The following is a 72089-nucleotide window of genomic DNA, read 5'->3' on the forward strand; positions in this document are numbered from 1 at the left end:
AGGATAGTGAAACAGAATGGACTTATACCAAATTAACTAGATTACTGGAGCTAGAGCTAGCTAAGGTGCGAGTAAAGCTAAAAGGGAAAAGATGCAAACCCAAGAGTTGGTGGGATGAGGAGGTCAAGAGGGTGATAGAGATATGTCAGGAAGCGTCCAGGGAACACAGATATTCCAAGAAGAGGAGGGAACCAAAACCCGAAGTATACAGAAAATGGGATACCTTCATAAATGTGTAGAAGGGACGCATCCTATTTGATTAATGAGAAAATTAGAAGAAAGGGTGCCAGTAAATAAAAAGGATAGAAAAGCAGTCCAAAAATTCTGGAAACATCTAAATGCAATGAGTAATAAGACTAGGCTAGAACAATGGTTTATTGTTACAGATGAGGGTATTCGACTAGAAGGGGCGGAAGCAATAAAACACATAGCAACAAGGATGACGGAAAAATTTTCAGCAAAGCACGTGGTACATAATTTATCGAAGGAGGATAGACCGGTTACAGTAATAGCTTCACTTGAGCAAGGAGAGTGGGAAAGGGCAGAGAAGAAGGTTCCTAGTGGCACATCAACAGGACCAGATGGTATCCCGATTATGTTGACAAAGAACTTAGGACCAAAATCCAAGCAAACATTAATACAGGTAGTGAACAAAAGGATAGTGGATGAGAAAGTCCCCGATGAATGGCGATTAAGTAGAATGAACATGATATATAAGGGAAAGGGGGACAAAGCAGACGTAACTATCGTCCCATAACAGTGACATCTGTGGTTTACAGGGTGGTGATGCAGATTATAAAGGATAGACTGCAGGCTTGGGTGGAGAACGAGGGGGTGTTAGGGGAACTACAGAATGGGTTCCGGAAACAAAGGAGGTTGGAGAACAATCTATTTTCATTGACACAGTGTATAGAAATTGCGGAAAGGGAACACAGGCCCTTATGGCTAGCATTTCTGGATATTAGGGGAGCCCATGACAACGTTACTCAGGAGCATTTTTGGGACATACTGGGCACATTGGATATGAGAAATGGAGTAATTAATCTTTTAAAAAATATATAGAGAGGTAACAGAGTGCTCATAAAATGGAAAAAAAAATGTATCAGGGCCTGTAGAGATACAGCGGGGGCTTAGGCAAGGATGTCGTCTGTCCCCTTTGTTGTTCATGTTGTACCTGCAAGGGTTGGAGACCAAGCTAGAGGGAAGCGGACTAGCCTAGGCTTCAAGCTATCTTTTTCAAGCAAGGGGAATGGATTAAACAAACATTACCGGGACTAATATACGCGGGCGATATAGTGATAATGGCTGACAACAAGGAAGACCTGCAGTTGTTAGACATATGCAGTACAGAGGGAGATAGATTAGGCTTCAAGTATAGTAAGGAAAAATCTGCAGTCATGATATTTAATGAAGAGGGCGGCGAGCATAGAATACAGGAGTTCGTGCTAAAAGTAGTGAATGAGTACAAGTATCTTGAGGTGTGGATAAATAACAGTGCTGAGTATCTGACAGAGCATGAAAAATATGTAGTGAATAAAGCTAGCAGGAATGCAGCTGTCATGAAAAATAGGGCACTGTGGAATTACAATAGGTATGAGGTGGTAAGAGGGATCTGGAAAAGGGCGATGGTCCCTAGACTGACCTTCGGTAATGCGGTCCTGTGTATGAGGCCAGATGTTCAAGCAAGGCTAGAAATTAAACAACGGGGAGTAGGGAGGTTAGCTTTGGGAGCACTTGGCAATACACCAAATCAGGGGGTACAGGGTGATATGGGATGGGCGTCTTTCGAGAGCAGAGAGGCTAGCAGTAAGATACCATTTGAGGAACGATTGAGAAAGATGGAGGAAAATCAGTGGGCTAGGAAAGTTTTCAGATAATTGTATATAAAGAATGTTGACACGAAATGGAGAAAGCGAACTAGAAAATTGAGAAGCAAATATCTGGACAGCAGTAAGGGGGCAAATCAGCAATTATCGGTTAAGAAAAAGGTTAAAGAAACAGAGAGAGCTCTGTGGAAAACAGGGAGGCTGACGAGATCGACACTGGGAATATACCGGACATTTAAACAGGAAATTGTCAAAGAAAATATCTATAATAATTGTAGGGGAAGCTCTTTGTTGTTTGAGGCCAGGACGAGTTTTGCGGACTAAGACGTATAGAGTCAGGTACCATGAGATATACACTTTGTGCATTCGTGCGGAGAGGAGGAGGAAACGGCTGAACACTTGATACTTTTCTGTAAAGGGCTTCACTCTACAGTGGAAAGCAGCGGAGCTGACTTACCCAAGGCATTGGGGTTTAGGGATAGTGAAGGGAAAGTGGATTTTAAGAGGTTAGAAGTAACCAAGCGAAGGTTATACGATTAGTGGCTAAAAGCAAGACAGGAGTAAAATTTCACAAGACATGGCTAGGTGGCTTGCGCCACCGCCCGATTTAAAGAGTTCAGCCATATCCATCCATCCATGGATGAGGGTTGTTTTTTAGCGCTACCTAGCGGCCAGTCTGCGCAATTTCATGGCGATTGAAATCGAGGTGACGCTTCAGGCATGTTCTTCTTCAGGAGGAATTGCACTGGCAAGCTCTTTCTGCGGACAGAAAGAATTTCGAGCCGTGAAGAAAAGAGGTTGGGGGGTGCTTAAAGGACTACTTAAACCACCTGCAAGGTTGACACAGAAAATGAAGCTGCATCGCTATGAGCATCAACACCTGCAACAAATTCGAGGGGCGAGGTGCGTGATCGTAGCATGCAAAAAGCAGTTTATGCTCGGCAATTTTTTTTTGTGCTTATACCGCGTGTTTGGCTTCGTACGGCTCAATGCATGTCAAGCCGCAGCATGTCGCTAATGAAATTGTGATTTGCATTTGCGCGTGCTTGGCGGGTTCCTGACCTTTTCACCAATTGGAGCAAAGCTCTGCAAACGTCTAGCCACAGATGCAAATCATTTTGCCGCTGTCAGAGCTACCCGGGTAACCAGACTTAAGGCAGTTGACTTTGATGCAGGTTGTATTAGGTACTTAATTCCAATCAAAATGGATAATTCATATCGCGTGCACCAGGGGACAAGTAAACGCAACAAGTGCTAAGGCACTGATTGAACTGGCGCCTGACCGCTAAGAATTGAATACATCTTTGTGTTCTTCTGTGACAGTCTTGCTGACACAGTCGTGAATGAGCTTTCCGTTGCTGCTTTCAGCTCTGGCGGGCGTGACTATCGATGCACCATTTACTTTGCTTATGCGGTCCCTTCTGCCTTTCATCGCACAGCTAGCGCAATGCTCCGACTGTCGCGCTGTTTGCTTTTGTGCGGTGGCCGTAAAAAGCGTGGTACACATAGGGGGTGGGGGGAGGTATCTAGGTATCAATTGTGCTTAGGCACGCATACATTTGGGGTTTTTTAGACTGGTTCTCCAGATGGGCTTTACTAAATTGTTAAACTTACCTGCTGTGTTGGATTCGGGATGTGTCACGTGGTGGGTTGGTGCGTTTAAAAGGAATGCTCGAAAGCGTTTTTCGAATAAAAGTTGGAAGTCTACGCTCTGTGTGTGTACGTGTTTTCCTGTCTTTGTCCCTGTTTCTTTCGCGCAGTTTAATCATGAACGAGAAGCACCAACTAGCCCGCCAGAAAACCCTTCGTGGTACGCATGCGCCGAGCAATTGTCGTAACTGTCATTGAAAGCACTGCTGTCTCTTCTGGGGCCCGATGGAGGCGATGCATTTGGCGGTACTAGTAGCCAGCTGATCGCGCTGAAAAGTTGAAGGAGCATAGCTTATTAACATTGCTGTTTCAGCGAAGAAACCACCGCACTCTGCTGTAATCGATTCATGCAATGATTAACGATTAAGTGTTTTAATAGCCAGGCCAGAACAAATCTTTGATACCTTGCCATTGGAGCATTTATTTTTCCTTCTATGTGCCCTCGGGGCATACCTGGTAATATTGTTAAATGCACGAGGCATATAAACGTTGCTGATAGTGGCCTTGGAATTTTATTTTGATTTGGACTGCTTTGCTTTGTTTCATTTTGCAGGTATCCTAACTGATGGTGAAAAGACGAGGACTGCGAATTGCCAGCATAATCTTAATGGACTCACTGGTTGATGCTTGTATCCTGTAAAACAGTGTATCTTTTGATCTGACTATGTGTTGAGCCTAGTCCAGTGTAGTAGTAGTAGTAATAGTATTTTATTTGGCCATATAATACAATATGCTCTCGAGTAGAGGCAACAGCGGGAAGACGAAGGATGCCTCCTGACGAGGCCGACACCCCGAATGATACATCTGGAACAACGGTGGCCGTATGAACAACAGAAAAACACTTTAACAACAATAAGCAAAATTTATCACAATTTAAACAGTGAACAATGATAAACAATGCAAAACATGCTGAACAACAATTAGCAGTAAATGAAAACACTTTCTTGATATGCACATTCGGGTAGAAAAGTAAACAACACACAAAAACTAAGTATACAGAGTTAGTTGAATTTTATACAGGAGTAAAAAGAATCTAGGTATTTATTAAATACAGATACGCTATGATTTTCTGCAAGAATCTCTACAAGAGACTGATTGTACATAAGGTTACAATATCGTTATCTATAGTTTGTTTTCCATAGTTTGTTCCAGGTCTTGCAGTGGATGGGGCAACTGCACGTAAACCATACGTAATGTTTCTTGAATTATAAGCATTTTGGAAAGAACTGAAATTATGTATGCTGAAATATATGCAAAACTGAAATTGTAGGGTTAAAAAAAATTGCAAACATGAAGTGTTTCGAAAAGTTTTGTTTCGACTGCTGGGCTTGAAAATAATGAACGTAAAGCTCTTTTCTGAAGTGAAAACAATTTATACGACTCGGTTTTGTTGCATTTACCCCATGCCAGATACAAGGCCAAAATATAATTGTTTTTTAACCTGTTGTAGGAGCAGACGCTTAATATGACAGATAATACAAACAGACCTGGCCATTTCCAGTCTAATGCAGTTTACATGATCTGTCCACCCCATATCACTGTGAAAATATACAGCTAGAAACCGACAACTGCGGACTTGCTAGATGTTCAAGTCGGTACACGCTAATGTGATGTGATGATCTAATGGTTTGTTTTTTAGATGGCAGATCATACAATTTATTTTGTTAATGTTTCATTGAAGTTGGTTAAAAGAGAGTCAAACCGCTAACTCGTTAAGCCAGGCATTAGATTGTTCTTCAAGTACCTGAAGACTGGAGCCAGAAAAAAAGACATTAATATCGTCTGCATACAACATAATATTAGGAATTAATGTAATGTTGACAATGTCATTGATGCCTATAATAAATAAAAATGGCCCCAAAATTGAACCCTGAGGGACACCGAGATTTATCGTACCAAAACTGGATTGAATTTTACACCATCAGTCTGTGTATACTGGATCCGTGCAGTTAGATAACTCTCCAAAAGTGCGCTTGCAACTCCACGGATCCCATAAGTCTCTTATTTATAAAGTTGTACTGGATGCTTCACAAAATTTTAGGCGTCGCACAAATCAATGAAAAATTCCAACAGAAAGAAGCCTATTTTCAAAATTATTAATTATAGCTTTTTTAATATCAAACAGTGATGATTGGGTTGATTTACCGGCCTGAAAGCCATACTGTTGGGGCAGATTAGATGCTTAGCTTGTAAGAAGTTATTTATTGGCAAGAAAAGTACACACTAAGTTAATTTTGGAAACAGGCATTACCGAAATAGGACAATTGTTCGTGTTATTTTTGTCGGCCCCTCAGAATAGCGCAGCAACATGCACAACTTTTAATTTGCTGGGGAATACAGTAAAAAGCAGCATTCTATTGCAAATATGAGTAAAGATTGCAGTGATAAATTAAGAGCACTTTTTATGGAAAAAACAGCAACTTCATCATCTCCAGGTGAGCATGTGTTTCCAAAAGCGTTAATGATAGAAACATCTACTAAAATAGGGGAATAAAATATAAAATCATTATTGCAGCAACGCAAGTATGAGTGTACAGTCAGAGTTATGTGACAGCTAACAGATGATTGGTATGCTCTGGCAGCAAAAAAGTGTTTGCGGAGTATATTAGCAAATCAGTCTCGGCACAATTCACCCCACTGAGTTTTAGCTCGGAAGGAAGACCATTTTTCCTATTCCCTATGATGGCGTTAATACCTTGACAAAGTAACTTAGGGTTGTGTAGCACAAACAAAGACTTGTTAATATATAAATTTTTACTCAGAATTTTTAAATCAATGCATGCACCCTTTTTCATGTATCCTTATGCTGGCAACCATGATCAGCGAGCACGATGGCGATTGCATGTCGGCAAAAGGGCTGTACCAAAAAATAAATATTAATCTTACCTGCCAGGCAGTAGTACGACATTTTTAGTATGTGGAGTAGCGTCTATTTCAGTTTCCACATCATAGATGCACGTCAGAGAGGTTACCTGATTTGAAGATTGGTGCTGTTTTTGCTTTTTTCTGGTTAGGCACAGTTTGTACCGTGTCAGAAAATTAGGAAAATATTAGGCAAAGTATTTGGCTTGATGGGGATACTGTTCTGCGTTGGAGTTGACACAAGTAAGGTTAACAGGTGTGAAAACAGAAGCGAAAGAGTGTCGGCTCAGCTGTTGGGGTTAATAGGCTCACCACTGGGATCGATTTTTGCAGTTTGGCAAGGTCAAAATGCTTTCATTAGATCACACTGGAACTCTTTGTGGTAAGATTTGAAAGCAAGTCAGGAGACTGGAATTTGGTTTTTGCCTCAGTTTTTAGGCACTGTTTCATGTATAAGCGGTATCGTTCATGTTGCAGGGTTCCACACTTTCACTGCCACTGGCCATTTTTCGCTCTGTTTTTGTTTTTGCTGTAGTCCTCCCACTTATAACAGAACAACATGTACAATTATTAAGAAAAAAAATTTACTTACGCTTTAATGGTGTGCGTTGTTAATAGCAATAATTGTTGTTTGTGAGTACACTGAGCAAGACACATAGTGCATCAAATAATACTTTTGCTTGATTTGCCTGCTTGTGTGAGGTTTTTTGAAGAATCCACTGCACCAGAATTATATAAGGTTGCTGCTGCAGCCTTTTAATCAAATGCTAATATCCATATATGCCAAGCAGTTTTTGGCTCCTGTTGATATACAATGATTTAGAACGAGTGCTCTAAAAAAGTCTAAAAACACAAAACGTAATATGTATGTCTGTAATATACCATAACTTGAGATCTGTTACTCACTATCAGTCTTTGCAGTCTGACTTCTAAACAAAGTTGATGTCTCTGACTTGCAATTGTTTTTGCTTGCCAACAAATTGTTTCATCAAGTTCATCACTTAATTCGAGCCTCTTTAAAATGCAGTAAGAATTGCAGAAAAATGCATTAACTATATGTGACATTCATCTTAGAATTAGGCACTTAAATTTATGTTAACAAGTCTGCTGGCAAGCCTGAGGTTAATTTGCTCTAAAATGGAGAATGCAAAGCTACAAAAAAGTGCTTTTGAAACCTTTAAAACTTAACTTGCTGTCTGTGATGGTGAGAGAAAAATGTGCACTTTTAATGCCAGCAGCAACAATAATTGCCAAGTGCACAATGTAGTTTTCTTATGAAGTGATATGATCTTGGTTTGGTGGTACTTCAGGGCATTAGAAAGCGTAAACATTTCCACATATTCAATGCAACAAATGTCTGCTTGTGGCACAGGTACTTGCAGCACAATGTCTGGCAATGGTTTATGTATGAGCTTACAGAGGTATCAACAAGACTGTTTATTAGGCCTCGTGCCACATTGCCTGTCGCAGCTGCTTGCACAGGGCTTCCTCGGTCAGCTATGGACCTGAGCTACAGCAGTCCCAAATTTAAATCACTGTGTCGTTCCACTTTGTCGGCGAAAGAAGAACTGGCGTTGCCTGTCTCCACTTGTAGCAGCGGCACCTTTTTGCCATCGGCTTCGCATCAGCGGGAGAAGAGGTGGATGAAGAGACAGGTTTGAATATACCTCCTCTCGGGTTCTTCTGAGTTTCCGTGTCTGATTATTTTATGGCTTATAGTTTTGTATATGCTTCTGCATACAGTTGCACGTTACAATATTTTTTAAAGACAGCTCTGCAAACCAGTAGTAATACCTTTTTGTTATGCTATCGGATGTTCTGGGGGGAATAATAATCTATACTGTTTTACCTGATGTCTACAGGAGCTTGTATTGAATGGACTTCAGTTTCATTTGCTGTTGGGAAATATTTATCTAGTCTGGTTCATTGTGGTTTGCTATTAATGGTTCCTGCTTATTTTTAGTGCTATGTATTACATTGGTGACACTGCTGACATAATTTGTTTTGTCCTTGTGGTTTCTACTGTGACTGCTTCCATTCTGATATTTAAGGCGAAAGCCTTACTAACCTCAATAGAAGAAAAGCCAGCGGCATGTATGTGTTAGTGTACTTGCAGATGGTACAGAAAATTCCAGCATTGGCAAGGAACTAAACATCTGAGCAATCGTTTGTGGCACAGCATTCTGGGTAGTGTTAAACAATTTCTCCTTGCATATAGCTTACGTGTTGTAGTCAAGCTGGAGGCTAGCCTACGAACAGGATTCGAACAGACGACATATGCAGCTTCAATTGTATGCCTTCCCAGACTTTACCTTAAGATGTGTCCACTGAGATGTGCGAGAGAGAGAATGCACCATTCCCTTTTCTGAAAAACGTATCTTCTCATTAAAATTTCGACACAACCATTCATAGTACGTTATTGCAGCAGTGTTACATGATTTCTCATTTCATATAGCTTGTGTGTCTTAGTCAGGTTGGAGGCTAGCTTGCGACAGGTGTTCGAACCGAGTGTTGAAATGTTTCACTTGGACGTTAGTGGATTCGGCGTTTGTTGAATGACCGTTCTGAGCCTCGTCTGTTTTTCATTTCTCAGTGCGGAACCCGAGTTGCAATCAAACGCTCACAATGACGCACTAATGCTTTCGCCTTCACAGCGCGTAAGCAGCCTTAAGTGCGCTCTGAATTTTTATTTTTTCAGATCATGAGGCCTCATTATGCTAGACTAGCCGCCGCGGTGGCTGAGTGGTTACGGCGCTCGGCTGCTGGCCCGAAATACGCGGGTTGGATCCCAGCCGCAGCGGTCTAATTTCGATGGAGGCGAAATTCTGGAGGCTGTTGTACCGTGCGATGTCAGTGCAAGTTAAGAACCCCAGGTGGTCGAAATTTTGCGGAGCCCTTCACTACAGCATCTCTCATAGCCTGAGTCGCTTTGGTATGTTAAACCCCATAAACCAAACCGCAAAACATCATTATGCTAGACTGAGTAGAAAAGTTTTCTCTGTGTATTTGTTTTGTATTATTTTTCTGCCTTAGCATTCACAGCTGGTGTGTATGTTTTAGGTATTTATTCATTACAATTCAGTTTGATAGTATATCACCCTACACCTATTTTTATTCAGGAAGCTGTTTTTTACGAAGCTGTATGATGAAAGTTGCTTCCTGATGATTTCGGCATAATAGCTGAAGAGGTTGCTTTGTTGGTACAACAAGCTAACAAGGCAGCTGTCACGTGTGCATACTGTGAAATGATACCCGAAGTGGTGCAGTATGCAGAAGCTTAATGTGTTAATCGCTATGTTATTTTCCGTTGTGATAGCTTAGCTCAGATGTATATATTGAGCATTTGGACACATTTAGTAGAAGGGATGTAGTCGTTCAGGAGTTTTTCTCCAGCAGTTTGCTCAAGTTTTCCTGCAACATGCAGAGTAATTAACGTTCAAGCTTTAATAGACAAAAGGAATGCACTCATTAGTAGTGTAGTATGCCATAAGTCAAAGCCACAGACACTGTTACTCATGAAAAATTCTTCGACAGACATGAAAGATCCCACCCATGGAGTCGGGGATCGTATGAGCACTTTTTATAAGCAGCTATGGCTCTTAAGATGGCTACAGAGTATGCTCGTCGCTCTCACTAATTCTTTGAAAGTTTTAACATCACCTCTCCAACTCCATGCAAATTTATAAATACTAGGAAATTTTGTTTTAAAGGTGTTTTTTTTCGGTTTTTGAGGATCACCCTGTTAACCTTGAAATAAATTTTTTTGCCTAATTATTATGTGAGATTGTCTTCTTCATTTACAAGTTACTGGCCATACCACAAAATGAGCTGCAATGTGTGGTCATGCATTTCACATAAAATATCCTGCATTTTTTGGTGCAGGCCCTGTCATAACTGATCCCAAGCTCGGACGGCCGCCTGTGGCAAATACGAGCAAGCAGATGTACCAGTCCACCCACTGCAGTCGGAGCTTCATGAAGAAAAGCCCCACAGAGCCGCACCTTCTCACTCAAACGGGTGGCCATCACTTGCAGTGCGACCACTGTGGAAAGAGCTTTGCACGGAAATGTGACTTCATGAGACACATTCGTACCCATACTGGTGAGTGTCAACACAAGTGTAACCATTGCAGGAGCAGCTTTTCTCAGAAGCAAATCCTGGTGGCACACGTTCACCCCCACACTGGTGAGCGTCCGTACAAGTGTCAGCTTTGCCCCATGGTTTTTGCACGGATTGCAACCCTTGCAAGGCATGTGTGAGCCCGCAAGAAAGAAAAACCATATCAGTGCCAGTCCTGTACAAAGGCGTTCAAAGAAAAGCACCTTTTAGAATGCCATGAACACAATACACACTCTGAAAAACCGCACTTCTGTAAAGCTTTGTTGCCTTTTACTGGAATTAGATATGGGAGGCATTGCTAGCTAACAACATAATAGCCTCATTAGCTATAAGTATGCATATTTGCATGGCTTCGTGGTAAACTGGCACAAGACAATATTTCAGATCCTTTATCTTATCCATAAGAAGTGTGATCATACTGAGCTGTATCTGTAATTGACTGGGACTGGCATGGTATGTGCGAGTGAAATCTTTCATTGGAACATGGTATTTTTCAACAAGATTAAAGTTTGGGTATATAATTTAGTTCCAGCCCATTAATTCGAACTTCAAGGGACCTGTAGAAATGTTTGAATTGTTGAACCGCTTCGAAAAAGACTGACGCACACCGCTTATATCACAGCAAGTTTACTTGGTAAAAGATTGGGCAATAGTCGCCAGTTTTTTAGATTAATACAGTGCAACAATAATTATTTTTAACATTTACATCAACTCCTTTTTGCATGTGCTTTGTCGGGGTGGGGCATCAAAGCAGAATGTCTTCAAAATGGGAAGGGCCTCCCCCGAGAGAGGTGTGCGGGCCACTCCACAGGATGCAGCTCAGATTTAAATAGGGCTTTTTTTGTGAACTGCTTGCTGTGCCGGTCATTCCTAGATGCAGCCTCCTTTCGAGAGCCCATTCGAACTAACCAATGCGAGATTCGTAGTGTCCGAATTAGTGCCCATCCTATGCCACAGACTTGCATAGTGATTGGTTCGGACCATGCCAGCAATTCAAAGTATTCAGAGTTTTTAATTAATGAGGGTTTAATTAACGAGCTCTTACGCTGTGCATTACTGACAATATTTCTTGGCCTTCCACCAGCAAAAGCATGAGCAGGTGAAAGAAAAGTCGTGTCCTACAGTGTGTTGTGTTCTCTTTTGTGTTTTATACTACCATGAGTACATAATGCTTGCTGTCTTATTGGGAGACAAGGACAAGGAGACAAAGCCCAACCTCCAAATGATATACGTTTCTTGCTTTTACTGGTAGGTTTTAAGAGTGTTCTTATTGTTTAAATTTTAGAAAAAAGGAAGAAAACTTCGCCATACCAGTCTTGTGCGTTATCGTTTGTCAAAACCGTATTTACACAATTCTAAGTCGACTCGTATTTAAGTCGGCCCCCCATATCACATTTCAGAAAAAATAAAAACTTGGAGGTTGGTCTTTGATAATAAGCTTGGCCTTTGATAATAGAACGTGAAAGCATTTTCCTGCGGTCGCCACTTATCGCCAGCCGCTATCCGCTGCCGTGTGCGGGTGTGCCCGTGTGCACATTGCAAAAATGAAAATGTATTATACTCCGTTTCATACATCAGGTGCAACGCTATGAAAGGTACGGTGATAGTCCAGACGGGAAAATAAAGAGAGGCCTGTTACTCCGCGCTTGTTCTGTGCCCGAGTGGTATAAGGCATGAGAAAGTTACAGCGTGATGTCAGCAGTAAGAGTCTATTTGATGAAGTTCATGACAAATGTGTCATGTAGTAAGGCTGCATACAAAGGGATCACTGTGTTTCGCTCGCCACAAGGAACGCGCTCCTTTTTTGGTCGCGGATGAAGGCAGTGCAAAGTGCGCTAGCTTTCACAGCATTGCACCTGATGTATGAAATGGAGTATAGTCACTGGACTTCTCCACATTTGCGCCGTCGTCTAACTAGCGCTGCCGTTGTGATCTTTGCTTAGAGAAGTCCCGCGCATCGCAAATAGCCACATCAGGACATTGCATGGAACAGCTGAAAATTTGCCTCGCTGCAGCTGCCACACCTGTATCGCCCGTTGCAAACGTCGAACTTCCGCCCCGCCGCAGTTGTTCGTTTCTTCGGCGTAAAGAATGACAGCAATCTCGAATGTAGCCATGAACGAGCGCCGGTCGGTTACCGGACCCGGAGAACAAATGACGACTGAAAAAGCACTACACTAAAAACTTGTGAAACGCGGCCGGCAGTAGTCAAATGCGTCAGAGCCAAAGAGAAAATATGCGTAAGCGGCGTCAGCTCTTCCGTAGGCTACCAACGCTCCCAAGCACGGCTGCCATTCCGAGTGGCAGTGCCGCCACGATTGGAACAGTGGTCCTTCCATTAACTATCGAAGCTCCCTTGAGCGCTGAGTGCGCAGTTAAAAGTTAAAAAAAACAAAACATGGAGGATATTTGTTAAGGGTAGGACGCGGATGAGTTATTGGGCCGCTGCCGCTTGTCAGCACCCGCGATCTAGAACCACATGTGGGGAGTGAATGGGAGGTGGGTGCCGGTTTCCTGCTTTTCAACAACCGTCACAGGCCGCCGCGCGCGGGGCGGAGATCCCGGTTTTGCACGTTGACATAGCAGCTGCTCAAGGCCAGCACCAAGAGCGATGCGTCGGAGCCGCGCAGCAAAAATGCAACCATGCCGTAGCATGCCAGATATATTGTTTATCTCGCCTTTATTTATGGTGTTATGCTTTGGTTTCGATAGTAAATCAACGCGCCAACCTTGGATTTTGAAATTTTGAAAAAAATAGGTCGACTTAGAATCCTGTACATACGATAGACTTCTCTTGAAAGTGGTCGCAATTTTGCAACGTTGATGGATTCAGAAAGCTTAACGCCTTTATTCTAGTTTCCACATCGAAAGAAACCTGTGAGTCCATTGACCCCCGGAAACCCCGCTGCCTTTACAGACACTCTTGCGGGCGGCGGATGCGGTCGGTGGTTTCGTCCGCGCCGTCGTCTGCTATGGTACCTGGTTTGCTTTCATTCGCTTATCATGCCGTTTGAGAACTTTTTATGTAGAGCTGTCTAGGCTGTCCAGTTTGAACGACTGCATCAGTGAGCAAATAGAGTGCTTGCTATATTTGGCTTTGGAATGACATTGTACACTTTGTCATGCCATCTTCAAAGTACTTGCCAACTGTAAACGAATGGCTGCCACCACGAGTAGACTGCGAAACGGAAGAAATTGTTCTGAAGTTTTGTTACGCGTGTGTCGCACTCACCCCCGGCGCTCGCAGCCGAAGGTGACACCCCCCCCCATATCGCGGTGCTTTAAATATACATCGCCTTTGAAATGGCGTTTCAGACTCTCACACTCTTTTCTAAGGTGCGCTCGGCTTTTCTTTACGAAGGGGCGACATCTTCAGTGCACTGTGAACTGTTAAAACTGGTCAGAAAATTTTTCTTGACATTTATTCCTATAGGGCGCTGTTAGGATCTGGATGCACTCCAGCTTAAGTGGATTAAGGTGCGAACTCCCTCGACCGGGGTGACCATGGTGACGGCGGCAGCGTCAAGTGGCCAGTCTGCCCTGGGGTTGCCGAACAGAGCGATGCTGTTGAAACGTCGTGCTGGGGATGTTAATTGAAAGGCTGTTGCGACCTCGACAAAGGTCCCATGTTTCGGACAACAGGCGGGGGAGTACAAGGATGTTCATTCACCTGCTGGGACTCAGCGTTCCATTCCTTTCCAACGGAGGCATCGACCGGACCGGATTGGTGACGTCGACGCGACAGTGTTAGAAGATTTCCCTTTCCATCCACCGAGCTGTGAGAGAGTAGTATCAGCATCGCCTCCTGCCATGGGCGTTACCACATTGGGCATCTTCGTTTATCCGCCTGTGGCTCCCTGCTGGCTCACTTTGGGTTGCAAGGACACGGAGCCAGGCGCTCGATTTCCTCCGACTGCCCCGCGCACTTCCGCTGGCTGCCCAGAACATGTTTGTTTTTTTTTTTATTGTGACAGTGTACCTACTGGCTGGATAAATGGTTTCGGGCTGCCACTGGCCAGCCAGACTTGCCAGGTCGATTTTGTGTTGGCAGTGCTCGGGCAACTAGCAGACAACAGACAGGCGTTATGGTAGCGGGAAGTGGTTGTGGCCATTTTTATATAGACTAGAAGGACCGCGGTTCTTCGTATGATGTTTCTAGATTTGTTCTGCATACGTGTGTGTGATCCAAGTCCAATCATCTCACCACCTCGGAAGGACAAATTTTCGCTTCATATTATGATAGCAAAGATATGCACGAAATATTTCTGCTGTTAATTTCGTGCGCCCAGCTCATATTGCAATGGTGTTCAAGGCCTTTCAAGACAGCGGCCGCAGATTCCTGCTCCCAGTATGCGTCCATATATGCATGTGCTGAACGTGTTCAGCGAGTTGTAGCATTGATACGGCACCGTATAGTATTTGCTGCGTTCAGCGCAGTGGAAAGGCAGATATGTTTTGAGAAATGCTTGATTGATTGAAACATGTCCTTTATTAAAAGTCCTCACCAGCACATTGCTCGAGGCATCCATGCGGGCATATATGTGGCCACACAGTTTTCACATTACGGCAGCCGAGGTGTGCTGGTTCTGTTGTCGTCAACTGTAGTGCATCTTGATGCTTGGGCCTTCTGCCAAAATTGCTTAAAACATCTGAGAAGTACCGTACGCATGCATCTCGTCGTGTTTGGCTAATTAAAGAAATAAAGAGAATTCTCTGTGCGGATCATCATGCAAGAAAACGCGCCACCGACACGCAAGGCAGGATTGTAGCCCCTTTCATTCGAGTGCTAGCCGCTACAGTAAAGCTGTATTGCATACAGATACGATACGCAGCTAAATTTGTACAGTACACCTGCTTGCTCTAGATGCGTTCAACCATCTGATATGCACTTTTGTTGAGATTATGCGTGCATTCCTCGCCGGCAGCTAGCGGCTGACAGACTACATTTGAACGGAACGTATCGTGATTATTTCTGGTTACAGGCTGGGAAATGAGATTTCGGCAACATTGTGTTTTGTTCGCATCCAGATGAGGCTTCTGTTCAGCAGGCATCAGTGGCACAAGGTGTCATTCACAATGGATAACTTCAGGGTAGCGTTTCAGTACACCCCACTAAAACAAGAGAGGTGATTTTGGGCGTTATGCGGGCGGAGGAGGCAACAGTCGAGGAGGCAGACAAGACTTTGGAAACGATTCTGGAGCGATGGCTCCGCGAAGAGAAAGAACAGGAAAGGCAAAAATTTCATGAGGAACGAGAAAGAGAATGGCAAGCCAAATGTGAGAGACAGGCTGAGCTAGAGAAACTGCACGAACAAGAGCCGCAGGAGCTTACACCTAAATTTCGGTTGCTGAAATGGGAAAAAGTGAGAGCTCATTTGAGAAGTTTTCGAAGAGGAGAAAGTTTTACAACTTTCCTCGCAAATTTCGAGCAAATTTGCACTGAGGAGGAGCTAGACCAGGGCTGCTGGTTAAAGACGTTGCTGACCATCCTCCCAGGTGATGTCGAAGGTGCATTGGTGCACCTGACCGATGAGGAGGTCAACAACTTTGAGACAACGATAAGAGCTCTTTACGGGTATTTTGCCATTCGTGGAGAGGCACACTCTAAACTACGAAGTGATGAAAGCGGGCAGCGCTCCCATCTGAGTGTCATGCGACCAGCCTGGGAACCCCGCTTGGTCAGCTAGGAAAACAGCCGTTGCTCAGGAGAGTAATGACAGCGCAGGTTTAAGCCCAGAAAGGACCTTTGGCGGCTGCAGGGGCAGCATTTGCTGATTTAGAGGCGGAGAAAAAGAGTTGCAGCTACCCCATCAAAAACAAAGCCGAGCAACCTGCTTCGTTAGCGAGCACTGATAACGCGAACAAAGGAAAAGCAGAGGCTGCTTTGACAAGTGGGGCTGATGCTTTCTTTGAAGAAGAGAGTAGTGAGTTTGCAGGCCAGTGCAGTAAACGATACAAAGGAGACCCTCCTTCGATGCGGCTGGCAAACAATAGCAGCCAAGTATTGGAGACAACGCTTTGCTGTAAAAAGAGTGACAGCGAGTCACTTGAATGCACCGCTGAAACCTTGGGCCAGAACACAACGTTGGTGAAAGTGCGTGGTTCAGATCAAGTTGCGGGAGAGGTAGTTAGAATCATGGGGTCGGACAGCTTATGTCTCAGGAGAGGAAGTTATCAGGCTCAGCAGAAAGTAAAGTGCAGTCAAGACAATTCGGGGGTACAACGTGCAGTGACTCATCGAAGGCGTGAGGCAATAGTAAGAATTCAAGTGGGGAATGCGGCTCGGTGCTGCGTCAAAGAACAGATGAGAAGGGTGAGGGCACTGCGAGAAAGGGAGGCGTGCAGGACAGAACAGCCAGGGCAGTGTCGAGAAGACAGCTGCGCGCAAGGAGAGCCAAACCATGCCATGGTAGTCTCCAGAGAAAGGACAAAGTACGGGCACAAAGCATTGTAAGGCCGAAGGCCGGCCAACAATGTAATCGTCTGAGACTGTCACCGCGGCTCTCCAGATGTGATAGGCACCGCACTAAGGCCGAACTGACTAGACGGGTTCAGAAAAAGCGAAAGCCACCGCCCCCTTGTGGCGACGCTGCAGAAGTTCTTACACGGAAAGTGAAACTTGCAGCAAGCCACAGAGTAGCATGCACTGCTCGCCAGTCAAAATTCTGGAATCAGCAGGAATACATACAAGCATTTCTTTGATGCTGCCCGGGTGTTGGGGACGTGCGGTCGGAGTGCGAAACAAATAGTCGTATGGCGTCTGGAGCTCGCAGATGTCAACACGCACTGAAGACCTTCGGTATTTGTCTTGCCGCGGCTGCTGAAGCCTGCCTGCAACTGCGCAGGGTGCGGCTCATGAACAGGCTACCCCTTCGAAGAACTCCTGCGCTGGAGCCTCACTTTGTAGCATGCACTTGTACATAGGGTTAGCTGCGCATTGTGAGAGTGTCCGCAGACGAGCGGAAGTACAGGGAAGTAACTGATCGGCCAATGTGGCGTAGTTTCTTGTGTGGGCACTACGAGATTACTTTGAGCTTTAATTTTGTCAGCTTTGTTATATGGCTTTGCAAGTAAGGTTACCTGCAGTATTTGTTAGTTGCTAGTGTCTGCTGACACGGAAGCACAACCGAAGCCTCTCTTGGACATTGTAGCTAAGGTAGCTCGTGAGAGCTCCTACAGATTTGCAGTATGTTGCTCCTTCTGCACTGTCTACATCTGCTCTCTTGATTGGACATCGTATAGGACAAACTATAAGGATATAGTGCGCACCGAAAGCTGAAGCTGTCGGCAGCTTTGCTCTCAAAAGCACTGCGATATTTATTAATTTAGATAATTAAACCTATTTAAAGTATTAATTCATTGCAAAACAAAAAAATTGAATGTGGTGCGCAAGATGGCTGTCATCAATATGCAACTGGTTTCACTCGCCTGTCTCTAATGATTTATTTTTTAACCCTTGGCTCAAGTTAACTTGGGCACCCCGTATATATATCTGTGGGTATAACGTCCCAAAGTGACTCAGGCTATTAGGGACGCTGTTGTGGGGACTTCTAAAATTTCGACCACCTGGGGTTCTGTATACTGACATCACAAACTACACGGGCTTCTAGAATTTCGCCTCCATCGCAATGGAACTGCCGCGGCCGGAATCGAACCCGTCTTTCGAGTCAGCTGCCGAACACCATAACCAGTGAGCCACCGCGGCGGCCGTGTATATATATATATATAGTTATGAAAAGTATTATCCCGACAGTTCTATAAAATTATCGGTCTCTTGTTTTCTCTCTTTTCTTTCATCTCCTCACAAATGAGAGGTGTTTATTGAAAATCCTCTTCACTTTCTTTTCCTGAGGAAAGTGAGTCTTTCTACCACAACCTCATGTGACATGCAAGGAACAAGCAATAAACTGATGGAGAATTGCAGTGAAATATCCCGTACACATTGCATGCAGAAGGTTAAAATCATACACCTCCATGGGGTGGCAGCATTATTTAGGTGGTGTTGCTAGTTTAGTTTGGCATCCACATGTTCTTGATGGTTGAAAAAGAGTAATATTGTAGTAATTAGAGACACCTGCATGAAAAGGATGTTATCTGATGGAATGGTACTCAGCTGTACATAAAAATCTATCGAGCAATAAATGTTGGCTTTACACTACTAAGCACAAATTTGTATGCCTGTTCAAAAACCAGTTAGGGGTGGTAGAATATTGTAGAAAATAAACTAAGATGCACATAGGATTGGGCAAGTTGGTCAGACATGCTAAAGGGAAGAATGGCGCAGCATCAAGTAACGAGGACAACAGGAGAGCACACACACGCCTAAGTGTCACACAACTGCGTAGATATGGGCATGCACTTTTTGCCTGGAAGATTTGTAAGTAAGCTGATTCCCAATGACTACATATAACTTAATGCTTTGTGTTGCTGGACAGTAGTCGAGAGCAACAAATGCTCGTTTTGCTCTCAAGCGACATCATCTCTTTTGTGTTAATTTCTGGTAAACGTAGAAAAAACACAATATTCCAAACGGTCATGGTATTGGGCTTGCGTACTTCCTAATTGTTGTTGGTACTGCTCACGTTAAGAGCAAAAGTGTGACATCTTTCCCCGCCCCACCTGCGGCCCCTGGGTTTCCCCTGCCCAGCGTCTTCCTCCTCGCTTTCCTACGCTGATCTCCTCAAAAACAGTGGGGAACAGGTTTTTCTGCCCACTCGTTGGCTGCCGGCCACCACAATGCCCCTTGACGTAGTCATCGCATCACCACGAGATGCAAAGACTTGTTTTGCAGGCTTTTTAGTCTTACGCTGTCGCAATTAGCCTGTATCATGCAGTGTCCGCTGGCACGCGCCCACACTGCGTGATGTGGTGCTGCTGCGTATTTCAATGCTAATGCTGGCTGGAAAAAGGAATAATTTATTTTGCATTCCTTGAAGGAAACGCGATGATCTGCTGATGAAACAATTGCTGATCAACATAGTAAAGACAGACTCTGTCCAGATGAAAAGGACTGTTTTGTGTGAAGTACTGTGTATCTCTTGATGTTCCAGCTTGCTTTGCGGAGCATTTGCGAAATTTAAGAAACCACGTTATTTTTGTCTTCTCACAGTTTGGTTTGTTTGTGTGACCATTTTCAGTAAAGTAGTTGTCCGCGCTGGATATTCCACGGTAGGTTAAGAACTCTGAGCCCAGGTGAACTCGCAATCAGCTTTAGCGAAGCAACAAACTTTTACGGTTTATGACTCTAATATACATCTTTATTCATTTTAATAAATTATTCTGCACAATCAAAAACACAATACATATAACAGGCCTGCCAAAGCCTCGGAGGACTTGACTGGCAGAATCATTAGGCACATCTCTTTCCTGGCTGCTGAGCTCTTCTTTATGGAAGTGGGCTTTCTGCTGTTGAGAACATTACACACAGCACCAAGTCATACAAAACTTTTAGCTTACAAAACCGTAATCCGACCCCTTATAGAATACACCTGTGTTGTTTGGAACCCATATGAACAATTGTACTGCGAGAGAATTGAATCTGTCCAAAAGAATTCAATTCGGTTTATCTACCGCTGCTACGAGAGAAAATTTTCACGGCTGTCTAATCTTAGCACACTATCTCCAACCCCCACTTTCAAGACGCAGGTACTCCGAGTGCCTCAGGCATATATACATGCTCATTAGCTCTCTGCACCTCATGGCAATGAGCACCATTGTTAATTTTTCTGCTCCATTATCAATTAGGCGGCATCATAGTTTAAATATTTCTCCAGTTTACGCATGCACTGATACATGTAAATACAGCTTCTTCCCACATACATTTGAAAGCTGGAACTGCCTGCCGGGCGAAATTCATTCACTTGCACTTCCATATTTTTGGATGCCATTGAATGTCGTTAACACCTAAGCTTTGTTCATTTTATACTGTATCTTTTATGTACTTCTATGTATGTACGCATGCATGAATCAACATATATACGCAACTGCTTACCATGTATCTTATATCCCTACTCCTGCAATAGCCCCTTTGGGGTTGCAATATGTATAAATAAATAAATTAATACGAAGAAGTCGGCAATGAAACTGCTTACATTCATGACTGCTACACAGATTTTCCGAATGACAAGAAAATGGTGTGTCGTTTAAGTGTTCCTTCTTAAGAAAGCTAATCACGCCCTAAAAATGACAGCATTGCACCCAGTGTAACAGCCTGGATCCTAGAAAGAGGTGAATTATGATTAGTATGGTCGTATACTACTAAATCTGAAGTGAACCTTTGCCCGTTGATTCACTGCCTACGTTGATAACCACTGCACAGAATTTCTCTGCTAAGAAAAAGCAATCTGTCAAAGCTGTTGTGTATAGAGGGCGCTACTGTTAGTAGGTATCACGAGCACCATCTACATTCATCTGTATATATACATCGTTGGTTGGAATAAACGGGGGATTTGGTGGCACGGCGCCGCCCAGAGAACATCGCGTCTTTTTTCACTCTGGCGTTGATACCTCGACGCCACCAGATACTGGCGCAGTCGACAGCCGGTGGCTTCACATTTGCGCATCTTTACTCTAGCACTGCGGGCAGTCACGCGCAGGAGGCGTGTCAGGCGTGATGGATTCATTTGAGCTACCGCCAGTGGCCCTTTTTCCGGAAGTGCCTGGACAACCGCCTGTACCTTGGCACCAGTGGAAGGAGGACTTCACGAATTTTCTGCAAGCAACAGGACTGGACGAGAAGTCACAGGTTTGGAAGAGGGCCATCCTGCTACAATGTCTAGGAGTTGAGGGTCGTCGGGTTTTCCGCACGCTGACTCCGGAACCGAAGACTGCGAGCGCCGCATCGGATTTGCTCGGCCAGAAGTCAGAGCACTCGGCCTGCTGGAACGCCATTTCACAGGTACTGTGAACGTCCTCGATGAGCGTCGCAGGTTCTCGCTGCGACGGCCGCTCCCAGATGAACCGATACGCGATTACGTCGCAGCTCTGCGACAATTGGCGAAGACCTGCGACTTCGACGACATTCTTGAGGCAGCTTTGCATGACATGTATGTCGATGGCATTCGAAGTATGGAATTGCGACAGAAGCTGTTGTTTAAAGGGTCGAAACTTACGCTGGATGAGGCAGTCTACATTCTGCGGGCGTATGAAGAGTCATGAGACGGCGTCCGACTGTATGAGGACGGTTATGAGGCTTCCCGTGTCCAGTGAGTGACGGAGGCAAAAGTCAACCGCTGAGGGGCGGTTCCTCGGGTTCCTCGTCAGGTCTGGTGCGCAGGTGCTACCGGTGCGGCTCAGCAGGACACCTGGCCAACTTGCAGGAATGTAAGGCGCGTGGGAAGCGTTGTGCAAGGTGCCACAAGATTAGGCATTTCCAAGTAGTATGTGAAGGCCGCGTAGAAGCAGAAGTGCGAGCTATTCGAGATGAAGACTACACGGAGGTGTTGGGCGTGCTGACAGTGACGCAGGCGAAACGGGGCACCTTGGTCACAGATGTGTGCGTCGAGGACGAACCAGTTCAGCTGCTGATAGACAATGGCTCAGCTCTGTCCATTTTACCACATCATGTATATCAAGAAAAGTTCGCCTGCCGATTTGATTTGGGTCCTGCTGTAGCGACGCTGCGGGACTTCTCTGGCAAAAGGATTCCGGTCATCGGTTGCTTTGTGGCCAAAACTAGGCATGGGAGTGTGTCGGCCAACCTTCGGTTCCACGTTGTTCCACAGGGCATGGCGTTATTGGGTTTGGACGCAGTGCAACAGCTACGGTTACGCATTGATGGAGCGTCGTTGGCATGTCTGCGGACAACGGCGAGCACCAAGTCACTACCCCCCGAACTATGCGAGTTCTCTTTTCTTTTTGCCGGCAAATTAGGGTTGGCGAAAAACGTAGTACATGAAGTGAAGCTGCGCGCCAATGTGAAGCCCGTAAGAGCGAAAGTTCAGCACCTGCCTTTGTCACTATGAGAGCAAGTTTCTAATGAGCTAGCAAGGTTGGAACAGGAAGGCATCATTGAGCGTGTGAATGCCTCGGAGTGGGTGTCGGCGGTTGTGAAAACAAAGAATGGACGGATCTGCCTGTGCGTAGATTTGCGGGAAGCAAACAAAGCAGTAGTGGCTGATGGGTTTCCACTACCTCATACTGAAGAACTCCTGAATGAGCTGAATGGGGCAGCATGGTTTTCAAAATTGGACTTGGCATCCGCGTACTACCAATGGAGTTGGCTGAAGGCAGTCGAGAAATAACGTTCGTGACGCATGAAGGACTGTTCCTTTTCCGCAGAGTATGTTTTGACCTCTCCTCTGCCCCGGCTACATTTCAGTGGATGATGCAGATTTTGAAGGGCTATCATTGTTTTCGGCAGGACAAAGAGGGAACAGCTGGACCACTTGCGTGAGGTTTTGCGACGGATTGCTAAGGCTGGCCTGCAACTAAACAAGAAATGTGCGTTTGAGGTGCAAGAACTATCATTCTTGGGCCACCATGTCAGTGCTAAAGGGCTTAGGCCCCTGAAGTCGAAAGTTGACGCAATTCTTTGTGCACAGCCACCGACTGATGTGGTTGGTCTCCGTTCTTTTTTGGAACTTCTGGAGTATTATTCTCGTTTTATTCCACACTATGCAGAGGAAGTGGAGCCATTACGGCGCCTTCTTCGCAAGGGCCAGGATTTCTGTTGGGACTGGAGCGCCGAGGACAGTTTCTGCAAGGCCAAGGCGCTGCTGGCATCGTGCGGGGCCGTGGCCATGTTTGACAGGGCGCTACCTGTAAAGGTGACGGCTGATGCCTCGTCTTATGGGCTAGGGGCTGTGTTGCAACAAGTCGTTGATGGGGAGTCGCGCACAGTGGCATACAGTGGCATTTGCATCCATGACTTTGACATCACAAGAGCATAGGCATTCTACAGGAAAACGGGAAGCATTGGCATGCCTATGGGCTTGCGAGTACTGGTATGTATATTTGTGGGGCCGAAAGTTCATTCTAAGGACCGACCATCAGGCACTGGTGACTTTGCTATCCAGTAGTGGCACAGGACGGCGCCCGCTTCGAATAGAAAGGTGGTGTGCAAGGCTCATGCAGTACAGCTTTACTGTACAGTATACAAAGAGAGAAACCAATGTGGTGGCGGATGCACTGTCTCGGTTGCCTGTGCCGTCTGTGGAAGGTGAGCCCCTTTGGAGAAGGTAGTCTCTGTGCTGTCAAGTGTGGTTACGAAAAGTCAACTACAGGAAGCAACAGATAATGACCAAGTGTTGTAGGAGGTGATGCAGTACATCATGTCTGGGTGGCCAGAAAACAAGGAGCTCACAGGAAAGCTCTTACTGTTTGCACGCATTCGGGATGAACGTTCTGTTGCGGAGGGATTGCTGCTTCGGGCGGAGCGAATAGTGCCTCCAGTGGATCTCGTATCCAAGTTTGTTGCAGTTGCTTACAAATCTCATCAGGGCATTGTCAGGACAAAGCAGCGGCTGAGAGAGTTGTACTGGTGGCCTAGAATGAATGACGATGTGGAAAATGCCATCAGAAGCTGTGCAGTTTGTAAAGCGGCAGAAAAGTCTGCAAAAACTGACAGCCCCCCTGCAGCCAGTACCATGGCCACAGATGCCATGGGATAAGATGGAAATAGATATTGTGGGCCCAATGGAACGAGCACCGCCCGACTGCAGGTTTGCAGTAACAGTCATGGATTATCACAGCAAGTGGCCTGAAGTTTTTTTGTTTCATCTATAACTGCACAGTCAGTAGTCAGTCTTGCAAAGCTTTCTGCACGGGAAGGGTACCCAGGGAATGTGGTTACAGACAATGGACGTCAATTTATCTCCACATATTTTCAGGAATTTTTGCAGGATAAGGGCATTGAGCATTATGTGACATCGTTGTATTACCTGCAGTGCAATGGCCAGGTCGAACGGTTCAGTTGTGTTCTGAAGGGGTACATACAGACTGCGTCAGTGGAGCGCAGGCCATTGAAGGAAGCTATCCTGGAATACCAGAGCATCTACAGGGCTACGCCACATGCTACAACAGGGTTGTCTCCAGCGTTCTTGCTACACGGAAGGCGACCTCGAACTCGGTTGGATGTTGTTGGCCTCACAGGAGGAGGATTCTTCGATGAGCCAGTGGCGCACATGGCAGACTTGCGACAGTGGGTCAAGAACCAGCATCGAGTGAAAAGCTACACGGATGCAAAACGGGGTGCCATAGATTCCACCGTCAACACAGTGGACTTTGTGAAGATACGGAGGGATACTGGCATGAAAGGCGAGCAGAAGTTTTCCTTGCCATAGGAGGTGAAGAAGCGTATAGGTAGGAATTCATTTTTACTAGCAGACTGAAAAAAATGGAATGCGTCAAAGTTGACGGTAGTTGCCCGGTGAGGTCAGCAAGATGCACCGATGTTAGTTGAGAAGGTGAAGGGGCATCATGGAAGAGCGGTTGATCTGGAGATGGATCTGTCCTACTTTGAGTCTTCTGCAGGTACTGGAACACGACCTTGATGGCAGCAGACACTACAACAGCGGCTGATGATTGTCGTGAGATGGTAACAGATGCAATGCAGGTTGAAACAAGGCATCAGGAAGCTACATCAATCGTTGGTACAGAATGTGAAATGCATAATGGGCAGCAGACAGAACATAGCCAACAGCAAGGAAACACTTTACGGAGGGAAAATGTGGCTGTGGAAGTGCCACGTAATCTCAGCGGCAAAGGACAGTGCCCGTGTGGTACTGGGACTATGTAACCTAAATTGCTTGTTGTGTCTTATTTTTTTTTGAGCTTGCCTGAAACAGTGTGGGACTTTTAGCTTGCATTTTTTTTTCTTGTCATTTCGGGGAGGAAAGATGTTGTGTATAGAGGGCGCTACTGTTAGTACGTATCTCGAGCACCATCTATATTCATCTGTATATATACATCGTTGGTTGGAATAAACAGGGGATTTGGTGGCGCGCCTTGCGCCCATGTAACATCGCGTCTTTCTTCATTCTGGCATCGATACCTCAACTCCACCACAAAAGATTTTCTTGTTGAGAAGGCTAATCATACAATAAAAGAACAGTGCGGCATGCTGTGTAACAGTGGATGGGACGCTTGGAAGCGATGAATTATGACTGGTATGTTTGGATAACACTAGGCCTTCAGTGCAACTGGTCACATTTATGACCGCTGGACAGAATTTCTCTGTGAAGTAGTCTGTTGTAAAGTGTTTAATTAAGAAAGCTAATCATTCGATTTTATTATGAGCTCAAAAGTTTTGATGCCTCTTAATTGTTCAACACAGTACAACATTAGCTAACTTTATTTAATATTGGGATCGGTCAGTGTAGTAATGCGGCACCCTGTAGGTAACATATCTATGTTTCACCCTACTACAGTGCACATAAATTGCATAGGCCTTCCCCAGAAGTGTTTCATCCCTATTAACAATTATTGTATTGCTTTAAGGCCTCAAAACTCAGTAATAAGTGATTATGCAGATGCCTTCATTTGATCATGTTATCTGTGTTTTGTAGCCCATGCTGTTGAGTAGGTGTGTAAAACTGTGCTTTGAGTATAAAAATTAATTGCCTCAACGTGTGCCATAAGGCTTCATGTTATACGTTCAAGCAGCTTTGAGGGGATGCTTGTCGCAGATATTGGATGATAGTTAAAGGAGCTTGGGCAGTTACTTTATTCTAAGATTGGTATTCTTTCTTTTTTCTTGCTTATGAGTCATGTAAGGCACGAAAGAACTGCGGTAAAATCGCTTCTTCCTCATTTTAATTCACGATAATGCTAAACCCAGCTTGCTTCAAGTGACGGAATGAGAACAAATGCAGAAGCGGCGATTATATTGCAGTTTTGTCATGTCGCACGTGACCTATATGCATGCGTTGATATCACTGTAATTGTTCAGCTGTAGAAACTGAAGAAGCAGGATTGAACAATTCGATTATAAATTATTTACCGGTCATAGCGAAATATAAGTGGGGATTCATGCATGATAGTATCTTCTGCATTAGTGTAGAGAAGGAAACCTGCCATCAAAATTAGGTGTTTATACTTTAACAAAATGCTGTGGTTTGTAGCCTTGCAGTTCTTATTGTAATCAACTTTTTGCTCCATTTCATTTTGCAGGCATGGAAACGAATACTGGCGACCAATGAGTACACAAGCTGACCGAAGGACCATCTTCTAAAACCACTGCTTTCACCATTTGCAGGCAGAACTGCTTGATGTTCATGATGTAAAGTAGCATAGCCAGTGATCTCAGACTGTGGTATCGTTGCACAAAATCAGACGCATCAGACCCTGCCTTGTTAACGCCTGGAGCACTACCTCATTGTTTCAGCAACCAGCCATGGTGTCTCAGTGGTTAGGGTGCTCGACTGCTGACTCAAAAGACACGGGTTCAATCCCAGCTTCTGTGGTCGCATTTTGATGGAAGCAAAATGCTAGGAGGCCATGTAATGTATGATGTCAATACATGTTGAAGAACCCCAGTTTGTTAAAAGTACCTGGATCCCTCCACTAAGGCATCCCTCATAGCCTGAGTTGCTGTGCGATGTTAAACCATATAAACAAACCAACTGTCATTTCAACGTTAACAATGGATATCGTGAAACTTTTCACAGGTGGAATTGTGCATGTTTGCTGAGAAAACCTTTGGATCCAGCGGACTACAGCACAAGTTACAGACACAAGCTAGAGTGCACACAGCATAAAAGCTGCAGTAGAAAAAGTGCATGTGTTTGTGTGGCTGTGCCTTTTATGCATCATGCACTGTCTTGCTTTTTGTGCTGTAGTCTTACCAGTTTAGCTCTTCAGTTTCCATTGTGGTTCTGTCACCCTTTTGAGCTTTTGTGTCTCATTATTTCATGGCTTATTGTTTTCTGTATGCTTCTGCGTACAACTTGATAATATGAGCTCCACACAGCAATAGTAATACCTTTTGGCGTGCTTTCAGATGAAGTGGGGCGAATTTAATCACTACTGTTTTATCTGATGTTTACAGGAGCTTCTATTGCTTGTACTTCTGATCCTATTTGCTGTTGGGAAATACTTATCTAATCTGGATCATTGTGACTTGCTATTAATGATTCATGTTTATCTTTTGTGCTGTTTCATATTGGTGACACTGCTGACAGAATTGGATTTTTCCTTGTGGTTTTTACCGTGAGCGTTTCCGTTCTGGATTTATTTCATCAGACCACCAGGCCTCATTATGCTAGATTTATTAGAGGAGTTTCGCCTTCATAACTTTTTACTTTGCTTTAATAGCCAGAAAGAAGACTCATTGCCGGTGTACTATGTCACTGGTGAAAGGTCATAGACATTACGTTATTTGTGAAAAACGCTTGGGCAGGCTTGGAAGATCTCCTCCATGAACCCAGGCATTATACGAGCACATTGTCTAAGTTGCTGCCACTCTTTTAAGTTGGCTACAGAGTATGCTCACTGCTCTGAGTAATTGTTTGAAAGTTAAAATATTCTCCCTCCAGCTTCATGGCAATTATTAATTAGGAAGTTTTATTTAAATACTCTTTTTTGTTTTGATGGTCAACCCATTGACCTTGAAAAAAAATTAGTGTAATGTGTAATATTGCCAAATTAGTTATAACACGCATGGTCTCGTATTGACCTGAAAACACCCCGCCTTTCTTGGTGCAGGCCTGGTCACAGCTGATCCCAAGCTCGGAGTGCTGTCTGGGGAGAACATGAGTCAGCAGCTGCACCAGTCCCCCCACTGCAGTCGGAGCTTCACGAAGAAAAACAGCCAGGAGCAGCACCTTCTCACCCAATCGGATGACCGTCCCTCCAAGTGTAACCGTTACGCAAGCAGCTTTGCTCAAAAGGTCACCCTGATGGACCACCCACATACGAACACTGGTGGGCGTCCATACAAGTGTGACCACTGTGACAGCACCTTTACTCTCAAGAGCACTCTGAGGATCCACCTTCGTACCCACACGGGTGAACGTCCATACAAGTGTGACCACTGTGGCAGCAGCTTTGCTAATACTGGCACCCTGGTGCACCACTTTCGCACCCATACGGGTGAGCGTCCATACAATTGTGACCACTGTGACAGCAGCTTTTCTCGAAAGGGCCACCTGGAGGAACACCTTCGCACCCATACGGGTGAGCGTCCATACAAGTGTGACCACTGTGAGAGCAGCTTTACTCAAAGGTCCAAACTGAACAGACACCTTCACACCCACACAGGTGAGCGTCCATACAAGTGTGACCACTGTGAAAGCAGCTTTGCTCTCAAGAGCATCCTGATAGGCCACCTTCGTACCCACACGGGCGAGCGTCCATACAGGTGTGACCACTGTGACAGCAGTTTTTCTCGAAAGGGCCACCTGGAGGAACACCTTCGCACCCATACTGGTGAGCGTCCATATAAATGTGACCGCTGTAACAGCAGCTTTGCTCAAAAGTCCAGCCTGGTGCAACACCTTCGTACCCACACGGGTGAGCGTCCATACAACTGTGACCACTGTGGGAACAGCTTTGCTCAAAAGGATACATTGGTGGTACACCTTCGAACCCACACGGGTGAGAGACCATTCCAGTGCCAGCTCTGCCCCATGGCCTTTAAAAAGAGTACAGCCCTTGCTAAGCATGTGCGAGCCCATAAGAGTGAAAGACCTTATCAGTGTCAGTTCTGCACAATGACGTTTAAAGAAAAAGAGCATTTGAAACGCCATGAAAATAACAAACACACTTCAAAAACCACAGTTCCTCAAAGTTTTGATAGCTTTTCCCAGCATTAGATGTTAAAACCATTTCTAGCGAACTTGTCTCACTTTTTAATTTACCTTCTTGAGAAAAAATGGCAAGATTACATGCCTTCAAAGTACATCCACACAGGGCAAACCTTAGGTTGCGTTCACTCCTCCATAAGAAACCTGAACATACCAAGCTGGTACTCTCATGAGTGAGACTGAAATCGTGCCATGTGCGGATATGATCATGTCGTCATTTTATTAGTTTCAGCGCATTGAATGATGTGCATGAATTGTGGCTGCAGTGTTTGGCACTAGCTAGCAAATTGACTTACTTACGTCAAAGCAGTTCTGCGTTCTTTTGCGAATGTAATGCCACCAGAGAAGCATGCTGTTTCATTTTTCCATCCATGCTTGTGTTGTGGCTGTATTATTGGGACTCAAGAGCAAAGAAACCAAGCTTAGCTGCTGGATGATAAACATTGCTCGCTTTTGTTTGCAGGTTTCTAGAGTTTTTTCTTGATTTAAGTTTTAAAAAAATCGAGCCTTTATTGCACTCGACTCCTGTGCATTATCTGGTGTTGAATAATCTGCTATCGTTGCATGTGGTGTATTTTTATTACAATTTGCTTTGTCAGTCTTGACAAACATGCTTTATAGATTTGGAGGGAAACAATCACCTCACTGTCTCAACAGCAGTTGTTTTCATTACATTTTACAGTGGCAGTTTTGGGGTATTTAAGGATTTCTATATCAAGCCACTGTATATAAGCTTTCTTTACGGAAGCTGAAGTGAACGTGGTTTTGTGACTATTTCTCAAGGTGCCATTGACATAAAAAGTTATTTCATTTGATAAACAACTTGTGGAATTGCATTTTTTAAAAACCAGTGAGGTTCAAGAAAAATCTACTCCATCTTTAGATTCAGCTATGTGTTGTGAGAATTAATACTTTGAAAACAAATGCGCCAACCAGAAAGAAGGTCTTATTTGACGTTTCTGCTCCCAGCACAGGGTCCTTGTTAACAGCGAAGATTCATTCTACTGGTTGACGTCTCTTTGTTTTCAGATGAACCCCACGTGTAGCCAGTATTCTATTGCGCTCTCAGATTTGCGGTTCAATATTATCTTTTTTTTCATGATGTTGATTAGGTCACAAATGGTTTACTTGCTGCTTGGGAGTGGTTTATCAGTTGTAATTGTGTGCTGTAACAGTTTCCGGGATTTGTAATCAAATCAATAAAATTTTTCTCATCCATGCAAAGTACAAGGATATAGTGCCCACAAAAAGCTGAAGCTGTCGGCAGCTTTGCTCTCAACAGCACCTTGATGCACCATCTTCGTACCCACATGGGTGAGCATCCACACAAGTGTGAGCACTGCAGCGAGGTGACTGCTTTTACACATGGTGGCAGCGCAAGCACAGCGCGGACAAGGCATAGACATATGCCGAATAACAACTGGTCGCTCTATTTATAGTGTTTTTAAATTCATGGGCTGAAAGTAATGGCACTAGAATACAGAGATAAACTAAAAACAGATAAAAATCATTAATTCAGCCATTCTTAGATGGAGCACATATGTTGCAAAGAGCGACGGACCAAAGAACTAAAAGAAAACAAAACCAGGCACTCCTGCGCTTATTGATGGGATATGAAGGCAAGCATTTCCTTTATGGATCCAGAACACTTTGGATTATTTGTGTGCGCACGTCTGCACGTTCGTCGTCTTTGTCTTCACAAGGAATATTTCAGTTTTCTAAAACAGAAATGCAGATTGGGCAGGTTGGTTCATCACTATTTGAGATGGCTGCACTGTGTGAACAGCAGAGCTTTTAAACCTGTTTTAATTATATATATATATATATATATATATATATATATATATATATATATATATATATATATATATATCTATGGGGTTTAACGTTACAAAGCGACTCAGGCTATGAGGGATGCTATAGTGGAGGACTCCGGAAATTTCGTCTGCCTGGGGTTCTGTGTACTAACATTTCACAGTACACAGGCCTTTAGAACTTCGCCTCCATGAAATTTGACTATGTTGGCTGGAATCGAACCCGCGTCTTATGGGTCAGCAGCTGAGCGCCATAACCACTGAGCCACTACGGCGGCCATATATATACATATATAGTTATGAATACTATTATCCCAGCAGTTCTATAAAAATATCGGTCTCTTGTTTTCTCTCTTTTCTTTCATCTCCTCACAAATGAGAGGTGTTTATTGAAAATCCTCTTCACTTTCTTTTCCTGAGGAAAGTGAGTCTTTCTACCACAACCTCATGTGACATGCAAGGAACAAGCAATAAACTGATGGAGAATTCCAGTGAAATATCCCGTACACATTGCATGCAGAAGGTTAAAATCGTACACCTCCATGGGGTGGCAGCAATATTTAGGTGGTGTTGCTAGTTTAGTTTGGCATCCACATGTTCTTGATGGTTGAAAAAGAGTAATATTGTAGTAATTAGAGACACCTGCATGAAAAGGATGTTATCTGATGGAATGGTACTCAGCTGTACATAAAAATCTATCGAGCAATAAATGCCGGCTTTACACTACTAAGCACAAATTTGTATGCCTATTCAATAACCAGTTAGGGGTGGTATAATATTGTAGAAAATAAATTAAGAAGCGCATAGGATTGGGCAAGTTGGTCAGACATGCTAAAGGGAAGAATGGCGCAGCATCAAGTAACGAGGACAGCAGGAGTGGACACGTGTGTGGGGCGTGTTGCCTTGTATAAATTGGGCGTAGTGGCAGCCAAACAATGTTTATAAAGTTGGCGTTTTTGTGTGTGTGTACTCTCTCATTGTCCTCATTACTTGATGCTACATCATTCTGCCCTTTAGCTTTCCAAAAATAGTCATGCAAAATTCATTGAGAGCATGCCAAAAAGAAAAGTGAAATCTCAATGAGATCTTGACCGCTGTTGAAGACCACATGGCTTCACAAATATAGCACGAAAGCTAAATCGTGAAAGCTATAGGTTAAAGGATACAGTTGCCATAATTAATCAAGATAACATTTAATTAACTCGTGTCTCACAACATCGTCGATACAAGCATGCACTTTTTGCATGGAAGATATGTAAGCTGATTCCTAATAACTACATATAACCTAATACTCTGTGTTGCTGGACAGCAGTCGAGAGCTACAAATGTTCGTTTTGCTCTCAATTGACATCATATCCTTTGTGTTAATTTCTGCTCAATGTAGGAAGAACACAATATTCCAAACGGTCATGGTATCAGGCTTGGATTGCATGTTTCCAAATTGGTACAGCGCACGTAAAGTGCAAAATTGTAAAATCTTTGCCCCCACATCCCCTGGATTTCCCCCGCCCTGCGTCTTCCTCCTCACTTTCCTATTGCTGACCTCTTCAAAGAGAATGGGGAGCAGGTTTTTCTGCCCACCCATTGGCTGCTGGGCACCAGAATGCCCCTTGACGTGGTCACCGTGTCACCGTGAGGTGCAAAAACTTGTTTTGTTTGGTTTTTAGTTTCACCGTATCAAGATTAGCCTGCATCATGCAGTGTCCGCTGGCACACGCCCACACTGCGTGATGTGGTGCTGCTGCGTATTTCAATGTTAAAGCTGGCTGGAAAAAAGATTAACTTATAATTTTGCATTCCTCGAGGGAAACTCGATGAGCTGCTTATGAAACAATGGCTGATCAACATAGCAAAGACAGACTTTGGGCCGACGAAAAGGGCTGTTTTGTGTGAAGTACTGTGTATCTCTTGATGTTTCAGCATGCTTTGCGGAGCATTTGCGAAATTTAAAAACCACGTTATTTTTGTCTTCTCAGTTTGTTTTGTTTGTGTAACCATGTTCAGAAAAGTTGATGTCCACTCTGGATTAGGCAGTATGGTGAGAATAGTAAACTCAGGTGAACTTGCAAATCAGCAGTAGCAAAGCTACAAACTTTGACCGTTTACGACTCTAATGTGCATCTAAATTCATTGTAATCATTGGGCACATCTCTTTTCTGGCTGCTGAGCTCTTATTTATGGAAGTAGGCTTTCTGCAGTTGAGAACAGTGAATCCAGGTGAACTCGCAATCAGTGGTAGCAAAGCTAAAAACTAATATTATTTGTGAATCTAATATATATTAAATTTATTTTAATCATTGGGTGCATCTTTATTTTGGCCTCTGAGCTCTTCTTTACAGAAATGGCCTTTCCTGTCAAATAGGCTTCAACCTATCTTTTTTCAAGCAAGGGGAATGGATTAAACAAACATTACCGGGACTAATATACGCGGGCGATATAGTGATAATGGCTGACAACAAGGAAGACCTGCAGAAGTTGTTTGACATATGCAGTACAGAGGGTGATAGGTTAGGCTCCAAATATAGTAAGGAAAAATCTGCAGTCATGATATTTAATGAAGAGGGCGGCGAGCATAGAATACAGGAGTTCGTGCTAAAAGTAGTCAATGAGTACAAGTATCTTGGGGTGTGGATAAATAACAGTGCTGAGTATCTGACAGAGCATGAAAAATATGTAGTGAATAAAGCTAGTAGGAATGCAGCTGTCATGAAAAATAGGGCACTGTGGAATTACAATAGGTATGAGGTGGTAAGAGGGATCTGGAAGGGGTGATGGTCCCTAGCCTGACCTTCGGTAATGCGGTCCTGTGTATGAGGCCAGATGTTCAAGCAAGGCTAGAAATTAAACAACGGGGAGTAGGGAGGTTAGCTTTGGGAGCACATGGCAATACACCAAATCAGGGGGTACAGGGTGATATGGGATGGGCGTCATTCGAGAGCAGAGAGGCTAGCAGTAAGATAGCATTTGAGGAACGATTGAGAAAGATGGAGGAAAAGCAGCGGGCTAGGAAAGTTTTCAGATACCTGTATATAAAGAATGTTGACACGAAATGGAGAAAGCGAACTAGAAAATTGAGAAGCAAATATCTGGACAGCAGTAAGGGGGCAAATCAGGAATTATCGGCTAAGAAAAAGGTTAAAGAAACACAGAGAGCTCTGTGGAAAACTGGGATGCTGACGAAATCGGCACTGGGAACATACCGGACATTTAAACAGGAAATTGTCAAAGAAATTATCTATGATAATTGTAGGGGAAGCTCTTTGTTGTTTGAGACCAGGACTGAAGTTTTGCGGACTAAGACATATAGAGTCAGGTACCACGAGATAGACATGTTGTGCATTGCGTGCGGAGAGGAGGAGAAAACAGCTGAACACTTGATACTTTTCTGTAAAGGGCTTCACCCTACAGTGAAAAGCAGCGGGGCTGTTTTACCCAAGGCATTGGGGTTTAGGGATAGTGAAGGGAAAGTGGATTTTAAGAGGTTAGAAGCAACCAAGCGAAGGTTATACGATTGGTGGCTAAATGCAAGACAGGAGTAAAATTTCACAAGACATGGCTAGGTGGCTTGCGCCACCGCCCAATTTAAAGGGTTCAGCCGTATCCATCCATCCATGGATGAGGGTTGTTTTTTAGCGCTGCCTAGCGGCCAGTCTGCGCAATTTCATGGCGATTGAAATCGAGGTGACGCTTCAGGCATGTTTCAGGAGGAATTGCACTGGTAAGCTCTTTCTGCGGACAGAAAGAATTTCGAGCGTGAAGAAAAGAGGTTGGGGGGCGCTTAAAGGACAACTTAAACCACTTGCAAGGTTGACACAGAAAATGAAGCTGCATCGCTATGAGCATCAACACCTGCAACAAATTCGAGTGGCGAGGTGCGTGATCATAGCATGCAAAAACTCTCGCATTTACCAGTTTATGCTCGGCAATTTTTTTTGTGTGCTTATACCGCGTGTTTGGCTTCGTACGGCTCAATGCATGTCAAGCCGCAGCATGTCGCTAATGAAATTGTGATTTGCCTTTGCGCGTGCTTGGCGGATTCCTGACCTTTTCACCAATTGGAGCAAAGCTCTGCAAACGTCTAGCCACAGATGCAAATCATTTTGCCGCTGTCAGAGCTACCCGGGTAACCAGACTTAAGGCAGTTGACTTTGATGCAGGTTGTGTTAGGTACTTAATTCCAATCAAAATGGATAATTCATATCGCGTGCACCAGGGGACAAGTAAACGCAACAAGTGCTAAGGCACTGATTGCACTGGCGCCTGGCCGCTAAAAATTGAATGCATCTTTGTGTTCTTCTGTGACAGTCTTGCTGACACAGTCGTGAATGAGCTTTCCGTTGCTGCTTTCAGCTCTGGCGGGCGTGACTATCGATGCACCATTTACTTTGCTTATGCGGTCCCTTCTGCCTTTCATCGCACAGCTAGCGCAATGCTCCGACTGTCGCGCTGTTTGCTTTTGTGCGCTGGCCGTAAAAAGCGTGGTACACATAGGGGGTGGGGGGAGGTATCTAGGTATCAATTGTGCTTAGGCACGCATACATTTGGGGTTTTTTAGACTGGTTCTCCAGATGGGCTTTACTAAATTGTTAAACTTACCTGCTGTGTTGGATTCGGGATGTGTCACGTGGTGGGTTGGTGCGTTTAAAAGGAATGCTCGAAAGCGTTTTTCGAATAAAAGTTGGAAGTCTACGCTCTGTGTGTGTACGTATTTTCCTGTCTTTGTCCGTTTCTTTCGCGCAGTTTAATCATGAACGAGAAGCACCAACTAGCCCGCCAGAAAACCCTTCGTGGTACGCATGCTCTGAGCAATTGTCGTAACTGTCATTGAAAGCACTGCTGTCTCTTCTGGGGCCCGATGGAGGCGATGCATTTGGCGGTACTAGTAGCCAGCTGATCGCGCCGAAAAGTTGAAAGAGCATAGCTTATTAACATTGCTGTTTCAGCGAAGAAACCACCGCACTCTGCTGTAATCGATTCATGCAATGATTAACGATTAAGTGTTTTAATAGCCAGGCCAGAACAAAACTTCGATACCTTTCCATTGATACCTTTCCATTATTTTTCCTTCTATGTGCCCTCGGGGCATCTCTGGTAATATTGTTAAAATCATATAAACGTTGTTGATTGAGGCCTTGGAATTTTCTTTTCATTTGGACTGCTTTGCTTTGTTTTATTTTGCAGGTATCCTAACTGATGGTGAAAAGACGAGGCCTGTGAATTGCCAGCATAATCTTAATGGACTCACTGTTTGATGCTTGTATCCTGTAAAACAGTGTATCCTTTGATCTGACTATGTGTTGAGCATAGTCAAGTGTAGTAGTAGTAGTAATAGTATTTTATTTGGCCATATAATACAATATGCTCTCGAGTAGAGGCTACAGGGGGAAGACGAAGCATGCCTCCTGACGAGGCCTACACCCCGAATGATACATCTGGAACAACGGTGGCCGTATGAACAACAGAAAAACACTTTAACAACAATAAACAAAATTTATCACAATTTAAACAGTGAACAATGATAAACAATGCAAAACATGCTGAACAACAATTAGCAGTAAATGAAAACACTTTCTTGATATGCACATTCGGGTAGAAAAGTAAACAACACACGAAAACTAAGTATACAGAGTTAGTTGAATTTTATACAGGAGTAAAAAGAATCTAGGTATTTATTAAATACAGATACGCTATGATTTTCTGCAAGAATCTCTACAAGAGACGGATTGTACATAAGGTTACAATATCGTTATCTATAGTTTGTTTTCCATAGTTTGTTCCAGGTCTTACAGTGGATGGGGCAACTGCATGTAAACCATACGTAATGTTTCTTGAATTATAAGCATTTTTGAAAGAACTGAAATTATGCAAAACTGAAATTGTCGGGTTGAAAAAAATTGCAAACATGAAGTGTTTCGAAAAGATTTCCTTCGACAGCTGGGCTTGAAAATAATGAACATAAAGCTCTTTTCTGAAGTGAAAACAATTTATACGACTCGGTTTTGTTGCAGTTACCCCATGCCAGGTACAAGGCCAAAATATAATTGTTTTTTAACCTGTTGTAGGAGCGGACGCTTAATATGACAGATAACACGAACAGACCTGGCCATTTTCAGTCTAATGTAGTTTACATGATCTGTCCACCTCATATCACTGTGAAAATATAGAGCTAGAAACCGACAACTATGGACTTGCTCAATGTTCAAGTCGGTACACGCTAATGTGATGTGATAATCTAATGGTTTGTTTTTTGGATGGAAGAGCAATAAATTTGTTTTGTTGATGTTTTATTGAAGTTGGTAAAAGAAAGTCAGACCGCTAACTCGTTAAGCCAGGCATTAGATTGTTCTTCAAGTACCTGAAGACTGGAGCCAGAAAAAAAGACAAAAATATCGTCTGCATACAACGTAATATTAGGAATGAATGTAACGTTGACAATGTCATTGATGCCTATAATAAATAAAAATGGCCCCAAAATTGAACCCTGAGGGACACTGAGATTTATCGTACCAAGACTGGATTGAATTTTACACCATCAGTCTGAGTATACTGAGCTGCACTATGGGAATATTCTCTGAGTGCATAAAAAAAATGTATTGTATTGTCACGTAGTGGTGACGGCAATCGAAGCAGCGATGAAGACGGACGAAAGGGTCTTCTAAAAGAAAACTGTTTATTGGGCTGACTTGCACCCAAAATGGACTGAATCACTCGGCGGCAGCGAAGCGACAAGCGTGCTCGGCGGTCGTCGAACAGAATGCTCGCCGCTGTCGGCCGTGCTCAATTTAAAGCTGATAGCGAACTTTCGAGATAAAGAGCGCATAGCTACTAGAACTTTCCGGAACAACGTAGAATCAGCTCTGCCTGGCTGCGATCAATCGAGATAAATCTAGTCGCGTCTTGCGTCGCAAACAAAGCGATAAAGTGGTGTGGCGGCAGATTTGAAAAACGAACAAACACTGCAAATATTCGCGGCATTACTCCCCTCTCAAAGAAGCATCGACCCGATGCATTAAAACAAATAATGCGACTAGTAAGGGAAAAAAACGGATCGTGCGAAAATAGAGCATGGAAATGCAGCGGCCTTTAGCGCGCATAATACGGCTTCAGACGGACTACACGGACAACTTCTGGTCGTACGCGGCGTCGCTGGGATGCAGTCATTGCGTCAGGGATGACTTCATAATCCAGTTCACCCAGCCGACGAAGAACCTTGTAGGGGCCGAAATAGCGGCGCAAAAGCTTTTCACTCAATCCACGGCGGCGAATGGGCGTCCACACCCAGACTTGGTCTCCTGGCTTGTATTCCGCGTTGCGTCTTCGTAGGTTGTAGCGTCTGGCGTCAGACCGCTGCTGATCTTTGACCCGTAATCGGGCAAGCCTTCGAGCTTCTTCTGCGCGTTGAAGGTAGGCGGCAACGTCGACGTTCTCTTCTTCTGTAACGTTGGGCAGCATGGCGTCTAGCGTGGTCGTGGCCTCCCTGCCATGGACGAGCCTAAAAGGCGTCATCTGGGTGGTCTCCTGCACTGCGGTGTTGTAGGCGAAGACGACGTAAGGCAGGATGACATCTCAGGTTTTATGTTCGGCATCGACATACATAGCGAGCATATCTGCGATGGTTTTGTTCAGGTGCTTGGTCAGTCCGTTGGTCTGCGGATGGTATGCAGTTGTCCTCCGGTGGCTGGTTTGGCTGTAGCGCAGGATGGCTTGCGTTAGTTCCGCTGTAAATGCTGTTCCTCTGTCTGTGATGAGCACATCGGGGGCGCCGTGTCAAAGAAGAATGCACTCCACGAAAAATTTGGCGACTTCTGCTGCTGTTCCGTTCGGTAGGGCTTTCGCCTCGGCGTAGCGGGTCAGGTAGTCGGTCGCTATGATGATCCACTTATTTCCAGATGTTGACGTTGGAAAAGGGCCAAGCAAGTCTATGCCAATCTGCTGAAAGAGCCTTGAGGGAGGTTCAATGGGGTTCAGAAATCCTGCTGGTCGTGTGGGAGGAGTCTTTCGTTGCTGACAATCTCGGCATGTTTTCACATAGTGTGCGACATCGGCAGACAGTCGGGGCCAGTAATACTTGTCTTGAATGCGGCGGAGGGTGCGAGTAAACCCGAGATGTCCAGCTGTCAGCTCGTCGTGTGAAGCCTGTAGAACTTCTTCGCGGAGACAAGTAGGTACAACAAGGAGGTAGGCTGTTTTGTTCGCTGTAAAGTTCTTCTTCACAAGGACCTCATTCTGCACACAGAAGGAAGACAGTCCTCGCTTGAATGAAGCGGGGGGTGAAGAAACCTTGCCTTCCAGGTACTCGATGAGGCCTTTTAGGTTGGGGTCCGAGCGTTGCTGCCGAGCAAAAAGAGCTTGCGCTGATGGGTCCCAGGAAGGCGTCCTCATCGTCGTCCGGCGGCGGTGCATCTACAGGGGCTCGTGAGAGGCAATCGGCGTCAGAGTGCTTGCGTCCGGACTTGTAAACGACGGTGACGTCAAACTACTGGAGACGCAGACTCCATCGAGCGATTCGGCCAGAGGGATCCTTCAAATTGGCAAGCCAGCAGAGCGCGTGGTGGTCGCTGACCACCTTGAACGGCCGTCCGTAGAGGTAGGGGCGGAATTTCGTAGCCCAGATGATGGCAAGGCACTCCTTCTCAGTTGTCGAATAGTTAGCCTCGGCCTTGGAAAGGGAACGGCTATCGTATGCGATGACCTTCTCCAGCTTGTCATTTCTTTGAACGAGAACGGCACCTAGGCCCACGCTGCTTGCGTCGGTATGAACTTCAGTATCGGCGTTTTCATCAAAATGCGCGAGGATCGGTCGGTACTGTAAACGACGCTGAAGTTCCTTGAAGGCTTCTGCTTGCGGCGCTTCCCATTTAAATGGCACGTCTGTTTTCGTCAGTTGGGTCAGGGGCTCGGCGATGCGCGAAAAGTTTTTCACAAATCGTCGGTAATATGCGCACAGTCCGAGAAATCTGATCACTGCTTTCTTATCGGCCGGCGGCGGAAACTGTTCAATAGCAGCTGTTTTCTGCCGGTCCGGGCGTACTCCCTCCTTGCTAACGATGTGGCCTAGAAACAGCAGCTCTTCGTAGGCAAAGTGGCATTTCTCTGCCTTCAAGGTTAGGCCAGACGACTTGATGGTGTCTAGTACTGTTCAAAGCCTTTTGAGGTGCTCTTCAAAGTTCGAGGCAAAGACAACGACGTCATCTAAATATACCAGACAAATTTGCGACTTCAGGCCTGCCAGCACTGTATCCATTACTCGCTGAAACGTTGCCGGTGCAGAACAGAGACCAAATGGCATCACCTCGAACTCAAACAGCCCATCCGGAGTTATGAATGCTGTCTTCTCGCGATCTCTTTCGTCGACCTCAATTTGCCAGTAGCCGCACTTGAGGTCCATCGAGGAGAAATATTTGGCGTTGCAGAGGCGGTCCAGTGTCGTCGATGCGGGGGAGAGGGTAGACGTCCTTCTTTGTTATGTTGTTCAAGCGGCGGTAATCCACGCAGAATCGAAGTGCGCCGTCTTTCTTTCTCACTAGAACAACCGGTGCCGCCCATGGGCTGTTTGAAGGCTGGATGACGTCGTCGCGAAGCATTTCTTCGACTTGGTCCCGGTTGGCTTGTCGTTCTCGCCGTGACACACGGTAGGGGCTTTGACGGAGAGGTCGGACGAGTCGATCCGTTATAATGCGATGCTTGGCAATTGGCGTCTGTCGCACCTTCGGTGATGTTGAAAAACACTCACTGTAGCTTTGAAGCAGATTGCGGATCTGGTCTTGTCTGTTCCGGTGCAGGGCTGGGTTGATGTCGAAAGTGGGCGAGTTCTCTTGGTCAGGCGAATCTTCTGCGGAGGGGTCGGAGAGGGCGAAGGAGTCTCGGACGTCAGATATTTCGTCAAAGAAAGCAATCGTCGTTCCTCTGTTAATGTGCCGGTATTCTTCGCTAAAGTTAGTCAGCAGTACTTCTGCCTGGCCATTGCGGAATTGTGCGATGCCTCTTGCGATGCTGATTCCTCGGTCTAGAAGCAACTGCATGTTCCCCTCGATGATGGCTTCAGCGTTAATGGCTTTCGTGGCGCCTACGGTCACAATAACGCTTGAACGGGGTGGGACGCTCAGTTCTTCCTCCAGGACACTTAGGGCAACGAGATTTTCCCGAGTTTTCATCGAGGCGATGGCTTCGTCCGTCGAAAGCGTGATCAGCTTGGATCGCAGGTCGATGATCGCTTGATGCTCATCAAGGAAATCCATACCCAAGATCACTTCGCGGGAGCATTGCGGTAGCACAACAAAGGTCGCAGGATATGTATGTCCTTTGACAGTCACTCGCGCTGTACATCGTCCTGATGGCGTAATGAGGTGGCCCCCTGCGGTGCGAATTTGTGGGCCGTCCCAAGCCGTTGTGACTTTTTTCAGATGCGCAGCGAATGTTCCATTCATCACGGAGTAATCGGCTCCTGTGTCGACTAGAGCGGTAACTTTCCGGCCGTCGATAGTCACTTCTAGGTCAGAGGTCCTGGCTCTTGCATTACATGTCGCTCTCGGCGTCTGGTCACGGCTTCGTCGCATATGCGAGTCACGGGTTGGGCGTGTGGTCGAAGCTCTTCTGGGTGGCGGCGTCGATTTCAAGGTAGCTTGCGTCGTGGTCGAGGTTCTCATTGTGTGCGGCGTCAGTGCAGCGAGTGTCGGTTCTTCATGCGGCGTCGCGGGTGCATCGTCTTCATGGGACGTGGTCGGTGGAGGATCTTCGGCGTTTCGCTCTTGAGCAACCTCACCTCCAGAGGTTGCTGCCTTCAGTTTCCCCTACGGGGGCTGGGAGACCTTCCTCATACCGCGGCTGTGTAGCTGCGGCGTGGCGACGCAAAGCGCGAGGTTGACGGCGATGGTGAGCGCGAAAAGCGGTTCGGAGTGTACTCTTCTCGACGCAGGTACTCGTCGATTTCCTGCGGACGTTGCCTGAAGCGTGGTCATGGGGCGTTAATGGAATATGCTCGAAGACCGATACGTCAGTACGAGCAGTGACGAAGAATATGGCCGGCCTCACCGCAATGGAAGCACAACGGCCGGTTGTCGGAAGTCCTCCAGGCATCGCATTTCCTGGGGCTTGAGCGTCGGTCATAGGCTGGGCGGGCGGGGGCTGGGAGGCGGCGTTGTGGAACAATTGGCTCATCTCGGGGAGGACGTGGGGGTTGTTGCTGGGGCTGAGCAGTCCTTACTGCAGCGGCGTAGGTCATGGCCTGGGGTTCTGTTGCCGTCGGGGTATCAAGTGCCTGTTGCACTTCTTCCCGTACCACATCCATCAGAGTCGCTGCTTGTGGCTGTGGGGAAGATGGCAGTAATCGGCGTAGCTCCTCTCGGACGATTTCGCGGATAACTTCCCGCAAGCTGTCGCTGGTGGTGGCCGGCGTGTCCGAACGGATTGCACAGGCAGAGGAAGGGCGATTGTACTGCCGAGCTCGGACGTCGAGGGTCCTCTCAATCGTGCAGGCTTCTTGCATAAACTCCTCGACTGTTTTTGGCGGCTGGTGGACGAGGCTTGCAAAGAGTTGTTCTTTTACGCCGCGCATTAAAAACTGAACTTTCTTTTCCTCGGTCATCCCGGGATCGGCGCGGCGAAATAGGCGCTTCATCTCCTCGACGTAACTGCGGACGGGCTCATTCGGAAGCTGGATCCTGGACTCAAAGAGTCGTTCGGCTCTTTCTTTCCTCACGACACTGGTGAATACCTTCAATAGTTCTCTCTTGAATTACTCCCATGTCGTAAGGGACGACTGGTAGTTTTCGTACCACGTGCGTGCGGAGCCATCCAATGAGAAAAACACGTGTCCAATCTTTGCCGCATCATCCCACTTGTTGAATGACGCCACACGCTCAAATTGGTCCAACCATTCTTCAGGGTCTTCGCCTAGGGATCCATTGAAAGTTGGCGGCACCCGCGGCTGCTGCAGTATGATCGGTGTTGACATCTTCGGCGAGGTTGCGGTGCTCGTAGCAGCGTCTTTTCGCTGTCTGGTGCAGTCCGGCAGTTTCCCGAACTCAGGCTCCTCTCCCTGGAGACGTCGGCTGGCTCGCTGAGCTGCTGGTTCGTCCTCGGGTGTGAAGCGCTTAGGGCTGGGTTCACGACTTGAAGGGGGCGTTCGGAACTTGGAAGGCTACCCAGCACCTCCACCAGATGCCACGTAGTGGTTACGGCAGTCGAAGCAGCGATGAAGACGGACGAAAGGGTCTTCTAAAAGAAAACTGTTTATTGGGCTGACTTGCACCCAAAATAGACTGAATCACTCGGCGGCGGCGAAGCGACAAGCGTGCTCGGCGGTCGTCGAACAGAATGCTCGCCGCTGTCGGCCGTGCTCAATTTAAAGCTGATAGCAAACTTTCGAGATAAAGAGCGCAAAGCTACTAGAACATTCCGGAACAACGTAGAATCAGCTCTGCCTGGCTGCGATCAATCGAGATAAATCTAGTCGCGTCTTGCGTCGCAAACAAAGCGATAAAGTGGTGTGGCGGCAGATTTGAAAAGCGAAAAAACACTGCAAATATTCGCGGCAGTATACTAGCCTTGTCACCTGTCACCCTCTAAGTGATCTATGTACATTGCTCTCTGTTTTCTTTTATTTAACTTTTGCCAGTCGGACCTACTCTTAATTACAATGGTTGTACTTTGCTATTACGGCCACGCACCTTTTGTTCTCCACATTGCACCACAGCTGTTGACGTTTTTGTGCGCTATTAAAATATTTTCTTTCTTTTTCCTGCCGTCAGTGACGTGCAAAAATTGCTAATGTTCAAAGAGTTTCCTTTTCTGTTTTTGATTGTATTTTACATGCAAAAGTTTTAACAAGATGTGTACTTTGCAAAACTGCAACTCCTGCCTTGGCCTGTGCCGGCAGTATGAATAAATAAATAAAAAATAAAAATACTGGATTCGTGCAGTTAGATAACTCTCCAAAAGTGCGCTTGCAACTCCACGGATCCCATAAGTCTCTTATTTATAAAGTAGTACTGGATGCTTCACAAAACCTAAGACGTCGCACAAATCAAAGAAAAATTCCAACAGAAAGAAGCCTATTTTCAAAATTATTAATTATAGCATTTTTAATATCAAACAGTGATAATTGGGTTGATTTCCCGGCCCGAAAGCCATACTTTTGGGGCAGATTAGATGCTTAGCTTGTAAAAAGTTATTTATTGGCAAGAAAAGTACACACTAAGTTTATTTTGGAAACAAAGGCAATACCGATATAGGACAATTGTTCGGGTTATTTTTGTCGGCCCCTCAGAATAGCGCAGCAACATGCACAACTTTTAATTTGCTGGGGAATACACTAAAAAGCAGCATTCTATTACAAATATGAGTAAAGATTGCAGTGATAAATTAAGAGCACCTTTTATGGAAAAAACAGCAACTTCATCATCTCCAGGTGAGCACGTGCTTCCAAAAGCGTTAATGATAGAAACATCTACTAAAATAGGAAACAAAAATATAAAATCATTATTGCAGCAACGCAGGTATGAGTATGCAGTCAGAGTTATGTGACAGCTAACAGAAGATTGGTATGCTCTGGCAGCTAAAAAGTGTTTGCTGAGTATATTAGCAAACCAGTCTCCGGCACAATTCACCCCACTGATTTTTAGCTCGGAAGGAAGACCATTTTTCCTATTCCCTATGATGGCGTGAATACCTTGACAAAGTAACTTAGGGTTGTGTAGCACAAGGACTTGTTAATATATAAATTTTTACTGAGAATTTTTAAATCAATGCATGCACCCTTTTTCATGTATCCTTATGCTGGAAACCATGATCAGCGAGCACGATGGCGATTGCATGTCGGCAAAAGGGCTGTACCAAAAAATAAATATTAATCTTACCTGCCAGGCAGTAATACGACATTTTTAGTATGTGGAGTAGCATCTATTTCAGTTTCCACATCATAGATACACGTCAGAGAGGTTACCTGATTTGAAGATTGGTGCTGTTTTTGCTTTTTTCCGGTTAGGCACAGTTTGTACCGTGTCAGAAAATTAGGAAAATATTAGGCAAGGGATTTGGCTTGATGGGGATACTGTGCTGTGTTGCAGTTGACATAAGTAAGGTTAACAGGTGTGAAAACAGAAGCGAAAGAGTGTCGGCTCAGTTGTTGGGGTTAATAGGCTCACCACTGGGATCGATTTTTGCAGTTTGGCAAGGTCAAAATGCATTCATTAGATGACGCTAGAACTCTTTGCGGTAAGATTTGAAAGCAAGTCAGGAGACGGGAATTTGGTTTTTGCCTCAGTTTTTAGGCACTGTTTCATGTATAAGCGGTATCGTTCATGTTGCGGGGTTCCACACTTTCACTGCCACTGGCCATTTTTCGCTCTGTTTTTGTTTTTGTGGTAGTCCTCCCACTTATAACAGAAAAACATGTACAATTATTAAGAAAAAAAATTTACTTACGCTTTAATGGTGTGCGTTGTTAATAGCAATAATTGTTGTTTGTGAGTACACTGAGCAAGACACATAGTGCATCAAATAATACTTTTGCTTGATTTGCCTGCTTGTGTGAGGTTTTTTGAAGAATCCACTGCACCAGAATTATATAAGGTTGCTGCTGCAGCCTTTTAATCAAATGCTAATATCCATATATGCCAAGCAGTTTTTGGCTCCTGTTGATATACAATAATTTAGAACGGGTGCTCTAAAAAAGTCTAAATACACAAAACGTAATATGTATGTCTGTAATATACATAACTTGAGATCTGTTACTCACTATCTGTCTTTGCAGTCTGACTTCTAAACAAAGTTGATGTCTCTGACTTGCAATTGTTTTTGCTTGCCAACAAATTGTTTCATCAAGTTGATCACTTAATTCGAGCCTCTTTAAAATGCAGTAACAATTTGCAGAAAAATGCATTAATTATATGTGACATTCTTCTTAGAATTAGGCACTTAAATTTATGTTAACAAGTCTGCTGGCAAGCTTGAGGTTAATTTGCTCTAAAATGGAGAATGCAAAGCTACAAAGAAGTGCTTTGAAACCTTTAAAACATACCTTGCTGTCTGTGATGGTGAGAGAAAAATGTTCACTTTTAATGCCAGCAGCAACAATAATTGCCAAGTGCACAATGTAGTTTTCTTAAGAAGTGATATTATCTTGGTTTGGTGGTACTTCAGGGCATTAGAAAGCGTAAACATTTCCACATATTCAATGCAACAAATGTCTGCTTGTGGTACAGGTACTTGCAGCACAATGTCTGGCAATGGTTTATGTGTGAGCTTACAGAGGTATCAACAAGACTGTTTATTAGGCCTCGTGCCACATTGCCTGTCGCAGCTGCTTGCACAGGGCTTCCTCGGTCAGCTATGGACCTGAGCTACAGCAGTCCCAAATTTAAATCACTGTGTCGTTCCACTTTGTCGGCGAAAGAAGAACTGGCGTTGCCCGTCTCCACTTGTAGCAGCGGCACCTTTTTGCTATCGGCTTCGCATCAGCGGGAGAAGAGGTGGATGAAGAGACAGGTTTGAATATGCCTCCTCTCGGGTTCTTCTGAGTTTCCGTGTCTGATTATTTTATGGCTTATAGTTTTGTATATGCTTCTGCATACAGTTGCACGTTACAATATTTTTTAAAGACAGCTCTGCAAACCAGTAGTAATACCTTTTTGTTATGCTATCGGATGTTCTGGGGTGAATATTAATCTATACTGTTTTACCTGATGTCTACAGGAGCTTGTATTGAATGGGCTTCAGTTTCATTTGCTGTTGGGAAATATTTATCTAGTCTGGTTCATTGTGGTTTGTTATTAATGGTTCCTGCTTATTTTTAGTGCTATGTATTACATTGGTGACACTGCTGACATAATTTGTTTTGTCCTTGTGGTTTCTACTGTGACTGCTTCCATTCTGATATTTAAGGCGAAAGCCTTACTAACCTCAATAGAACAAAAGCCAGCGGCGTGTATGTGTTAGTGTACTTGCAGATGGTACAGAAAATTCCAGCATTGGCAAGGAACTAAACATCTGAGCAATCGTTTGTTGCACAGCATTCTGGGTAGTGTTAAACAATTTCTCCTTGCATATAGCTTACGTGTTGTAGTCAAGCTGGAGGCTAGCCTACGAACAGGATTCGAACAGACGACGTATGCAGCTTCAGTTGTATGCCTTCCCAGACTTTACCTCTTACCTTAAGATGTGTCCACTGAGATGTGCGAGAGAGAGAATGCGCCATTCCCTTTTCTGAAAAACGTATCTTCTCATTGAAATTTCGACACAACCATTCATAGTACATTATTGCAGCAGTGTTACATGATTTCTCATTTCATATAGCTTGTGTGTCTTAGTCAGGTTGGAGGCTAGCTTGCGACAGGTATTCGAACCGAGTGTTGAAATGTTTCACTTGGAGATTAGTGGATTCGGCGTTTGTTGAATGACCGTTCTGAGCCTCGTCTGTTTTTCATTTCTCAGTGTGCAACCCGAGTTGCACTCAAACGCTCACAATGACGCACTAATGCTTTCGCCTTCACAGCGCGTAAGCAGCCTTAAGTGTGTTCTGAATTTTTTTTTTTTTCAGATCATGAGGCCTCATTATGCTAGACTAGCCGCCGCGGTGGCTGAGTAGTTACGGCGCTCGGCTGCTGGCCCGAAATACGCGGGTTGGATCCCAGCCGCAGCGGTCTAATTTCGATGCAGGCGAAATTCTAGAGGCTGTTGTACCGTGCGATGTCAGTGCAAGTTAAGAACCCCAGGTGGTCGAAATTTCCGGAGCCCTTCACTACAGCATCTCTCATAGCCTGAGTCGCTTTGGGATGTTAAACCCTGTAAACCAAACAGCTAAACATCATTATGCTAGACTGAGTAGAAAAGTTTTCTCTGTGTATTTGTTTTGTATTATTTTTCTGCCTTAGCATTCACAGCTGGTGTGTATGTTTTAGTTATTTATTCATTACAACTCAGTTTGATAATATATCACCCTACACCTATTTTTATTCAGGAAGCTGTTTTTTCCGAAGCTGTATGATGAAAGTTGCTTCCTGATGATTTCGGCATAATAGCTAAAGAGGTTGCTTTGTTGGTACAACAAGCTAACAAGGCAGCTGTCACGTGTGCATACTGTGAAATGATACCCAAAGTGGTGCAGTATGCAGAAGCTTAATGTGTTAATCACTATGTTTTTTTTCGTTGTGATAGCTTAGCTCAGATGTATATATTGAGCATTTGGACACATTTAGCAGAAGGGAAGTAGTCGTTCAGGAGTTTTTCTCCAGTAGTTTGCTCAAGTTTTCCTGCAACATGCAGAGTAATTAACGTTCAAGCTTTAATAGACAAAAGGAATGCACTCATCAGCAGTGTACTATGCCATAAGTCAAAGCTCACAGACACTGTTAGTCATGAAAAATTCTTTGACAGACATGAAAGATCCCACCCATGGAGTTGGGGATCGTATGAGCACTTTTTATAAGCAGCTTTGGCTCTTAAGATGGCTACAGAGTATGCTCGTCGCTCTCAGTAATTCTTTGAAAGTTTTAACATCACCTCTCCAACTCCATGCAAATTTGTAAATACATGGAAATTTTGTTTTAAAGCTAAGTATTTTTTCGGTTTTTGAGGATCACCCTGTTAACCTTGAAATAAATTTTTTAGCCTCATTATTATGTGAGATTGTCTTCTTCATTTACAAGTTACTGGCCGTACCACAAAATGAGCTGCAATGTGTGGTCATGCATTTCACTTAAAATATCCTGCATTTTTTGGTGCAGGCCCTGTCATAACTGATCCCAAGCTCGGACGGCCGCCTGTGGCAAATACGAGCAAGCAGATGTACCAGTCGGCCCACTGCAGTCGGAGCTTCATGAAGAAAAGCCCCACAGAGCCGCACCTTCTCACTCAAACGGGTGGCCATCACTTGCAGTGTGACCACTGTGGAAAGAGCTTTGCACGGAAATATGACTTCATGAGACACATTCGTACCCATACTGGTGAGCGTCAACACAAGTGTAACCATTGCAGGAGCAGCTTTTCTCAGAAGCAAATCCTGGTGGCACACGTTCACCCCCACACTGGTGAGCGTCCGTACAAGTGCCAGACTTGCCCCATGGCTTTTGCACCGAATGCAACCCTTACAAGGCTTGTGTGAACCCGCAGGAAAGAAAAACCATATCAGTGCCAGTTCTGTACAAAGGCGTTCAAAGAAAAGCACCTTTTAGAATGCCATGAACTCAATACACACTCTGGAAAACCGCACTTCTGTAAAGCTTTGTTGCCTTTTACTGGAATTAGATATCGGAAGCATTGCTAGGTAACAATATAATAACCTGGTTGGCTAAAAGTATGCATATTTGCATGGCTTCATGGTAAATTGGCACAAGACAATATTTCAGATCCTTTATCTTATCCATAAGAAGTGTGATCATACTGAGCTGTATCTGTAATTGACTGGGACTGGCATGGTATGTGCAAGTGAAATCTTTCATTGGAACATGGTATTTTTCAACAAGATTAAAGTTTGGGTATATAATTTAGTTCCAGCCCAATAATTCGAACTTCAAGGGACCTGTAGAAATGTTTGAATTGTTGAACCGCTTCGAAAAAGAATGACGCACACCGCTTATATCACAGCAAGTTTACTTGGTAAAAGATTGGGCAATAGTCGCCAGTTTTTTAGATTAATACAGTGCAACAACGATTATTTTTAACATTTACATCAACTCCATTTTGCATGTGCTTTGTCGGGGTGGGGCATCAAAGCAGAATGTCTTCAAAATGGGAAGGGCCTCCCCCGAGAGAGGTGTGCGGGCCACTCCACAGGATGCAGTTCAGATTTAAATAGGGCTTTTTTTGTGAACTGCTTGCTGTGCCGGTCATTCCTAGATGCAGCCTCCTTTCGAGAGCCCATTCGAACTAACCAATGCGAGATTCGTAGTGTCCGAATTAGTGCCCATCCTATGCCACAGACTTGCATAGTGATTGGTTCGGACCATGCCAGCAATTCAAAGTATTCAGAGTTTTTAATTAATGAGGGTTTAATTAACGAGCTCTTACGCTGTGCATTACTGACAATATTTCTTGGCCTTCCACCAGCAAAAGCATGAGCAGGTGAAAGAAAAGTCGTGTCCTACAGTGTGTTGTGTTCTCTTTTGTGTTTTATACTACCATGAGTACATAATGCTTGCTGTCTTATTGGGAGACAAGGACAAGGAGACAAAGCCCAACCTCCAAATGATATACGTTTCTTGCTTTTACTGGTAGGTTTTAAGAGTGTTCTTATTGTTTAAATTTTAGAAAAAAGGAAGAAAACTTCGCCATACCAGTCTTGTGCGTTATCGTTTGTCAAAACCGTATTTACACAATTCTAAGTCGACTCGTATTTAAGTCGGCCCCCCATATCACATTTCAGAAAAAATAAAAACTTGGAGGTTGGTCTTTGATAATAAGCTTGGCCTTTGATAATAGAACGTGAAAGCATTTTCCTGCGGTCGCCACTTATCGCCAGCCGCTATCCGCTGCCGTGTGCGGGTGTGCCCGTGTGCACATTGCAAAAATGAAAATGTATTATACTCCGTTTCATACATCAGGTGCAACGCTATGAAAGGTACGGTGATAGTCCAGACGGGAAAATAAAGAGAGGCCTGTTACTCCGCGCTTGTTCTGTGCCCGAGTGGTATAAGGCATGAGAAAGTTACAGCGTGATGTCAGCAGTAAGAGTCTATTTGATGAAGTTCATGACAAATGTGTCATGTAGTAAGGCTGCATACAAAGGGATCACTGTGTTTCGCTCGCCACAAGGAACGCGCTCCTTTTTTGGTCGCGGATGAAGGCAGTGCAAAGTGCGCTAGCTTTCACAGCATTGCACCTGATGTATGAAATGGAGTATAGTCACTGGACTTCTCCACATTTGCGCCGTCGTCTAACTAGCGCTGCCGTTGTGATCTTTGCTTAGAGAAGTCCCGCGCATCGCAAATAGCCACATCAGGACATTGCATGGAACAGCTGAAAATTTGCCTCGCTGCAGCTGCCACACCTGTATCGCCCGTTGCAAACGTCGAACTTCCGCCCCGCCGCAGTTGTTCGTTTCTTCGGCGTAAAGAATGACAGCAATCTCGAATGTAGCCATGAACGAGCGCCGGTCGGTTACCGGACCCGGAGAACAAATGACGACTGAAAAAGCACTACACTAAAAACTTGTGAAACGCGGCCGGCAGTAGTCAAATGCGTCAGAGCCAAAGAGAAAATATGCGTAAGCGGCGTCAGCTCTTCCGTAGGCTACCAACGCTCCCAAGCACGGCTGCCATTCCGAGTGGCAGTGCCGCCACGATTGGAACAGTGGTTCTTCCATTAACTATCGAAGCTCCCTTGAGCGCTGAGTGCGCAGTTAAAAGTTAAAAAAAACAAAACATGGAGGATATTTGTTAAGGGTAGGACGCGGATGAGTTATTGGGCCGCTGCCGCTTGTCAGCACCCGCGATCTAGAACCACATGTGGGGAGTGGATGGGAGGTGGGTGCCGGTTTCCTGCTTTTCAACAACCGTCACAGGCCGCCGCGCGCGGGGCGGAGATCCCGGTTTTGCACGTTGACATAGCAGCTGCTCAAGGCCAGCACCAAGAGCGATGCGTCGGAGCCGCGCAGCAAAAATGCAACCATGCCGTAGCATGCCAGATATATTGTTTATCTCGCCTTTATTTATGGTGTTATGCTTTGGTTTCGATAGTAAATCAACGCGCCAACCTTGGATTTTGAAATTTTGAAAAAAATAGGTCGACTTAGAATCCTGTACATACGATAGACTTCTCTTGAAAGTGGTCGCAATTTTGCAACGTTGATGGATTCAGAAAGCTTAACGCCTTTATTCTAGTTTCCACATCGAAAGAAACCTGTGAGTCCATTGACCCCCGGAAACCCCGCTGCCTTTACAGACACTCTTGCGGGCGGCGGATGCGGTCGGTGGTTTCGTCCGCGCCGTCGTCTGCTATGGTACCTGGTTTGCTTTCATTCGCTTATCATGCCGTTTGAGAACTTTTTATGTAGAGCTGTCTAGGCTGTCCAGTTTGAACGACTGCATCAGTGAGCAAATAGAGTGCTTGCTATATTTGGCTTTGGAATGACATTGTACACTTTGTCATGCCATCTTCAAAGTACTTGCCAACTGTAAACGAATGGCTGCCACCACGAGTAGACTGCGAAACGGAAGAAATTGTTCTGAAGTTTTGTTACGCGTGTGTCGCACTCACCCCCGGCGCTCGCAGCCGAAGGTGACACCCCCCCCCATATCGCGGTGCTTTAAATATACATCGCCTTTGAAATGGCGTTTCAGACTCTCACACTCTTTTCTAAGGTGCGCTCGGCTTTTCTTTACGAAGGGGCGACATCTTCAGTGCACTGTGAACTGTTAAAACTGGTCAGAAAATTTTTCTTGACATTTATTCCTATAGGGCGCTGTTAGGATCTGGATGCACTCCAGCTTAAGTGGATTAAGGTGCGAACTCCCTCGACCGGGGTGACCATGGTGACGGCGGCAGCGTCAAGTGGCCAGTCTGCCCTGGGGTTGCCGAACAGAGCGATGCTGTTGAAACGTCGTGCTGGGGATGTTAATTGAAAGGCTGTTGCGACCTCGACAAAGGTCCCATGTTTCGGACAACAGGCGGGGGAGTACAAGGATGTTCATTCACCTGCTGGGACTCAGCGTTCCATTCCTTTCCAACGGAGGCATCGACCGGACCGGATTGGTGACGTCGACGCGACAGTGTTAGAAGATTTCCCTTTCCATCCACCGAGCTGTGAGAGAGTAGTATCAGCATCGCCTCCTGCCATGGGCGTTACCACATTGGGCATCTTCGTTTATCCTCCTGTGGCTCCCTGCTGGCTCACTTTGGGTTGCAAGGACACGGAGCCAGGCGCTCGATTTCCTCCGACTGCCCCGCGCACTTCCGCTGGCTGCCCAGAACATGTTTGTTTTTTTTTTTATTGTGACAGTGTACCTACTGGCTGGATAAATGGTTTCGGGCTGCCACTGGCCAGCCAGACTTGCCAGGTCGATTTTGTGTTGGCAGTGCTCGGGCAACTAGCAGACAACAGACAGGCGTTATGGTAGCGGGAAGTGGTTGTGGCCATTTTTATATAGACTAGAAGGACCGCGGTTCTTCGTATGATGTTTCTAGATTTGTTCTGCATACGTGTGTGTGATCCAAGTCCAATCATCTCACCACCTCGGAAGGACAAATTTTCGCTTCATATTATGATAGCAAAGATATGCACGAAATATTTCTGCTGTTAATTTCGTGCGCCCAGCTCATATTGCAATGGTGTTCAAGGCCTTTCAAGACAGCGGCCGCAGATTCCTGCTCCCAGTATGCGTCCATATATGCATGTGCTGAACGTGTTCAGCGAGTTGTAGCATTGATACGGCACCGTATAGTATTTGCTGCGTTCAGCGCAGTGGAAAGGCAGATATGTTTTGAGAAATGCTTGATTGATTGAAACATGTCCTTTATTAAAAGTCCTCACCAGCACATTGCTCGAGGCATCCATGCGGGCATATATGTGGCCACACAGTTTTCACATTACGGCAGCCGAGGTGTGCTGGTTCTGTTGTCGTCAACTGTAGTGCATCTTGATGCTTGGGCCTTCTGCCAAAATTGCTTAAAACATCTGAGAAGTACCGTACGCATGCATCTCGTCGTGTTTGGCTAATTAAAGAAACAAAGAGAATTCTCTGTGCGGATCATCATGCAAGAAAACGCGCCACCGACACGCAAGGCAGGATTGTAGCCCCTTTCATTCGAGTGCTAGCCGCTACAGTAAAGCTGTATTGCATACAGATACGATACGCAGCTAAATTTGTACAGTACACCTGCTTGCTCTAGATGCGTTCAACCATCTGATATGCACTTTTGTTGAGATTATGCGTGCATTCCTCGCCGGCAGCTAGCGGCTGACAGACTACATTTGAACGGAACGTATCGTGATTATTTCTGGTTACAGGCTGGGAAATGAGATTTCGGCAACATTGTGTTTTGTTCGCATCCAGATGAGGCTTCTGTTCAGCAGGCATCAGTGGCACAAGGTGTCATTCACAATGGATAACTTCAGGGTAGCGTTTCAGTACACCCCACTAAAACAAGAGAGGTGATTTTGGGCGTTATGCGGGCGGAGGAGGCAACAGTCGAGGAGGCAGACAAGACTTTGGAAACGATTCTGGAGCGATGGCTCCGCGAAGAGAAAGAACAGGAAAGGCAAAAATTTCATGAGGAACGAGAAAGAGAATGGCAAGCCAAATGTGAGAGACAGGCTGAGCTAGAGAAACTGCACGAACAAGAGCCGCAGGAGCTTACACCTAAATTTCGGTTGCTGAAATGGGAAAAAGTGAGAGCTCATTTGAGAAGTTTTCGAAGAGGAGAAAGTTTTACAACTTTCCTCGCAAATTTCGAGCAAATTTGCACTGAGGAGGAGCTAGACCAGGGCTGCTGGTTAAAGACGTTGCTGACCATCCTCCCAGGTGATGTCGAAGGTGCATTGGTGCACCTGACCGATGAGGAGGTCAACAACTTTGAGACAACGATAAGAGCTCTTTACGGGTATTTTGCCATTCGTGGAGAGGCACACTCTAAACTACGAAGTGATGAAAGCGGGCAGCGCTCCCATCTGAGTGTCATGCGACCAGCCTGGGAACCCCGCTTGGTCAGCTAGGAAAACAGCCGTTGCTCAGGAGAGTAATGACAGCGCAGGTTTAAGCCCAGAAAGGACCTTTGGCGGCTGCAGGGGCAGCATTTGCTGATTTAGAGGCGGAGAAAAAGAGTTGCAGCTACCCCATCAAAAACAAAGCCGAGCAACCTGCTTCGTTAGCGAGCACTGATAACGCGAACAAAGGAAAAGCAGAGGCTGCTTTGACAAGTGGGGCTGATGCTTTCTTTGAAGAAGAGAGTAGTGAGTTTGCAGGCCAGTGCAGTAAACGATACAAAGGAGACCCTCCTTCGATGCGGCTGGCAAACAATAGCAGCCAAGTATTGGAGACAACGCTTTGCTGTAAAAAGAGTGACAGCGAGTCACTTGAATGCACCGCTGAAACCTTGGGCCAGAACACAACGTTGGTGAAAGTGCGTGGTTCAGATCAAGTTGCGGGAGAGGTAGTTAGAATCATGGGGTCGGACAGCTTATGTCTCAGGAGAGGAAGTTATCAGGCTCAGCAGAAAGTAAAGTGCAGTCAAGACAATTCGGGGGTACAACGTGCAGTGACTCATCGAAGGCGTGAGGCAATAGTAAGAATTCAAGTGGGGAATGCGGCTCGGTGCTGCGTCAAAGAACAGATGAGAAGGGTGAGGGCACTGCGAGAAAGGGAGGCGCGCAGGACAGAACAGCCAGGGCAGTGTCGAGAAGACAGCTGCGCGCAAGGAGAGCCAAACCATGCCATGGTAGTCTCCAGAGAAAGGACAAAGTACGGGCACAAAGCATTGTAAGGCCGAAGGCCGGCCAACAATGTAATCGTCTGAGACTGTCACCGCGGCTCTCCAGATGTGATAGGCACCGCACTAAGGCCGAACTGACTAGACGGGTTCAGAAAAAGCGAAAGCCACCGCCCCCTTGTGGCGACGCTGCAGAAGTTCTTACACGGAAAGTGAAACTTGCAGCAAGCCACAGAGTAGCATGCACTGCTCGCCAGTCAAAATTCTGGAATCAGCAGGAATACATACAAGCATTTCTTTGATGCTGCCCGGGTGTTGGGGACGTGCGGTCGGAGTGCGAAACAAATAGTCGTATGGCGTCTGGAGCTCGCAGATGTCAACACGCACTGAAGACCTTCGGTATTTGTCTTGTCGCGGCTGCTGAAGCCTGCCTGCAACTGCGCAGGGTGCGGCTCATGAACAGGCTACCCCTTCGAAGAACTCCTGCGCTGGAGCCTCACTTTGTAGCATGCACTTGTACATAGGGTTAGCTGCGCATTGTGAGAGTGTCCGCAGACGAGCGGAAGTACAGGGAAGTAACTGATCGGCCAATGTGGCGTAGTTTCTTGTGTGGGCACTACGAGATTACTTTGAGCTTTAATTTTGTCAGCTTTGTTATATGGCTTTGCAAGTAAGGTTACCTGCAGTATTTGTTAGTTGCTAGTGTATGCTGACACGGCAGCACGACCGAAGCCTCTCTTGGACATTGTAGCTAAGGTAGCTCGTGAGAGCTCCTAGAGATTTGCAGTATATTGCTGCTTCTGCACTGTCTACATCTGCTCTCTTGATTGGACATCGTATAGGACAAACTATAAGGATATAGTGCCCACCGAAAGCTGAAGCTGTCGGCAGCTTTGCTCTCAAAAGCACTGTGATATTTATTAATTTAGATAATTAAACCTATTTAAAGTATTAATTCATTGCAAAACAAAAATTTGAATGTGGTGCGCAAGATGGCTGTCATCAATATGCAACTGGTTTCACTCGCCTGTCTCTAATAATTTATTTTTTAACCCTTGGCTCAAGTTAACTGGGACACCCCGTATATATATCTGCGGGTATAACGTTCCAAAGTGACTCAGGCTATTAGGGACGCAGTTGTGGGGACTTCTAAAATTTCGACCACCTGGGGTTCTGTATACTGACATCACAAACTACACGGGCTTCTAGAATTTCGCCTCCATCGCAATGGAACTGCCGCGGCCGGAATCGAACCCGTCTTTCGAGTCAGCTGCCGAACACCATAACCAGTGAGCCACCGCGGCGGCCGTGTATATATATATAGTTATGAAAAGTATTATCCCGACAGTTCTATAAAATTATCGGTCTCTTGTTTTCTCTCTTTTTTTTCATCTCCTCACAAATGAGAGGTGTTTATTGAAAATCCTCTTCACTTTCTTTTCCTGAGGAAAGTGAGTCTTTCTACCACAACCTCATGTCACATGCAAGGAACAAGCAATCACCTGATGGAGAATTCCAGTGAAATATCCCGTACACATTGCATGCAGAAGGTTAAAATCATACACCTCCATGGGGTGGCAGCATTATTTAGGTGGTGTTGCTAGTTTAGTTTGGCATCCACATGTTCTTGATGGTTGAAAAAGAGTAATATTGTAGTAATTAGAGACACCTGCATGAAAAGGATGTTATCTGATGGAATGGTACTCAGCTGTACATAAAAATCTATCGAGCAATAAATGTTGGCTTTACACTACTAAGCACAAATTTGTATGCCTGTTCAAAAACCAGTTAGGGGTGGTAGAATATTGTAGAAAATAAACTAAGATGCACATAGGATTGGGCAAGTTGGTCAGACATGCTAAAGGGAAGAATGGCGCAGCATCAAGTAACGAGGACAACAGGAGAGCACACACACGCCTAAGTGTCACACAACTGCGTAGATATGGGCATGCACTTTTTGCCTGGAAGATTTGTAAGTAAGCTGATTCCCAATGACTACATATAACTTAATGCTTTGTGTTGCTGGACAGTAGTCGAGAGCAACAAATGCTCGTTTTGCTCTCAAGCGACATCATCTCTTTTGTGTTAATTTCTGGTAAACGTAGAAAAAACACAATATTCCAAACGGTCATGGTATTGGGCTTGCGTACTTCCTAATTGTTGTTGGTACTGCTCACGTAAAGAGCAAAAGTGTGACATCTTTCCCCGCCCCACCTGCGGCCCCTGGGTTTCCCCTGCCCAGCGTCTTCCTCCTCGCTTTCCTACGCTGATCTCCTCAAAAACAGTGGGGAACAGGTTTTTCTGCCCACTCGTTGGCTGCCGGCCACCACAATGCCCCTTGACGTAGTCATCGCGTCACCACGAGATGCAAAGACTTGTTTTGCAGGCTTTTTAGTCTTACGCTGTCGCAATTAGCCTGTATCATGCAGTGTCCGCTGGCACGCGCCCACACTGCGTGATGTGGTGCTGCTGCGTATTTCAATGCTAATGCTGGCTGGAAAAAGGAATAACTTTATTTTGCATTCCTTGAAGGAAACGCGATGATCTGCTGATAAAACAATTGCTGATCAACATAGGAAAGACAGACTCTGTCCAGATGAACAGGACTGTTTTGTGTGAAGTACTGTGTATCTCTTGATGTTCCAGCTTGCTTTGCGGAGCATTTGCGAAATTTAAGAAACCACGTTATTTTTGTCTTCTCACAGTTTGGTTTGTTTGTGTGACCATTTTCAGTAAAGTAGTTGTCCGCGCTGGATATTCCACGGTAGGTCAAGAACACTGAGCCCAGGTGAACTCGCAATCAGCTTTAGCGAAGCAACAAACTTTTACGGTTTATGACTCTAATATACATCTATATTCATTTTAATACATTATTCTGCACAATCAAAAACACAATACATATAACAGGCCTGCCAAAGCCTCGGAGGACTTGACTGGCAGAATCATTAGGCACATCTCTTTCCTGGCTGCTGAGCTCTTCTTTATGGAAGTGGGCTTTCTGCTGTTGAGAACATTACACACAGCACCAAGTCATACAAAACTTTTAGCTTACAAAACCGTAATCCGACCCCTTATAGAATATGCCTGTGTTGTTTGGAACCCATGTGAACAATTGTACTTCGAGAGAATTGAATCTGTCCAAAAGAATTCAATTCGCTTTATCTACCACTGCTACGAGAGAAAATTTTCACGACTGTCTAATCTTAGCACACTATCTCCAACCCCACTTTCAAGACGCAGGTACTCCGAGTGCCTCAGGCATATATACATGCTCATTAGCTCTCTGCACCTCATGGCAATGAGCACCATTGTTAATTTTTCTGCTCCATTATCAACTGGACGGCATCATAGTTTAAATATTTCTCCAGTTTACGCATGCACTGATACATGTAAATACAGCTTCTTCCCACATACATTTGAAAGCTGGAACTGCCTGCCGGGCGAAATTCATTCACTTGCACTTCCATTTTTTTGGATGCCATTGAATGTCGTTAACACCTAAGCTTTGTTCATTTTATACTGTATCTTTTATGTACTTCTATGTATGTACGCATGCAAGAATCAACATATATACACAACTGCTTACAATGTATCTTATATCCCTACTCCTGCAATAGCCCCTTTGGGGTTGCAATATGTATAAATAAATAAATTAATACGAAGAAGTCAGCAATGCAACTGCTTACATTCATGACTGCCACACAGATTTTTCTGAATGACAAGAAAATAGTGTGTCGTTTAAGTGTTCCTTCTTAAGAAAGCTAATCACGCCCTAAAAATGACAGCATTGCACCCAGTGTAACAGCCTGGATCCTAGAAAGAGGTGAATTATGATTAGTATGGTCGTATACTACTAAGTCTGAAGTGAACCTTTGCCCGTTGATTCACTGCCTACGTTGATAACCACTGCACAGAATTTCTCTGCTAAGAAAAAGCAATCTGTCAAAGCTGTTGTGTATAGAGGGCGCTACTGTTAGTAGGTATCACGAGCACCATCTACATTCATCTGTATATATACATCGTTGGTTGGAATAAACGGGGGATTTGGTGGCACGGCGCCGCCCAGGGAACATGGCGTCTTTTTTCACTCTGGCGTTGATACCTCGACGCCACCAGATACTGGCGCAGTCGACAGCCGGTGGCTTCACATTTGCGCATCTTTACTCTAGCACTGCGGGCAGTCACGCGCAGGAGGCGTGTCAGGCGTGATGGATTCATTTGAGCTACCGCCAGTGGCCCTTTTTCCGGAAGTGCCTGGACAACTGCCTGTACCTTGGCACCAGTGGAAGGAGGACTTCGCGAATTTTCTGCAAGCAACAGGACTGGACGAGAAGTCACAGGTTTGGAAGAGGGCCATCCTGCTACAATGTCTAGGAGTTGAGGGTCGTCGGGTTTTCCGCACGCTGACTCCGGAACCGAAGACTGCGAGCGCCGCATCGGATTTGCTCGGCCAGAAGTCAGAGCAAGCGAGTGCTACTGCAAACGTTTATGATGAAGCACTCGGCCTGCTGGAACGCCATTTCACAGGTACTGTGAACGTCCTCGATGAGCGTCGCAGGTTCTCGCTGCGACGGCCGCTCCCAGATGAACCGATACGCGACTACGTCGCAGCTCTGCGACAATTGGCGAAGACCTGCGACTTCGACGACATTCTTGAGGCAGCTTTGCATGACATGTATGTCGATGGCATTCGAAGTATGGAATTGCGACAGAAGCTGTTGTTTTAAAGGTCGAAACTTACGCTGGATGAGGCAGTCTACATTCTGCGGGCGTATGAAGAGTCATGAGACGGCGTCCGACTGTATGAGGACGGTTATGAGGCTTCCCGTGTCCAGTGAGTGACGGAGGCAAAATGTCAACCGCTGAGGGGCGGTTCCTCGGGTTCCTCGTCAGGTCTGGTGCGCAGGTGCTACCGGTGCGGCTCAGCAGGACACCTGGCCAACTTGCAGGAATGTAAGGCGCGTGGGAAGCGTTGTGCAAGGTGCCACAAGATTAGGCATTTCCAAGTAGTATGTGAAGGCCGCGTAGAAGCAGAAGTGCGAGCTATTCGAGATGAAGACTACACGGAGGTGTTGGGCGTGCTGACAGTGATGCAGGCGAAACGGGGCACCTTGGTCACAGATGTGTGCGTCGAGGACGAACCAGTTCAGCTGCTGATAGACAATGGCTCAGCTCTGTCCATTTTACCACATCATGTATATCAAGAAAAGTTCGCCTGCCGATTTGATTTGGGTCCTGCTGTAGCGACGCTGCGGGACTTCTCTGGCAAAAGGATTCCGGTCATCGGTTGCTTTGTGGCCAAAACTAGGCATGGGAGTGTGTCGGCCAACCTTCGGTTCCACGTTGTTCCACAGGGCATGGCGTTATTGGGTTTGGACGCAGTGCAACAGCTACGGTTACGCATTGATGGAGCGTCGTTGGCATGTCTGTGGAAAACGGCGAGCACCAAGTCACTACCCCCCGAACTATGCGAGTTCTCTTTTCTTTTTGCCGGCAAATTAGGGTTGGCGAAAAACGTAGTCCATGAAGTGAAGCTGCGCGCCAATGTGAAGCCCGTAAGAGCGAAAGTTCAGCACCTGCCTTTGTCACTATGAGAGCAAGTTTCTAATGAGCTAGCAAGGTTGGAACAGGAAGGCATCATTGAGCGTGTGAATGCCTCGGAGTGGGTGTCGGCGGTTGTGAAAACAAAGAATGGACGGATCTGCCTGTGCGTAGATTTGCGGGAAGCAAACAAAGCAGTAGTGACTGATGGGTTTCCACTACCTCATACTGAAGAACTCCTGAATGAGCTGAATGGGGCAGCATGGTTTTCAAAATTGGACTTGGCATCCGCGTACTACCAATGGAGTTGGCTGAAGGCAGTCGAGAAATAACGTTCGTGACGCATGAAGGACTGTTCCTTTTCCGCAGAGTATGTTTTGACCTCTCCTCTGCCCCGGCTACATTTCAGTGGATGATGCAGATTTTGAAGGGCTATCATTGTTTTCGGCAGGACAAAGAGGGAACAGCTGGACCACTTGCGTGAGGTTTTGCGACGGATTGCTAAGGCTGGCCTGCAACTAAACAAGAAATGTGCGTTTGAGGTGCAAGAACTATCATTCTTGGGCCACCATGTCAGTGCTAAAGGGCTTAGGCCCCTGAAGTCGAAAGTTGACGCAATTCTTTGTGCACAGCCACCGACTGATGTGGTTGGTCTCCGTTCTTTTTTGGAACTTCTGGAGTATTATTCTCGTTTTATTCCACACTATGCAGAGGAAGTGGAGCCATTACGGCGCCTTCTTCGCAAGGGCCAGGATTTCTGTTGGGACTGGAGCGCCGAGGACAGTTTCTGCAAGGCCAAGGCGCTGCTGGCATCGTGCGGGGCCGTGGCCATGTTTGACAGGGCGCTACCTGTAAAGGTGACGGCTGATGCCTCGTCTTATGGGCTAGGGGCTGTGTTGCAACAAGTCGTTGATGGGGAGTCGCGCACAGTGGCATACAGTGGCATTTGCATCCATGACTTTGACATCACAAGAGCATAGGCATTCTACAGGAAAACGGGAAGCATTGGCATGCCTATGGGCTTGCGAGTACTGGTATGTATATTTGTGGGGCCGAAAGTTCATTCTAAGGACCGACCATCAGGCACTGGTGACTTTGCTATCCAGTAGTGGCACAGGACGGCGCCCGCTTCGAATAGAAAGGTGGTGTGCAAGGCTCATGCAGTACAGCTTTACTGTACAGTATACAAAGAGAGAAACCAATGTGGTGGCGGATGCACTGTCTCGGTTGCCTGTGCCGTCTGTGGAAGGTGAGCCCCTTTGGAGAAGGTAGTCTCTGTGCTGTCAAGTGTGGTTACGAAAAGTCAACTACAGGAAGCAACAGATAATGACCAAGTGTTGTAGGAGGTGATGCAGTACATCATGTCTGGGTGGCCAGAAAACAAGGAGCTCACAGGAAAGCTCTTACTGTTTGCACGCATTCGGGATGAACGTTCTGTTGCGGAGGGATTGCTGCTTCGGGCAGAGCGAATAGTGCCTCCAGTGGATCTCGTATCCAAGTTTGTTGCAGTTGCTTACAAATCTCATCAGGGCATTGTCAGGACAAAGCAGCGGCTGAGAGAGTTGTACTGGTGGCCTAGAATGAATGACGATGTGGAAAATGCCATCAGAAGCTGTGCAGTTTGTAAAGCGGCAGAAAAGTCTGCAAAAACTGACAGCCCCCCTGCAGCCAGTACCATGGCCACAGAAGCCATGGGATAAGATGGAAATAGATATTGTGGGCCCAATGGAACGAGCACCGCCCGACTGCAGGTTTGCAGTAACAGTCATGGATTATCACAGCAAGTGGCCTGAAGTTTTTTTGTTTCATCTATAACTGCACAGTCAGTAGTCAGTCTTGCAAAGCTTTCTGCACGGGAAGGGTACCCAGGGAATGTGGTTACAGACAATGGACGTCAATTTATCTCCACATATTTTCAGGAATTTTTGCAGGATAAGGGCATTGAGCATTATGTGACATCGTTGTATTACCTGCAGTGCAATGGCCAGGTCGAACGGTTCAATTGTGTTCTGAAGGGGTACATACAGACTGCGTCAGTGGAGCGCAGGCCATTGAAGGAAGCGATCCTGGAATACCAGAGCATCTACAGGGCTACGCCACATGCTACAACAGGGTTGTCTCCAGCGTTCTTGCTACACGGAAGGCGACCTCGAACTCGGTTGGATGTTGTTGGCCTCACAGGAGGAGGATTCTTCGATGAGCCAGTGGCGCACATGGCAGACTTGCGACAGTGGGTCAAGAACCAGCATCGAGTGAAAAGCTACACGGATGCAAAACGGGGTGCCATAGATTCCACCGTCAACACAGTGGACTTTGTGAAGATACGGAGGGATACTGGCATGAAAGGCGAGCAGAAGTTTTCCTTGCCATAGGAGGTGAAGAAGCGTATAGGTAGGAATTCATTTTTACTAGCAGACTGAAAAAAATGGAATGCGTCAAATTTGACGGTAGTTGCCCGGTGAGGTCAGCAAGATGCACCGATGTTAGTTGAGAAGGTGAAGGGGCATCATGGAAGAGCGGTTGATCTGGAGACGGATCTGTCCTACTTTGAGTCTTCTGCAGGTACTGGGAACACGACCTTGATGGCATCAGACACTACAACAGCGGCTGATGATTGTCGTGAGATGGTAACAGATGCAATGCAGGTTGAAACAAGGCATCAGGAAGCTACATCAATCGTTGGTACAGAATGTGAAATGCATAATGGGCAGCAGACAGAACATAGCCAACAGCAAGGAAACACTTTACGGAGGGAAAATGTGGCTGTGGAAGTGCCACGTAATCTCAGCGGCAAAGGACAGTGCCCGTGTGGTACCGGGACTATGTAACCTAAATTGCTTGTTGTGTCATTTTTTTTTGTGCTTGCCTGAAACAGTTTGGGACTTTTAGCTTGCATTTCTTTTTCTTGTCATTTCGGGGAGGAAAGATGTTGTGTATAGGGGGCGCTACTGTTAGTACGTATCTCGAGCACCATCTACATTCATCTGTATATATACATCGTTGGTTGGAATAAACAGGGGATTTGGTGGCACGCCTTGCGCCCATGTAACATCGCGTCTTTCTTCATTCTGGCATCGATACCTCAACTCCACCACAAAAGATTTTCTTGTTGAGAAGGCTAATCATACAATAAAAGAACAGTGCGGCATGCTGTGTAACAGTGGATGGGACGCTTGGAAGCGATGAATTATGACTGGTATGTTTGGATAACACTAAGCCTTCAGTGCAACTGGTCACATTTATGACCGCTGGACAGAATTTCTCTGTGAAGTAGTCTGTTGTTAAAGTGTTTAATTAAGAAAGCTAATCATTCGATTTTATTATGAGCTCAAAAGTTTTGATGCCTCTTAATTGTTCAACACAGTACAACAATAGATAGTTAATTTTATTTAATATAGGGATCGGTCAGTGTAGTAATGCGGCACCCTATAGGTAACATATCTATAAGTTTCACCCTACTACAGTGCACATAAATTGCATAGGCCTTCCCCAGAAGTGTTTCATCCCTATTAACAATTATTGTATTGCTTTAAGGCCTCAAAACTCAGTAATAAGTGATTATGCAGATGCCTTCATTTGATCATGTTATCTATGTTTTGTAGCCCATGCTGTTGAGTAGATGTGTAAAACTGTGCTTTGAGTATAAAAATTAATTGCCTCAACGCGTGCCATAAGGCTTCATGTTATACGTTCAAGCAGCTTTGAGGGGATGCTTGTCGCAGATATTGGATGATAGTTAAAGGAGCTTGGGCAGTTACTTTATTCTAAGATTGGTATTCTTTCTTTTTTCTTGCTTATGAGTCATGTAAGGCACGAAAGAACTGCGGTAAAATCGCTGCTTCCTCATTTTAATTCACGATAATGCTAAACCCAGCTTGCTTCAAGTGACGGAATGACAACGAATGCAGAAGCGGCGATTATATTGCAGTTTTGTCATGTCGCACGTGACCTATATGCATGCGTTGATATCACTGTAATTGTTCAGCTGTAGAAACTGAAGAAGCAGGATTGAACAATTCGATTATAAATTATTTACCGGTCATAGCGAAATATAAGTGGGGATTCATGCATGATAGTATCTTCTGCATTAGTGTAGAGAAGGAAACCTGCCATCAAAATTAGGTGTTTATACTTTAACAAAATGCTGTGGTTTGTAGCCTTGCAGTTCTTATTGTAATCAACTTTTTGCTCCATTTCATTTTGCAGGCATGGAAACGAATACTGGCGACCAATGAGTACACAAGCTGACCGAAGGACCATCTTCTAAAACCACTGCTTTCACCATTTGCAGGCAGAACTGCTTGATGTTCATGATGTAAAGTAGCATAGCCAGTGATCTCAGACTGTGGTATCGTTGCACAAAATCAGACGCATCAGACCCTGCCTTGTTAACGCCTGGAGCACTACCTCATTGTTTCAGCAACCAGCCATGGTGTCTCAGTGGTTAGGGTGCTCGACTGCTGACTCAAAAGACACGGGTTCAATCCCAGCTTCTGTGGTCGCATTTTGATGGAAGCAAAATGCTAGGAGGCCATGTAATGTATGATGTCAATACATGTTGAAGAACCCCAGTTTGTTAAAAGTACCTGGATCCCTCCACTAAGGCATCCCTCATAGCCTGAGTTGCTGTGCGATGTTAAACCATATAAACAAACCAACTGTCATTTCAACATTAACAATGGATATCGTGAAACTTTTCACAGGTGGAATTGTGCATGTTTGCTGAGAAAACCTTTGGATCCAGCGGACTACAGCACAAGTTACAGACACAAGCTAGAGTGCACACAGCATAAAAGCTGCAGTAGAAAAAGTGCATGTGTTTGTGTGGCTGTGCCTTTTATGCATCATGCACTGTCTTGCTTTTTGTGCTGTAGTCTTACCAGTTTAGCTCTTCAGTTTCCATTGTGGTTCTGTCACCCTTTTGAGCTTTTGTGTCTCATTATTTCATGGCTTATTGTTTTCTGTATGCTTCTGCGTACAACTTGATAATGTGAGCTCCACACAGCAATAGTAATACCTTTTGGCGTGCTTTCAGATGAAGTGGGGCGAATTTAATCACTACTGTTTTAGCTGATGTTTACAGGAGCTTCTATTGCTTGTACTTCTGATCCTATTTGCTGTTGGGAAATACTTATCTAATCTGGATCATTGTGACTTGCTATTAATGATTCATGTTTATCTTTTGTGCTGTTTCATATTGGTGACACTGCTGACAGAATTGGATTTTTCCTTGTGGTTTTTACCGTGAGCGTTTCTGTTCTGGATTTATTTCATCAGACCACCAGGCCTCATTATGCTAGATTTATTAGAGGAGTTTCGCCTTCATAACTTTTTACTTTGCTTTAATAGCCAGAAAGAAGACTCATTGCCGGTGTACTGTGTCACTGGTGAAAGCTCATAGACATTACGTTATTTGTGAAAAACGCTTGGGCAGGCTTGGAAGATCTCCTCCATGAACCCAGGCATTATACGAGCACATTGTCTAAGTTGCTGCCACTCTTTTAAGTTGGCTACAGAGTATGCTCACTGCTCTGAGTAATTGTTTGAAAGTTAAAATATTCTCCCTCCAGCTTCATGGCAATTATTAATTAGGAAGTTTTATTTAAACACTCTTTTTTGTTTTGATGGTCAACCCATTGACCTTGAAAAAAAATTAGTGTAATGTGTAATATTGCCAAATTAGTTATAACACGCATGGTCTCGTATTGACCTGAAAACACCCCGCCTTTCTTGGTGCAGGCCTGGTCACAGCTGATCCCAAGCTCGGAGTGCTGTCTGGGGAGAACATGAGTCAGCAGCTACACCAGTCCCCCCACTGCAATCGGAGCTTCACGAAGAAAAACAGCCAGGAGCAGCACCTTCTCACCCAATCGGATGACCGTCCCTCCAAGTGTAACCGTTACGCAAGCAGCTTTGCTCAAAAGGTCACCCTGATGGACCACCCACATACGAACACTGGTGGGCGTCCATACAAGTGTGACCACTGTGACAGCACCTTTACTCTCAAGAGCACTCTGAGGATCCACCTTCGTACCCACACGGGTGAACGTCCATACAAGTGTGACCACTGTGGCAGCAGCTTTGCTAATACTGGCACCCTGGTGCACCACTTTCGCACCCATACGGGTGAGCGTCCATACAATTGTGACCACTGTGACAGCAGCTTTTCTCGAAAGGGCCACCTGGAGGAACACCTTCGCACCCATACGGGTGAGCGTCCATACAAGTGTGACCACTGTGAGAGCAGCTTTACTCAAAGGTCCAAACTGAACAGACACCTTCACACCCACACAGGTGAGCGTCCATACAAGTGTGACCACTGTGAAAGCAGCTTTGCTCTCAAGAGCATCCTGATAGGCCACCTTCGTACCCACACGGGCGAGCGTCCATTCAGGTGTGACCACTGTGACAGCAGCTTTTCTCGAAAGGGCCACCTGGAGAAACACCTTCGCACCCATACTGGTGAGCGTCCATATAAATGTGACCACTGTAACAGCAGCTTTGCTCAAAAGTCCAGCCTGGTGCAACACCTTCGTACCCACACGGGTGAGCGTCCATACAACTGTGACCACTGTGGGAACAGCTTTGCTCAAAAGGATACATTGGTGGTACACCTTCGAACCCACACGGGTGAGAGACCATTCCAGTGCCAGCTCTGCCCCATGGCCTTTAAAAAGAGTACAGCCCTTGCTAGGCATGTGCGAGCCCATAAGAGTGAAAGACCTTATCAGTGTCAGTTCTGCACAATGACGTTTAAAGAAAAAGAGCATTTGAAACGCCATGAAAATAACAAACACACTTCAAAAACCACAGTTCCTCAAAGTTTTGATAGCTTTTCCCAGCATTAGAGGTTAAAACCATTTCTAGCGAACTTGTCTCACTTTTTAATTTGCCTTCTTGAGAAAAAATGGCAAGTTTACATGCCTTCAAAGTACATCCACACAGGGCAAACCTTAGGTTGCGTTCACTCCTCCATAAGAAACCTCAACATACCAAGCTGGTACTGTCATGAGTGAGACTGAAATCGTGCCATGTGCGGATATGATCATGTCGTCATTTTATTAGTTTCAGCGCATTGAATGATGCGCGTGAATTGTGGCTGCAGTGTTTGGCACTAGCTAGCAAATTGACTTACTTACGTCAAAGCAGTTCTGCGTTCTTTTGCGAATGTAATGCCACCAGAGAAGCATGCTGTTTCATTTTTCCATCCATGCTTGTGTGGTGGCTGTAATATTGGGACTCAAGAGCAAAGAAACCAAGCTTAGCTGCTGGATGATAAACATTGCTCGCTTTTGTTTGCAGGTTTCTAGAGTTTTTTCTTGATTTAAGTTTTAAAAAAATTGAGGCTTTATTGCACTAGACTCCTGTGCATTATCTGGTGTTGAATAATCTGCTATCGTTGCATGTGGTGTATTTTTATTACAATTTGCATTGTCAGCCTTGACAAACATGCTTTATAGATTTGGAGGCAAACAATCACCTCACTGTCTCAACAGCAGTTGTTTTCATTACATTTTACAGTGGCAGTTTTGGGGTATTTAAGGATTTCTATATCAAGCCACTGTATATATGCTTTCTTTACGGAAGCTGAAGTGAACGTAATTTTGTGACTATTTCTCAAGGCGCCATTGACATAAAAAGTTATTTCATTTGATAAACAACTTGTGGAGTTGCATTTGTTAAAAACCAGTGAGGTTCAAGAAACATCTACTCCATCTTTAGATTCAGCTATGTGTTGTGAGCATTAATACTTTGAAAACAGAGGCGCCAAGCAGAAAGAAGGTCTTACTTGACGTTTCTGCTCCCAGCACAGGGTCCTTGTTAACAGCGAAGATTCATTCTACTGTTTGACGTCTCTTTGTTTTTCAGATGAACCCCACGTGTAGCCAGTATTCCATTGCTCTCTCAGATTTGCGGTTCAATATTATCTTTTTTTTCATGATGTTGATTAGGTCACAAATGGTTTACTTGCTGCTTGGGAGTGGTTTATCAGTTGTAATTGTGTGCTGTAACAGTTTCCGGGATTTGTAATCAAATCAATAAAATTTTTCTCATCCATGCAAAGTACAAGGATATAGTGCCCACAAAAAGCTGAAGCTGTCGGCAGCTTTGCTCTCAACAGCACCTTGATGCACCATCTTCGTACCCACACGGGTGAGCATTCACACATGTGTGAGCACTGCAGCGAGGTGACTGCTTTTACACATGGTGGCAGCGCAAGCACAGCGCGGACAAGGCATAGACATATGCCGAAAAACAACTGGTCGCTCTATTTATAGTGTTTTTAAATTCATGGGCTGAAAGTAATGGCACTAGAATACAGAGATAAACTAAAAACAGATAAAAATCATTAATTCAGCCATTCTTAGATGGAGCACATATGTTGCAAAGAGCGACGGACCAAAGAACTAAAAGAAAACAACACCAGGCACTCCTGCGCTTATTGATGGGATATGAAGGCAAGCATTTCCTTTATGGATCCAGAACACTTCGGATTATTTGTGTGCGCACGTCTGCACGTTCGTCGTCTTTGTCTTCACAAGGAATATTTCAGTTTTCTAAAACAGAAATGTAGATTGGGCAGGTTGGTTCATAACTATTTGAGATGGCTGCACTGTGTGAACAGCAGAGCTTTTAAACCTGTTTTAATTATCTTTATATATATATATATATATATATATATATATATATATATATATATATATATATATATATATGGGGTTTAACATTCCAAAGCGACTCAGGCTATGAGGGATGCTATAGTGGAGGACTCCGGAAATTTCGACTGCCTGGGGTTCTGTGTACTAACATTTCACAGTGCACAGGCCTTTAGAATTTCGCCTCCACGAAATTTGACTATTTTGGCCGGAATCGAACCCGCGTTTTATGGGTCAGCAGCTGAGCGCCATAACCATTGAGCCACTACGGCGGCCATATATATACATATATAGTTATGAATACTATTATCCCAGCAGTTCTATAAAAATATCGGTCTCTTGTTTTCTCTCTTTTCTTTCATCTCCTCACAAATGAGAGGTGTTTATTGAAAATCCTCTTCACTTTCTTTTCCTGAGGAAAGTGAGTCTTTCTACCACAACCTCATGTGACATGCAAGGAACAAGCAATCACCTGATGGAGAATTCCAGTGAAATATCCCGTACACATTGCATGCAGAAGGTTAAAATCATACACCTCCATGGGGTGGCAGCAATATTTAGGTGGTGTTGCTAGTTTAGTTTGGCATCCACATGTTCTTGATGGTTGAAAAAGAGTAATATTGTAGTAATTAGAGACACCTGCATGAAAAGGATGTTATCTGATGGAATGGTACTCAGCTGTACATAAAAATCTATCGAGCAATAAATGCCGGCTTTACACTACTAAGCACAAATTTGTATGCCTATTCAATAACCAGTTAGGGGTGGTATAATATTGTAGAAAATAAATTAAGAAGCGCATAGGATTGGGCAAGTTGGTCAGACATGCTAAAGGGAAGAATGGCGCAGCATCAAGTAACGAGGACAGCAGAAGTGGACACGTGTGTGGGGCGTGTTGCCTTGTATAAATTGGGCGTAGTGGCAGCCAAACAATGTTTATAAAGTTGGCGTTTTTGTGTGTGTGTACTCTCTCATTGTCCTCATTACTTGATGCTACATCATTCTTCCCTTTAGCTTTCCAAAAATAGTCATGCAAAATTCATTGAGAGCATGCCAAAAAGAAAAGTGAAATCTCAATGAGATCTTGACCGCTGTTGAAGACCACATGGCTTCACAAATATAGCATGAAAGCTAAATCGTGAAAGCTATAGGTTAAAGGATACAATTGCCATAATTAATCAAGATAACATTTAATTAACTAGTGTCTCACAACATCGTCGATACAAGCATGCACTTTTTGCATGGAAGATATGTAAGCTGATTCCTAATAACTACATATAACCTAATACTCTGTGTTGCTGGACAGCAGTCGAGAGCTACAAATGTTCGTTTTGCTCTCAATTGACATCATATCCTTTGTGTTAATTTCTGCTCAATGTAGGAAGAACACAATATTCCAAACGGTCATGGCATCAGGCTTGGATTGCATGTTTCCAAATTGGTACAGCGCACGTAAAGTGCAAAATTGTAAAATCTTTGCCCCCCACATCCCCTGGATTTCCCCCGCCCAGCGTCTTCCTCCTCACTTTCCTATTGCTGACCTCTTCAAAGAGAATGGGGAGCAGGTTTTTCTGCCCACTCATTGGCTGCTGGGCACCAGAATGCCCCTTGACGTGGTCACCGTGTCACCGTGAGGTGCAAAAACTTGTTTTGTTTGCTTTTTAGTTTCACCGTATCGAGATTAGCCTGCATCATGCAGTGTCCGCTGGCACACGCCCACACTGCGTGATGTGGTGCTGCTGCGTATTTCAATGTTAAAGCTGGCTGGAAAAAAGATTAACTTATAATTTTGCATTCCTCGAGGGAAACTCGATGAGCTGCTTATGAAACAATGGCTGATCAACATAGCAAAGACAGACTTTGGGCCGACGAAAAGGGCTGTTTTGTGTGAAGTACTGTGTATCTCTTGATGTTTCAGCATGCTTTGCGGAGCATTTGCGAAATTTAAAAACCACGTTATTTTTGTCTTCTCAGTTTGTTTTGTTTGTGTAACCATGTTCAGAAAAGTTGATGTCCACTCTGGATTAGGCAGTATGGTGAGAATAGTAAACTCAGGTGAACTTGCAAATCAGCAGTAGCAAAGCTACAAACTTTGACCGTTTACGACTCTAATGTGCATCTAAATTCATTGTAATCATTGGGCACATCTCTTTTCTGGCTGCTGAGCTCTTATTTATGGAAGTAGGCTTTCTGCAGTTGAGAACAGTGAATCCAGGTGAACTCGCAATCAGTGGTAGCAAAGCTAAAAACTAATATTATTTGTGAATCTAATATATATTAAATTTATTTTAATCATTGGGTGCATCTTTATTTTGGCCTCTGAGCTCTTCTTTACAGAAATGGCCTTTCCTGTCAAATAGGCTTCAACCTATCTTTTTTCAAGCAAGGGGAATGGATTAAACAAACATTACCGGGACTAATATACGCGGGCGATATAGTGATAATGGCTGACAACAAGGAAGACCTGCAGAAGTTGTTTGACATATGCAGTACAGAGGGTGATAGATTAGGCTCCAA

The 72089-nt window shown here is 45.0% G+C and overlaps 2 protein-coding genes and 1 long non-coding RNA gene across 3 annotated transcripts in view; all 3 read left to right on the forward strand.

The window, feature by feature from the left end:
- Positions 1–2365: 2365 nt before the first annotated feature.
- LOC144110605 (uncharacterized) lies at positions 2366–27723 on the forward strand. The gene is made up of 4 exons (XR_013309883.1): positions 2366–2729; positions 4030–7993; positions 10221–10439; positions 26568–27723. It is a non-coding gene; the product is annotated as an uncharacterized LOC144110605 (long non-coding RNA).
- LOC144110602 (uncharacterized) lies at positions 21332–30490 on the forward strand. Its single transcript, XM_077643621.1, has 2 exons — positions 21332–23224; positions 28101–30490. Exon 2 carries the CDS (start codon positions 28148–28150, stop codon positions 29207–29209), a length of 1062 nt encoding a protein of 353 aa, XP_077499747.1. The 5' UTR covers positions 21332–23224; positions 28101–28147; the 3' UTR covers positions 29210–30490.
- A 30646-nt stretch (positions 30491–61136) lies between these two features.
- LOC144109658 (uncharacterized) overlaps positions 61137–72089 on the forward strand; it is a 20572-nt gene continuing 9619 nt past the window's right edge. The window contains exon 1 of the mRNA XM_077642467.1: positions 61137–67761. Coding sequence (XP_077498593.1) covers positions 66702–67761 — 1060 coding nt within the window. The 5' untranslated portion in view covers positions 61137–66701. The remainder of the gene's footprint in view (positions 67762–72089) is intronic.

The sequence above is a fragment of the Amblyomma americanum genome, chromosome 11 (assembly GCF_052857255.1).
Source record: "Amblyomma americanum isolate KBUSLIRL-KWMA chromosome 11, ASM5285725v1, whole genome shotgun sequence".
In the NCBI taxonomy this organism is placed as follows: domain Eukaryota; kingdom Metazoa; phylum Arthropoda; class Arachnida; order Ixodida; family Ixodidae; genus Amblyomma; species Amblyomma americanum.

Excerpts from the sequence above, each read along its gene's own strand:
- LOC144110602 (XM_077643621.1), top strand. The coding sequence starts at position 28,148 with ATGAGTCAGCAGCTGCACCAGTCCCCCCACTGCAGTCGGAGCTTCACG.